This window comes from Sander vitreus, chromosome 15 (assembly GCF_031162955.1).
Source record: "Sander vitreus isolate 19-12246 chromosome 15, sanVit1, whole genome shotgun sequence".
NCBI classification, from domain to species: domain Eukaryota; kingdom Metazoa; phylum Chordata; class Actinopteri; order Perciformes; family Percidae; genus Sander; species Sander vitreus.
The window spans coordinates 1,706,306-1,778,394 of NC_135869.1; the positions used below are offsets into that span (position 1 = coordinate 1,706,306).

The 72,089-nt window shown below is 41.6% G+C and overlaps 2 protein-coding genes and 1 long non-coding RNA gene across 3 annotated transcripts in view; 2 read left to right on the plus strand and 1 right to left on the minus strand.

Moving 5' to 3' along the window:
- Positions 1-35,984: 35,984 nt before the first annotated feature.
- On the plus strand, positions 35,985-57,527 carry LOC144529936 (uncharacterized). Its single transcript, XM_078269305.1, has 3 exons — positions 35,985-36,133; positions 53,853-53,972; positions 55,469-57,527. The coding sequence occupies exons 1-3, from the start codon at positions 35,985-35,987 to the stop codon at positions 55,506-55,508; spliced, it is 309 nt and encodes a 102-aa protein (XP_078125431.1). The 3' UTR covers positions 55,509-57,527.
- LOC144529554 (uncharacterized) lies at positions 38,244-49,306 on the minus strand. The gene is made up of 3 exons (XR_013503020.1): positions 49,102-49,306; positions 44,842-44,974; positions 38,244-38,493 (listed from the first exon to the last, which is right to left on the minus strand). It is a non-coding gene; the product is annotated as an uncharacterized LOC144529554 (long non-coding RNA).
- A 7,486-nt stretch (positions 57,528-65,013) lies between the features above and the next one.
- The window catches only part of aoc2 (amine oxidase copper containing 2), a 13,364-nt gene continuing 6,288 nt past the window's right edge, over positions 65,014-72,089 (plus strand). Inside the window, exons 1-2 of the mRNA XM_078268674.1 lie at positions 65,014-66,662; positions 68,627-68,745. Of these exons, the coding sequence (XP_078124800.1) occupies positions 65,105-66,662; positions 68,627-68,745 (1,677 nt within the window). The 5' untranslated portion in view covers positions 65,014-65,104. The remainder of the gene's footprint in view (positions 66,663-68,626; positions 68,746-72,089) is intronic.

Here is a 72,089-nt window from a genome sequence, read left to right on the forward strand (position 1 = left end):
AAGAACTACCCCTGTTACAGGTCTGCTCACCTTAACTCCCTAACCAAATAAAGATCCTTTACTCATCGATAACTGGAGACCAATTACGTAAAAAAAGCGAAAAGCGTTTGATACGGTGTCCCATAATTTCATCTTTGATACATTACATTTTTTCCAGTTTGATAATTTTTTAATAAAGACAAAACTCTATACAGCAATAACAACAGCTCTGTCAAATTACCCTACGGTTCCACACCTAGATTCAATATAAAAAGAGGTATTTGCCAGGGCTGCCCCATATCTCCTTATTTGTTCCTATTAGCTAGCCAAATTCTTAACTTATTAATAACTCCGCACCTCTTTAAAGGTATTGATTTTCATGGCAGAAAAATGGGGTGGCTTGTGGGCCAGAGGTAAAATGGTTGTCAAGGTCATCCGGCCACATGTCAAAGTGTCCCTGAGCAATACACTGAAGCCCAAGTTGCTCCCCAGACGCTGTATGTATAGCTGTCCACTGCTCCTAATACCTAGGATGGGTTAAATGCAGTAATAGAATGTCATTACATTGTACTGTGTGTACTCTCACGCCAGTTCGTAAATAGTCACGTCATTTTTATTTATTGATTTGTGTACACGATTTTCTCGTTTATATCGTGTACAGGTCACGATTTTTGAATGTTAGCATTTCACGAACTGCCATGACACTGTGCTGCTCTGGGGAACACAACAACGGGGAAATTAAACGTTCGTGTCCTGTTCACGAATCAATAGATTTAATAATGTAACCATTTCACGAACTGCCATGAGACTGGGCTGGTGTGTATGTGACGAGTAAGTAGCCTGAAAAGCCAGACCCACATCAAGATGTTGGGTCTGGGAACTCACCATTGGCAGGGCTCAACCCGAGGGGTGGGATAAACGGTTGTCTTTCAAATTCTCTCTGCACTCATAGCCAACCACAGCAACGCTAGTTGATAGATTAAACATTTGCCGTATCCGGTCGGCAAAACTCCGAACACATCTTCCTTTTTTAAGAATGACTTCAGTGCTTAAGTCTTCCAGCCGATTCGAAAGACCGCTGTTCGCCAGCAGCAGCAGCCATCTTCTTTGTTTTCAAGAAGCAGGGAATTCACGCGGAACCGTCGCAACTCTGCCATCCTTATATGAAGTCCGCCCACCGACTCTATACACAATGTGATTGGCCTGACCAGAATTTGTTTTTTCCAGCTCACAAGCCAACGGAGAGTTGCTAGACTGACCCTGGCTGCAAATTACATTTGCTGCCGCTAGGGTGCGTCTAGATTTCTAGGCTAACAATTAAGAAGAATAAAGTTTGATCCTTTTTTTGATTAAAATCTCACAAGTGGCGGATGATACCACTTTATTTTTAAATAGCAAAACAGAAGTTTCTTACGCTTCATCTGATATTGATACATTTTCTGAAGTATCTGGCATAAATATTATTTGAATTAATGTGAAATTCTCGTCTTAAAAGATGTTTCAGATACACAAATTTGTAGCATCCCTGTAGAAAACACTATCAAATATTTAGGAATTGTGATTACCAAGGATGATAAAATGCTAATGAAAGACTATTTGGATCCAGTAATAACGTGGGAAAAAAAGAAATGTACCTCTTGGTTAGTTGTACTTTTTTTCTTTCTGTTCTTTGTTTGTGAAGACTGTTGTTTCTTGTGCCAACATTGTGACAATTTAAATTGAATTGTATTTGACAAGTGAATCATTTGAAAAACTGTTAATATATATATTGCTCCCTGTGGCGGCAAACAAGACATTTCTACTAACGTTACCAAGGCAACCACACACTCCTCTCAGCTGCAGTTTACTCGCCTGTTCATCATTAATTTCAATATCTGTAATTATTTCTGGAAGTTCTAGTCTGTATATATAATATTATTATTTAGTACACATTATCAACTCTTTTATTGTTCCTTCGGCTGCCAGTTTTAATTCAACCAGCCGCTAAGTACCGTTAACGGTAAGTAACGTTAGACCAAGTGTGGATAACATTAACATTCAACAGATCAAGCTCGCTCTGTTAACTGTTTTACAACATAATTCTGTTATACTGACCCAAAGTAATGTAAGTTACGTTACAGTTTTTGCCGATTGCTTACACACTGAAATCAAAAGTATTACACAATTGTCAAAACCTTACACTCAAGGAGCGAAAGATTGGCCCAGATGTGCACCACTTTAAGCACAATGCCAGCCTCACACTTTTACAATACACAGTGATTTGCATAAGTATATCATGATGTCACTTCCTTGCAATTCCAAAGCACTGACTGTCATATTACCTCACCTATGAGCCAATCTGTGAACACACAGCCACTAGGTGTGCAGAGGTAAGCAGGTAAATGCAGCAGGTAAGTCTAGTATTTTCTGTTCTGTATTTTCAGTTTTTTTTAGATCTTTTATTTTGTTTGTTGTTGTTTTTTTAACTGTAATTGTAACCTGTACTCCATATAGTATTTTATGTTTGTTGTTTACTGAGCTAACAGTGTTATGCACACTACTGTAGTAGCATGAAAACTGGGACATGTTTTGTTGTGATTCTCCATGTTGACTGATTTAGGTATATGGAGAGAAATAAATTATATTTTCCTCAGTCTGCAGCATTGGTCTGGTGTAGCGTTTAGTGAACTTACAGTTTTTTTTCCAAATGCCTACACACGTACATCATTTATTAGTGACTACTCATAATAGTAAATTTTTGGATATATCATGATCACTGTTCTAAATCTAAAGCTCTTTTATATCTTTACAGTGTTCTAGAGTGAAAGTAATCTGCTGAGAGTGGTTGAAAAGTGCAATGTTAACAACAATGCAATGTTACAGTAAAACAGAAAATATTTATTGGGCAAAACATTACGTTTGTAAGAGTAGCACAGTGATGAATACAGAAGCATGAAACAAGAAAACAAAACTACAAACATATGTAAACCAAAGGTATCATTTTTAGAATAAAGAATATGTATGTTTGTGTTTGTGTTTGCTTGTGTGTCGTTCTGGGGGTTGGGGGAGTATTGTATGCACTTTGTGCAAAACAAAGTCTGATTGATTAAGAATGCTGAAATAGTCATTAGATAGTTGCATGCCTGTTCTCATTTCTGAAGGTTTGAAGTATGGAAGCTATTTCTCAGCCTTTCACTCAGTTTTCAATTGCATAAAACACTTTTTTCAAAACACTACGCACAATTCTCTACCTAACCGTGCGTTCATGGACATTTTTCCGAGTGAAAACGTCACCATTCACATCACTTCCTCTGGGAATCAGAGGTGGGAAACTCGGGCTGAATTTTGCTAAACGAGTTTCCCAGTTGGTGACGCGTTGTTGACAACTGACGTTTGATGTATGCGACTTTGGTTCACTGAACATATTTCAATGACAATAAACTGTTCATTGTGGACAAATGCCTCTGCCAAGAAACATATATAGACATAACATGTTTCAAATTATTCATAAATAGGCCCATGTATAAAAAAAACAACACATTATCCGTGTCCGTTGGTTGTCCTGCAGATAACACAAACAAACACCTGTCCATGTGCTGTTTGTATGCTCGCATAAGAAAACAGCAGCAAATCTTTTGTTATTGTGGCCTCCATGTTTTCACACACCTGATGCTCTAGGCTACGGCCAACCGTTGGTGGCAGTCATGCAACAAGTTGTTATGCCAAACGCCAATATAACAGAAGAAGAAGAAGAAAACGCATGCCGACCATGTGAACGCTGGCAGTCGGAAAAACAACGTAATCACGGGGGGCGGTCCCTGTTATTCCGAGGTGGCAAGAACGCGCCATATGACAAAAAATCTAACGGGGTGACTTGCTTTCCTTTTCTAAACACAACCAATCAATATGCTACACTTATTTACACGCACTCCTCACATGTGCAAACACATTATGCTTAACTGATCACTAACCAATCACTGCTTTAGAATAGGCCTATACAGAGGTCAAAGGTCAGATTACCTGTTTTGAACAATGGATGCCAACAACAGACAGAGAGCAATGGGAGGAGTAGGGAGAGACGGGATGACAATGAGGAGGAAGGAAGGAAGAAGAGGAAGGAGAGCCATCTCTGATGAGATCAGGGCCACACTTATTCATCATGTGATCAACCACGGATTGACCATGAGAAAAGCCCATCTTGAGTAGCTTTACAATGGCGTCCATACTGCATGCAACTATCTAACGACTATTTCAGCATTTCAAATCAATCAGACTTTGTTTGTGCATACAATCCCCCCCCACAACACACAAGTACGCACAAACACACGCACACATATTCTTTATTCTAAAAATTATTCCTTTGTTGTTGTTGTTGTTGTTTGTAGTTTTGTTTTCTTGTTTCATTCTACTGTATACAACACTGTGCTACTCTTGCAAACGTGATGTTTTGTCCAATAAATATTTTCTGTTTTACTGTAACATTACATTGTTGTTTACAGTGCACTTTTCAACCACTCTCGGGCGGGTTACTTTCACTCTAGAACATTGTAAATGTAGAAATAGGTCTATAAAAGAGCTTCAGATTTAGAACAACAGTGTGTACAAGGTATATCCAAAAATGTACTATTATGAGTAGTCACTAATAAATGATGTTCACAATATTTTTCTTTATCCAGAGGAACACGCCAGGGTTGCCCTCTCAGTCCGTTGCTGTTCGTTCTAGCGATAGAACCCGTCAATAAAGCTTAGAACCACACAGTCCATACACGGTATTAGCAGGATGGGAATGGAATATAAAATTTCTTTGTATGCTGATGATCTCTTAATTTATATAACGGACCCGTTGTCGTCTACACCTGTAATTTTGAAGACTTTAGTAGCTTTTTAGGGTATACAATTAATTATTCTAAAAGCACGTGTTTCCCTATCAATGAGAATGCGCACCAAATACGAGATACAAACTTGCCCTTTCGTATATCAAAGTCAGGGTTTAAGTATTTGTGAATCCATGTCACCCCCTCTTTTTCTGGTTTGTTTGATGCGAACTTCACTCCAACACTTGAGAAACTAAAATCTGACCTCCAGCGATGGAGCACAATCTATTCATCTTTAGCCAGAAGAGTTAACTGCGTTAAAATGAATGTGTTGCCTTGATTTTTATACTTATTTCAAAGTCTTTCTTCTGAGCAACAGATAAGTTACTTTCCCTTTTTTATGGGGAGGTAAAACTTCAAGGCTACGTAAAAAAAATCCTTGAAAGACCAAGGCAGAGGGGTGGGCTTGCCCTCCCAAATTTAATGATCTATTATTGGGCTGCAAATTTACAAACATTTGTTTATTGGTTTCAATCACCTGAAGCAGACTGGTGTAGTGCAGAGGCCAAGTTTTGTAAACTGGCGTCACTTGCTGCACTGATTACATCCAAACTCCCCCTCTCCCCATCACGCTTCTCCTCCAGCCCAGTAGTAAGTTCGACACTTAGGATTTGGATACAATTTAGGCAAACGTCCATTTCTCTGATCTTTCCACACTCAGTCCAGTCTGTAATAATTATCTTTTTCTGGCTGATAAAATGGACGATACTTTCAAACAGTGGGACAGTATGGGCCTTACTACATGTAAAGATTTTTTCATAAATAACGTCTTTCTCAGTTTCACTGACTTGGTCAGTAAATTCAACATCACCAAGTCCAGCTTTTTCAGATATCTTCAGGTTCGTCATTTCATCCGAACACACGTCTCATCATTTCCTCAATTACCTGAGCACTCTGACCTAGAGGATATACTGTAGACCCCTCTAACCTCAAGAGGCCAAATCTCTAACATATACAATTCAATTATGTCACTCTACAATATATCCATGGATCCTATCAAAGCAAAATGGGTAGAAGAGTTAGGGACAAATATATCAGATGCTGTATGGGACAGGGATCTAAGCTGGGTGAATGGGACTTCGTCTTGTGCACGTTTGAATTTGATTCAGTTTAAAGTTCTTCACCATATGCACTATAGTAAGGTTAAGCTGGCCAAAATATACTCTGACATGGATGTCATCTGTGACAGATGTAGAATGGACAGAGCAGATTTACTTTACAGCTTTTGGTCATGTTCCAGGTTGAGAGAGTTCTGGGCATCAATATTTAAAGTCTTAAATGAAGCCTTTGATTTAGATCTACAACCTAGCCCTACAATGGCCGTGTTTTGGGTACAAGGGGGTGATTATGTCCAATAGTAAGGAAAGTGTTGTTGCTTTTGCAACCTTAATAGCACGACGGAGAATACTTATGGAATGGAAATCACCTACAGTCTCCACATGGCTTTCTGATATTATGAGGTTTCTAAAAATAGAAAAAATCAAATACTTCATTTTGAGATGTGTTTGCAGTATTTTGAATGCAGTGTTTAATTTTGAAGGAGATGTGAGGCATTTTGCATTTTGTGTGAGAAACATAGACTCTGAGACATAGTTTTGAAAACGTGTGTAAGCAGTTGGAAAAAACTGTAATCTACGCACACATGGGGACGTTTTTGTCGTTTTTTTCGTGGTGGCCAGCACGAAAATGTGAAGTAATGTATTTCAATGGGAAGCATATTTCGTGGTCATAGCACGAAAATGGCAGAGAGTAGTATGAAAAGCCGAAAATCCGCATAGGGAGGTTGGTCGGGGTGGTGAATGGGTCAAACAATACAGGACTTTCAACCGGGAGACCGGGGATCGCGTCCCGCGTGTGACGTTTTGTTTCCCCGTAGTCTTCCTAATCACAACCATCCCGTTATTATCCTTTCCCCATAGTGTTTTTCCGAAACCCAACCTCCGCCATCCCGTTATTGTCGCACGTCCCGTCTCCTGGTATGTGAGGCGTCCTTTCCCCGTAGTGTTTTTCCTAAACCCAACCTCCGCCATCCCTTTATTGTCGCGCGTCCCCAGCGGCCTCCTCGCGGCTGCCTCCTGGCATATGAGGCATCCTTTCCCGTTGTGTATTTTGTGCTGGCCACCACGAAAAAAACGTCCCTGTGAACATGTATCAACAGATTAAAAATAACGTGACATTTACACAAACTGCCGTGAGACCGAATTGGTGTAATGGCAGCACAAAGGGTGATGTTACCCTACGTTGCCCTGGGACATTGATTATAACCCTGTGGCCAATCAACCCTCCTTGCTTTTGTGAGGTTAAACCATGCCTCATCTATGTATATGTATTCATGCAGGATTTCTTCAGCATCCATCTGTAAAACTCTCTGAAATACAGTGAAAGAAATGATTGTGTAGTTCAGGATGGATCTAGTATACTGTCAATGTACATGTAAAAGGGTCATGTGTGCAGTATGCAACATCACAGTGTTAAAGTGAACAATACATACCTCCACATACTCATGCCGTAGCCGTTTGACCCTCTCTGAATTCTGCTCAAAAGGCACTCGATGCATTTGTTTCATTTGAACCTGATGTCTTTTTAGGATGCGTGCCAGTGTTGACTGAACTGGACATTATTGAAAATGGCATGGTCACAGATAATGTTGGCTTGGATTTCTCTGAGCCTGATAGCATTATTGGCCAAAACCATGTTTATGATCTCTCTCTCTTGTTCTTGCGTGAATATGGGCCCCCTTCCTCCTTGTCATTCTCGACCCTCAATCCTATGTAGAAAATAATACATGTAACCTACTGTAAAATGTCACAGGAAGGGGTATCAACATTGCTGATATGGTGCATACATTAAGGAGCTGATTGCTTTAACTGTAGACAGATTTTCTTTTACCCGTTTCCTTGTCGAAATGTCCTTATGACAGATGCCACTGTATATCTGTGAAGATTTGGCTAAAGTGTTAGTCCAGCCTCCCTCAGCGTCAATCTGTGGTTCACGACATGGTCCACTAGTGTTGCGCGAATTTCATTTGATAAATTTGGTCCTCTTATTCTTTGAGCACATTCTCCAGCTTCAGGTCTACCTCTCCCTCTTCCTCTACCTCCACCTCCACCTCGGCCTCTACCTCTGGCTGGGCCCCCGCCTCTTCATCTTCCTCTACCTCCTTCTCCTCTGTGGATTCCCACTCTCACTCTCATTCTTCTTCTTCCGACTCCTTCTATTTTAGTTGAAGGCAGGTGAACTTACCTGCTGCATTTCATATAGTGCTTAAACCTGATTGGTGTGTCTATAATTAAGCAATCATGTGTTTGTGCACCTAGTGGCTGTGTTTAACCAATTGGTTCATGGGTGTGTTCATTTGAAAGCCTTTGCTTTGAAATTGCAAGGAAATTACATCATGATAAATATCTGTGTCAAATGCATACAAGTGTGTTTAGTGTTTTGCAAAAAGTGTGAGGCTGACAATGTGCTTACAGTTGTGCAAATCTAGGCCGGTGTTTTACTCCTTGAGTGTAAGGTAATGCTAATTGTTGGAAAGTTTTAATTTTAGTGTGTAAGCAATTGAAAAAAAACTGTAATGTCTAGTATTTTCTGTACTTTCAGATCTTTTTTTTGTTTGTTGTTTTTTTACTGTAATTGTAACCTGTGCTGGATACAGTATTTTATGTTTGTTTGTTGTTTGCTGAGCTAACAGTGTTATGCACACTACTGTAGTAGCATGAAAACTGGGCCATGTTTTGTTGTGATTCTCCATGTTGACATGTTGACTGATTTGGGTATATGGAGAGAAATAAATTATATTTTCCTCAGTCTGCAGCATTGGTCTGGTGTGGTGTTTGGTGAACTATGTGTAGTTAATTTACAGTACTCTAATCACTGCGAAGTAGAATTGCTAAAAGTGTTTTAGGTTAACAACAGCAGTGTGTAACTTGTTCAAACAGAATTAAGTCATTTGAAACGTGTGTTTCATATGGTAACAAAGTATGGTTTTTATAAATTAGTGAATCATTTTTGCAAGAGTGTTTCATTTTGCAAAGGGTCTGAGATGTTCTGCTAATTGGGTGTGGTGTTTTAAAAAACTGGTCCCTGCTTTCAAAATAGTGCTTAAGCAATCGAAAAAAGCTGTAACTTAATAAACTGTATAACAGCAGGACAGTTGAATGTGTTAACTAGCTGTTAAAGACAGTTGAACAGGTGAAGTGAAGATAACGCTGTCGGTATCCGAGCCGGTTACCAACGGGCCCGGTAGTTAACGACACGCTAACGTTCTTCTGACAGATTCAGTGTTTTTAGCTGAGCTGGACCAGAGAATATTCGGTTAAAACATATCTGTGGTGCTGTTTCTCCCTCATTGTTCTATGTGAAGTTGGCTGAAAGTGATGTTATGTAGTGTTTTATGTGGAGTGGGCAGAACTGCGCTGGACTCTGCTAAAAAAAATAGCTTTTTAAACTCTACATTGCTTGTAAAGATATAACGGGAGTAACTGGAGAACCAGCTTTAAAAGTAACATATTTTCTGTGTGTGTGTGTTGTTTAATAGTGTCACACTATTTACACAAGGTGTGGGTGTGTGTGTGTCTGTTAGGGTTAGGGTTATTTATTGGATTATAATATAATATAATCCAATAAAATAAGATATATTACACTGCATAATGAGCAGTTTTACTTTTGGTACTTAAAGTATATTTTGATAATACTTTTGTACTTTAACTTAAGGGAGATGTTGAATGCAGGACTTGTAACTGACAAGTAATTTGTAACTCTACAACACAGTTTCTTTCTACTTTTACTGCAATACATGAGTCTTCCACCTCTGTAAATGACCAACAACAGTCGTGCATGAATACCTGCAGCAGCGTTTAACACTGAAAACACACAGCTCAATTCAGCGTTTACTTGCAGCTCTGCTACAGTAGCAGATAACCGTTAACGTTACCTGCCGGTCACATCGTCTCTAAACAGTCCGCTCACACTGAAATCATGCACGGATCAACAGATGTCAGAGTCCGACGGCTGCTCGCTCCGTTTGTTATAAGACGCACACCGAGCAGATTAATGTGCTCACAGATCCAATCTTTGCAGTTGTTACCGCTCGGTTTTTGGCTAGCTAATAAGCCGTTAGCCTGTTAGCTTGAGCTTAGTCTGAAGGCGCCGAGTGCCCAGCCAGGCTCCGAAAACACCGACGCATTCCGCACATCCTCTGCTAAGTTTAACCGCTATCCCCCCGGTACCGGTCAGAGACGTGTTTATTTTGTGTCTCGGCCCTCCAGTGCGTCCAGCGACGCACCAGCGACGGGCTCCGGTCAGTTTTTAATTAGCCATTAGTAACAGTTAATTTTGTTACTTAATCCTAGGAAAGGCAACAAATATAAGACCTTTGTAACGAAATCCAAGACTTTACAAATTCAAGGCTTTTAAGGCCTTAATTTGTGATTATCAAAATTAAGACTTTTTCAATGCTTTTAAGATCCCACGGGTACCCTGTCTTCCCTCTCTCCTCTCCTCATCTTCCCCTCCCTCTCTCCTCTCCTCTCCGCTCATCATCCGCTCCCTCCTCTCCTCCTCCCTTCCCCCCTCCCTTCTGTAAACTGCTTTTCCCTCGTTCCACCACTGACTGAAGTCAACACACCTTTAGACCTTAATTTGGACTTGAGTTGTTTTTCCAGCGAAGACTCGAAGCACACGAGGAAACATGTTTTAAAATGTCGTCGTCTGACATGTTATGGAAGATAAATAGTTCAAAATATAAAGTTCTAAAAAACTATTTTGCCCAAAGTGTCTGTCAATCACACAATCAACCATTTCTCCAACCACAACAATCAAAAACGTAATCTCAACCAATCACAGCTCCACTTACTGAACTTTCAGCCATGAACTTCATCAGTGTGCAGCTCTCTTCTGTCCTCAGCAGGTCTGTGTAAAAAAGGAACTTCAACTTCCAACAGACAAAGTGAAGTGACGCTGTTTCTTACCCTCAGGAACCTAACCAATCGTCCACGATTGAAAACGGCATCTCTGATTAATATTTAGATAATTTGATAACGGTTTAATGTAGCTACTTACCGATTTTTCCTTCTAAAAGCTAAGGAGTTAGCCATCACAGGAGTGTCTTTGGTGTCTTTGTAGCCTTTACAGAAGGTTTTCTATCCAGCCTGGAACTTGTGCCTCTTTTCGGAGTTGTTCAGCAATAAATCCAAACTGTTACATCCTAGATTTATCCACTTGATGTCCATAACGTTTTCGGTCATTTCTGCCGCTAGCTTTCAGTGCTACCGTCTACCATATATCTCCCATAATGCTTTGCGAGATTGTGTTGACGTCTTTCAACCAATGGGAAGGCAGGTCCGTAGAACAAAGGCTATAGAGTGGAAAGATAGATCACTCCAGTCTATTACCGTTCTACAGAGAAGAATGTTTTGAGATTTGCACACATTTGGGCCTTTTTTGAAGAAATGTAAATAGTTTGTCCTTTTATATCCATCCATCCATCTTCATCCGCTTATCCGGGGTCGGGTCGCGGGGGTAGCAGCTCCAGCAGGGGACCCCAAACTTCCCTTTCCCGGGCCACATTAACCAGCTCCGACTGGGGGATCCCGAGGCGTTCCCAGGCCAGGTTAGAGATATAATCCCTCCACCTAGTCCTGGGTCTCCCCCGAGGCCTCCTTCCAGCTGGACGTGCCTGGAACACCTCCCTAGGGAGGCGCCCAGGGGGCATCCTTACCAGATGCCCGAACCACCTCAACTGGCTCCTTTCGACGCAAAGGAGCAGCGGCTCTACTCCGAGCTCCTCACGGATAACTGAGCTTCTCACCCTATCTCTAAGGGAGACGCCAGCTACCCTCCTGAGGAAACCCATTTCGGCCGCTTGTACCCTGGATCTTGTTCTTTCGGTCATGACCCAGCCTTCATGACCATAGGTGAGGGTAGGAACAAAACTGACCGGTAGATTGAGAGCTTTGCCTTCTGGCTCAGCTCTCTTTTTCGTCACAACGGTGCGATAAATTGAATGTAATACCGCACCTGCTGTGCCGATTCTCCGACCAATCTCCCGCTCCATTGTCCCCTCACTCGCGAACAAGACCCCCAAGGTACTTGAACTCCTTCACTTGGGGGTAAGGACTCATTCCCTACCTGGAGAAGGCACTCCATCGGTTTCCTGCTGAGAACCATGGCCTCCGATTTAGAGGTGCTGATCCTCATCCCAGCCGCTTTCACACTCGGCTGCGAACCGATCCAGTGAGTGCTGAAGGTCACAGGCCGATGATGCCATCAGGACCACATCATCTGCAAAAAGCAGCGATGAGATCCCCAGCCCACCGAACTGCAACCCCTCTCCACCCCGACTACGCTCGATATCCTGTCCATAAATACTACAAACAGGATTGGTGACAAAGCGTAGCTCTGGCGGAGGCCAACTCTCACCTGAAACGAGTCCGACTTACTGCCGAGAACCCGACACAGCTCTCGCTTTGGTCGTACAGAGATTGGATGGCCCTGAGAAGGGACCCCTCACCCCGCACTCCCGCAGCACCTCCCACAGTATCTCCCGGGCACCCGGTCATACGCCTTCTCCAGATCCACAAAACACATGTAGACTGGTTGGGCATACTCCCAGGCTCCCTCCAGGATCCTTGCGAGAGTAAAGATCTGGTCCGTTGTTCCACCCGACCAGGACGGAATCCGCATTGTTCCTCTTCAACCTGAGATTCGACTATCGACCGAACCCTCCTTTCCAGCACCTTGGAGTAGACTTTACCGGGAGGCTGAGAAGTGTGATACCCCTGTAATTGGCACACACCCTCTGGTCCCCCCTTTTTAAAAAGGGGAACCACCACCCCGGTCTGCCACTCCTTAGGCACCGTCCCAGACTTCCACGCAATGTTGAAGAGGCATGTCAACCAAGACAACCCCTCCACACCCAGAGCTTTAAGCATTTCTGGACGGATCTCATCAATTCCTGGGGCTTTGCCACTGTGGAGTTGTTTAACTACCTCAGCAACCTCCACCAGGGAAATTGATGCCAATCCCCCCCTCATCCTCCAGCTCTGCCTCTACCATAGAGGGCGTATTAGTCGGATTTAGGAGTTCCTCAAAGTGCTCCTTCCACCGCCTCTATTACCTCCTCAGTTGAGGTCAACAGCGTCCCCATCCTTACTGTACACAGCTTGGATGGTTCCCCCGCTTCCCCCTCCTGAGGTGGCGAACGGTTTTCCAGAAGTACCTTGGTGCCGACCGAAAGTCCTTCTCCATGTCTTCTCCGAACTTCTCCCACACACGCTGCTTTGCCTCTTTCACGGCAGAGGCTGCAGCCCTTCGGGCCCTTCGGTACCTTGCAACTGCCTCCGGAGTCGTCTGGGATAACATATCCCGGAAAGACTCCTTCTTCAGTCGGACGGCTTCCTGACCACCGGTGTCCACCACGGTGTTCGTGGGTTACCGCCCCTTGAGGCACCTAAGACCCTAAGACCACAGCTCCTCACCGCAGCTTCAGCAATGGAAACTTTGAACATTGTCCACTCGGGTTCAATGCCCCCAGCCTCCACAGGGATGCACAAAAGCTCCGCCGAGGTGTGAGTTGAAAGTCTGTCGGACAGGGGCCTCCTCCAGACGTTCCCAATTTACCCGCACTACCCGTTTGGGCTTACCAGGTCTGTCCAGAGTCTTCCCCCACCCCCTGACCCAACTCACCACCAGATGGTGATCGGTTGACAGCTCCGCCCCTCTCTTCACCCGAGTGTCCAAAACATATGGCCTCAGATCAGATGAAACGATTATAAAATCGATCATTGACCTTTGGCCTAGGGTGCTCTGGTACCAAGTACACTTATGAGCATCCCTATGTTCGAACATGGTGTTCGTTATAGACAATCCATGACTAGCACAGAAGTCCAACAACAAACAACCACTCTGGTTTAGATCAGGAGGCCGTTCCTCCCAATCACGCCTCTCCATGTGTCTCCATCATTACCCACGTGCGCGTTGAAGTCCCCCCCAGCAGAACTATGGAGTCCCCGACTGGAGCCCCATGCAGGACTCCACTCAAGGTCTCCAAGAAGGCCGAATACTCTGAACTCTTGTTTGGTGCATATGCACAAACAACAGTCAGAGTTTTCCCCCCCACAACCCGCAGGCGTAGGGAGGCGACCCTCTCGTCCACCGGGTTAAACTCCAACGTAGCGGCGCTCAGCTGGGGGCTTGTGAGTATCCCCACACCCGCCCGGCGCCTCACACCCTGGGCAACTCCGGAGAAGAAAAGAGTCCAACCCCTATCCAGGAGTATGGTTCCAGAACCAAGACTGTGCGTAGAGGTAAGCCCCACCAGATCTAACCGGTAGCGCTCCACCTCCCGCACAAGTTCCGGCTCCTTCCCCCACAGAGAGGTGACATTCCACGTCCCCAGAGCCAGCCTCTGCTGCCCGGGTCTGGTCCGTCGAGGCCCCTGACTTTCACTGCCACCCAAGTCCTTTTATATGAGTTATAATATTCATTATGTTTATTTTTGCACTGCATGACTCCAAATATATAGGAGAACTGTTTTAGAACATTGCTGTGTGTGTGATTTCAATAAATATGACATATTATTTTGATTATTGGCATAAGTGAATGTCATGAGGGCAAAAGCGTCTGGACTTTATTTGAAAAAAATTTATATATTTTGTCAACTGTATAAGTTATAATGTTTATGTCTTCACAGTGTGACTCCTAATACATATGGGAACTGATTTAGACAGGAGATTGGCTTAGCTTTTATTGAGTGTGGTGTTGTGTGATATCAATCACTCTGTGAGATTCATGTTCCGTTTTATTTATTTATTTGTCTTTAAGGTCATACAACCTTTTTTTACATTCAAATGACCTCACTGCAGCACAAATATTCTAATAGCCCAGTTTTTCCTGAAAAAAATGATGTTAAAAAATTGACTGTAGACAACAGGGTTGATGTTTTACAAGCTTTTCTAGAAAATAAAACCAGACGGACAATGAACTGTAAAAATGACCTGTGTGTCCTCACTTCACTATGAAAGTATGCATTCTGACTGGTTGGACCACTAGCGGAGCCAGAAAAAACTAATGTGGGTGTGCATCAGAAAAACTGGGTGTGTCACATTTGACGTTCCAACCCCACATATACCGGTAGATGCTCTGTATGCTGGCAAGTGGTTTGATGCTTTTTGGTGTCTAAATATTTTTGACATAATAACTGTTAGCGCCACAGCTAAGCAAGTGGGTGTTTGTGCTGTGAAATGGTGAAATGCGGCGCTGCCTGTAGTACTGAAACAGAGAGAGAGAGAGAGAGAGAGAGAGACAGAGACAGACAGACAGACAGACAGACAGACAGACAGAGAGACACATGTCCTGATTTCTAGGTCCCGATCAGAGCAGTTTTTAGCTTGTAATTGTTTTCAATGAGAGTGAAATATATTCCATAATGCATCAGTTTCACAAATTATGACGTTCCAACCCCACATATAAAGTTAGTCATGAGACTTTTTATGTGTCTGTAACATCTTCTAAACTAAAATACTAAATATTTACAGCTTCCAGCTTTTTCAATATGAAGATTTGAGGATTTTCTTTGTCATAAACTTAACATCTTTTGGTTTTGGAAAATACATCAGGGAAAAAAAGAAATGCCAATAAACCCGAGCAGGTTTTTCTCCCATCCCAGAATGCTCTGTGGACTAGTCAGACCTTCCTCTGCAGCGCTGTGGAGGAAGGTCTGGACATGCGAGACTATACGGTCTGACATCACTTCTGTACTCAAGTCTTTCCACTGGCTACCCGTCAAAGATACGATAAAGTTTAAGAATGTTATTCTCACATACAGATCATTGCGTCAGTCACCTGCATATGTGGCCGACCTACTTCAACCGTATTCATCAGCATGCCCCCTAAGGTCCAATATGTCCAATCTGCTGACTGTTCCTCGCACCTGGCTTAGGACCCGCGGGTACTGTTCTTTTGAGTCTGTTGTACCGAGACATTTGGAACGCTCTGCCTCGTCCAATATGGTATCTCTGTAGAAAACTCAGTTGAAGACTAAAAGCCGTTTCATGCTTTTTGTGTTCAGCACGGTCGGCGTGGTGCGGACAGCGATATGACGTAACCGTGGCCTGGGCCTGTGAGCCGCGCATCTTCAACGTTTGGTAACACCGCGGACTATGCGATCGCGTTACAATGATTGGCTACAGGGGAGAAGAAGTCCGTCCTTTGAGCCGCCATGAGCACAGTCAGTATGAAAGACCAGACGGTTGCCAACCGTGTGCCGTTAGCAGGGCCCCAACCACGCTGAACTGTATACACATCATTTTAGCCTATAAACCTGATAGGCAAATTATCTTTCCCAGAACAACTTTGCATGAGAGTACAGTAAGGAGGTTAATGAATAACGTAAAAAGTAAGTTCAACAGCTGCACATCTGCAGTCAGACACAGACGGAGAGGAACAGAGAAGGGATGAGAATGGAGAGAGTTCTTCTGAGCATCATCATCACTGTGGCAGGTGTATATTTACAGTATATTTTAAAATTAGTTATTCCGATGTTTATGTATGGATAAGGGCGTAACTTTGGGTTCAACATTTTGGGGGTTTGAGATCTCCACTTTTGAGCAAAATTTTAATTTTGAAGGTCGCTCACATCATTTTCTGTATTCTGGCTATTTTTTCTGCAACAATTTATGGTGCAAATGTCTTCATCTACATTATGAAATATATATGAAAAAACAAAGAAAAGATAAGATATGTTTTGTGTCTCAGCTCCAACAGAAGCTGAGGGCCCAGGGGCTGGACGACAACACCAAACTGAGCTGGAGGAAGAAGGCCGATGGAATGGTCTTCCACAAGGAAGACAAGAAGACAAACAAGAGGAGGAGGAAGAGGGATGAACTGTAATGTTTAGTTGCTGCGTCTGTTTTCATCAGAGAAAAGTTAGTTTCTTTCCTCAAAGATGTGACGGAGCAGAATAGAGCTGCAACAATCTTCTGAGTAATTTCTTTATTTTCTTTTTCAACCTGGACGCTATTTTCCCATGCGTTGGTGTCTAAGTGATTAATGTGAATAAAAGTCTTTGAATTTGGTCCAGTTTAGAACGCTGTAACAGGGCTGTAATGTAACCCTACAGGACAAATGTTAACCGTCAGTTAGCCTTCACTAAAAGCTCTGTTTTTGCCGCTGACAGACTCAGATTATTATTCTAAGTGTCTGGCAACATTATGGAAAGGATCCCTACAGAGAGAGACCTTTTTTTTTTTTTTTTTATGAGTAAGATCCTTTTAGTTTAACATGAAACAGCCCTGAAATCACCATCACCAAACCCACCGGACTCCATGTAAATAATCAGTACTTTAAGCGTGTATAGAGCCAGCATATTTCCACATGTTAATGGGTGAATTAAGGGTTTATTTCAACCAAACCAGAGTGGTGATTGTTGGAACAGTGGAAAGATGAACCAAGACGGCATTTGATAGTTTTATTTAGTTTCTGTACACGTTAAATGAAGTGTGTTTTAAGATGATAAAAGGACTGATTATTTACATGGAGTCTGGTGGGTCTGGCGATGGTGAATTCAGGGCTGTTTCATGTTAAACAAAAAGGATCTTACTTTTTAACAAAATAGGTCCAGGTTGAAAAATACTGAAGTTACCCTTTTGATTAATTACATCACTAATCACTTCTCCGGGAACCATCACCTTATCGTGGTGGAGAGGTTTGTGTGTCCCTATGAACCTGAGGGCTGTGTTGTCTGGAGCTTGGTGCTCCTGGTAGGGTCTCCCAAGGCAAAGTGGTCTCAGGTGAGGGGCCAGACAAAGAATGGTTCAAAAATCCTATGAAAAATCGAGGAAGGGATGAAGTGACCCTGCCCGGAGGAAGCCCGGGGCCCCCGTCTGGAGCCAGGCCCAGATGGAGGGCTCGTCAGCGAGCGTCTGGTGGCCGGGTTTGCCACGGAGCCCGGTCGGGCACAGCCCGAAAAAGCTACGTGGCAGACATCCCTCCATCCCATGGGCCCACCACCTGTGGGAGGAACCGCGGGGGTCGGGTGCGCTGCCACATGGGTGGCAGTGAAGGTCAGGGGCCTCGACGGACCAGACCCGGGCAGCAGAGGCTGGCTCTGGGGGACGTGGAATGTCACCTCTCTGTGGGGGAAGGAGCCGGAACTTGTGCGGGAGGTGGAGCGCTACCGGTTAGATCTGGTGGGGGCTTACCTCTACGCACAGTCTTGGTTCTGGAACCATACTCCTGGATAGGGGTTGGACTCTTTTCTTCTCCGGAGTTGCCCAGGGTGTGAGCGCCCGGGCGGGTGTGGGGGATACTCACAAGCCCCCGGCTGAGCGCCGCTACGTTGGAGTTTAACCCGGTGGGACGAGAGGGTCGCCTCCCTACGCCTGCGGGTTGTGGGGGGGAAAACTCTGACTGTTGTTTGTGCATATGCACCAAACAAGAGTTCAGAGTATTCGGCCTTCTTGGAGACCTTGAGTGGAGTCCTGCATGGGGCTCCAGTCGGGGACTCCATAGTTCTGCTGGGGGGACTTCAACGCGCACGTGGGTAATGATGGAGACACATGGAGGCGTGATTGGGAGGAACGGCCTCCCTGATCTAAACCAGAGTGGGTTGTTTGTTGTTGGACTTCTGTGCTAGTCATGGATTGTCTATAACGAACACCATGTTCGAACATAGGGATGCTCATAAGTGTACTTGGTACCAGAGCACCCTAGGCCAAAGGTCAATGATCGATTTTATAATCGTTTCATCTGATCTGAGGCCATATTTTTTGGACACTCGGGTGAAGAGAGGGGCGGAGCTGTCAACCGATCACCATCTGGTGGTGAGTTGGGTCAGGGGGTGGGGGAAGACTCTGGACAGACCTGGTAAGCCCAAACGGGTAGTGCGGGTAAATTGGGAACGTCTGGAGGAGGCCCCTGTCCGACAGACTTTCAACTCACACCTCCGGCGGAGCTTTTCGTGCATCCCTGTGGAGGCTGGGGGCATTGAACCCGAGTGGACAATGTTCAAAGTTTCCATTGCTGAAGCTGCGGTGAGGAGCTGTGGTCTTAGGGTCTTAGGTGCCTCAAGGGGCGGTAACCCACGAACACCGTGGTGGACACCGGTGGTCAGGGAAGCCGTCCGACTGAAGAAGGAGTCTTTCCGGGATAGGGAAGTTTGGGGTCCCCTGCTGGAGCTGCTACCCCCGCGACCCGACCCCGGATAAGCGGATGAAGATGGATGGATGGACATCACTAATCACAACTAATTTGATAATCAATTAACTTTTTACAGCTTCTTTAACATGAAGATTTTATGCTTTTCTTTGTTATATTTGATCATAAACTTAATATTTTTGGGCTTTAGACTGTTAAATTAAAACAAGACTTTAGTATTTATCTGATTTATCATCTGTGGGGAAATATAACCAAAATGTTTTACTGATTTCTGATATTTAATAGATTAGATAAGATAAGATTTGACTGGAGGAAACTCAGTGTTGAAGCTTTAAAATCTTTTGTCATCAGACAAAATATCTTTCTTCATTTGAGAGTAATATTATAAAGTGATTATATGTATGATTGTTGTTCTATCACCTTATTAGAGATGCAAACTTTAATATATATATATATATATATATATATATATATTTTATTTTATTTTTTATTTTTTTATTTTCTTTGAAGAGAAACTGTTAACTGATGGTTCTTGTCCACAGTGGCGTTTTTTCACAGAAGGGATCAGAAACAGAGCCGTTCAAAAAGTGGGTGCTCCCTGTTGAGCTTGTAGCGTGAATCAATGAATAACTACACATGTATTAGGTTTAGATATTAATTTCAAAATTAGTCTTTTAATCAATTTATAAATCAATAAATTAATTTGTACTCGTTAATGGGGTACCACCTCGTTTAAGAGCAGAAGAAGCTCAGATTGAATGGATTAAATGATCAAATCTAAAGTATAACGTCATTTAATCACACATTATATTCAATAAATATGGTATATGGTATTTTTATCAATCTCAAATGAAAAGCCGTAGAGTTCGTAGCTGTATATTGACCCCAAAGTCTACTCATGAGTTAGACAGACAGACAACAACTTTATCAATAAATGGAAGGGATTCTTTAATCAGATAATCAGAAGAATAGAGTAGGACAACATAACTATAACTAAGACAGTAGAAATGAATGAGATATGAACACAGACTACCTGTTCAATTAAAACTATTAGTGATGGGAAAATTATTTGAAAAGCTATGAGAAAAACTGAAAAATTAGGAAGAAGACTAATGAATGAATTTTAACTGAATTTAAGCTGACTCAGCAGAAGACTCAGAATGAGACTTGAAATCAATCAGCATGTTTGATCTAGCCTACTTCTGTCAGGTTTTTCTCTCTCGTCTCTGATGGCGGCTCACAGAAAGAGCAAAGGTTTGGTCCTCTGACGATCTGTGTCCACCTGCAGGAGGAATCCACGTCCTCACTGGCCATCCAACATTTATTTTGATCCTGTTTGAATTGAGCCATGAATTACACATATGACGTTTGTCAGTTTAAAAGATAATTTAGCAAGTCAAGAAACCCTCAGTTTGTCATAAAACTGTTAAAGTATCAGACTGTGAAAATACATCATTAGAAAGACTCCACACTTCAAAGTGTTATGGCTGACTTCTCTCTAAAGCTACGACGCCTGTGTGGTTGGATGTAACGTTACTCACATCATATGCAATAATAAAATAAAAGGTAGAACTTTATAATAACTATCCATAATTCATCATTTATTAAGCATTAGTTAACTATTAGTTAATGGTTTGTTCATCATTACTTATTAATTGTTCATAAATAGTAATATAGTAATAGTAATAGTAATACATGAGTAAAGTATTTGTTAAAACAGTTATAAATGGTTTGTCCATATTACAAGCCTATCTTGAAAAATGTTTGTAAGTACTTGATTTATACTTAATAGATAATGAAACAACCATTTGTAAATGAAATAATTTCCCCATTATAAACCAGTTGCTAAATATTGCTAAATGCTTTGTTCATCATTTGTAAAGCATTGCTCCTATGTTACTTAAAAATTAATAAAGCATTTGTATACACACTTATAAATGGTTTGTTCATAGTAAATAAGGCTCTCGAAAATTATGTTTATAAATAGAAGTTTGACACTTTCTAAGTATTGCAAAAAACATTGGTAAATTAAAAATATCTACAAACTATTGGTAATTTCTTTGTTTATCATTTGTAAATCATAGTTCCTACATTCATTCTAATCAGTAAAGCATTAGTAAATACAGTTAGTAAATGGTTGGTCCATAGTAAGTAAGCCCATGTAAAATGTTTATAAGTTTATTTTTTTATAAATCCTAAATGATGCATTAACCATTTGTAAATGAAGTAATTTTACAATTATTAACTAGGTACTCAGAAAAGTAAAATGTCGGTTATAACTAGGAAGTTAATGATTAACAGACTATCTACACCTACATTTGTTCATGCCTTAAATAAAATGTTATGATTTAGAAATAGGCCTAAACTAATAGCTGGGGTGTTAACACATCTGTTACAAATACTTGCCAATAATGTAATCCATGACTAATTCAGGAGTTACTGCTGGTTAGTTAAGTATATTGTGTGAGCCCATCTAAAGTGAGCACTTTCTATGCTTTACAAAGCATTTATAAATGAGTTGCAAAGGCTAACAGAACCTGGACACACACATGTATTGTTCTATTCGGACATGCCTTCAGAAATATGCCTATGGATAGTTAGTGTGTTAATGCATCTTTAACAAGCACTTACCAACACATCAATTCATGATTAACCCATGAGTTACTACTGATTAGTTGACTACATGGCATGAGCCCATCTAAAGTGAGGACTTGCTATGCTTTAAAAAGCATTTAGAAATGAGTTGCAAAGGCTAGCAGATACAACAGAAACGCAAGTAAAAACAGTATTTGTAACCCTTTACGATGTAGTAAGAATGTACATTTATGAAATAGCTCGTAGTAGTGTTATTTAGTTGATATCAGTGTGAATTTGGACCAGAACCTGAAGAAAACTAGATTGTTATAAGCCAGAGAATTGAATGTTAATAAAGACACTTGGAAACCAGGATAAAGTTTGAGAAGTGTATTAATGTACACAGAAACATGGCATACACGTATACAGATAAACACAGGTATGAAAAATAACAACTAAAATAAATAAAGTGTGCATATAAAAGAAACCCTTTTCAGCTCCAATGAGCTCAATTGTTCTTTGATGACAAGAGTTCAGAGATGTTCAACGTTGGGGCCCATATGACTTTGGTTTCTGCTTGTCCTACCACCATGAAGAAGGAATCCAGGACAATCCGTATAAGTTCAGAGTCTCGATCAAATCTCCACCTCCTCCACCTGTAGATAAGGCCAAATCAGTTCTCTCAATTACTATTCAGTAATAAAATCAATTGCTTAGGCTACAAATAAAATAAAATAAGGTGATATTTCAGTTAACCCATATTGAAATATCTAAATCTCTATTCAGTTGTACAACCGTACAACAAAAATCTCTCAAATTGTATTAGTTTCCCATAACTTAAGCAACAGTGTTGTAATTTAGAGGCATTAAGACATGCATGCTTATTTATCCCTCCCTGCACCGTTAACAGTATAAAGAATGCACTAAAAATTAGCCTCTTTAAAGTTACTTCACCATAAACTCCAGTTAAACAATTAACCTCACAACTTCTACTAACATTCATTCAACAAAATACCCACAGCTAGCAATAGTGTTGAAAAGCAACATTACTTTCCATAACCAATAGATAGAATCATTAGCCTTTTCACAGGCAATACACAGTACTCCGCTAGCCTTTTGTGGCTAATTACCTTATAAGCATATGAATACAGCACCTTAGCTAACCCGTTAGCTTTGCGCTATTAGCATCGTTCTCTTAATACATCCATGATTAGCACTGATTAGCATGGATGCTAGCGAACTCAAGGCCTAGTGCTAAGGAATGACCAAAGCTCGTCTACGGAAAGCCGTTCCACTCCCTATTCAGCCCCATTGTACCGAATTTGGTGGCAGTTCCACCAGAGTTCCACTGGGGGTGATCGCGGTCCAGTGCTAAATGAATGGGACTCTATGGAGCTAGACAGCTAAATGTGTCTATTTCGCCTGATTGTTGTTGAGAAATCTCAGATTTGATTGTAGTTTTTGGAAGTTCAACATGGATTATAGGTCAAAAGTTGAATGAACGAGTACTTGTGTCCTTTCGATATCTTACAGGTTGAGTCGTTGTTGCCCATAACACGCTAGCATTCTACTAATGAATGCTGATTGGTCAGTGAAGGACTGATTACGATCGGAGATCCCGCTTGACGGCATCCAAAGCAGAACCAGAATGTCAGAGTGAATATTTCGGCGTGGTCTTTAAAACATTAGCAAACCTCTTTCTTGCACATGTATTAACAGGAGAGCCTAAACTGTTAGCTGTGTTGTCGATGTTTCGAGAGAACAAAGGAAGCGACTTAGAGCTTGCTGTAAAGCAGTATCTCTGGCCGTATATGTGTATGACATCATTGACATTTTAAAAGGCTTTTTAGAACAAAAAAGCCACTTTAAAAAAATCTAACACCCAGCAGTGTGTATTTTCTTAGCCTCCCCTTTCGAATGCAACATTCAAATTACTAGACAAAAAATTATATCCTGAGAAAAGTGGATTTTGAGGGGTATAGCTCCATAGAGTCCCATTCATTCTGCACTGGCCTGTGAGCGCCCCCTATATGGAACACTGGTGGAACTGCAAACAGTTCAGAAGCCAGAAGTAACGAGAGAGTGTAACTTCTTCCCTTATTTGAAATTCTTTGGAATGACTCACCATTTTAATGGAATTCACTGCCTTTAACTCCATGACGACATCGGATTCAGGCACAGCTCTCTTTTGTTCTATTCACGACAAGGCATAGCCAGTATTAGATAGGATTTAATTCACTAAATGTCGTTCTTTTTCTCTTACCGAGTGAATAACGACCGCCTACGTTCCGATGTAGCGCCAAAAGGGATGTGAGGAGACATAAATCTAGCGATCTGACGTAGCCTAGTTGATAGCTGATTGGTCAGCTCACGGACCCAAGTTCACCCATTGGCTTATTTACAAGCCCATCAAAGCTAAGTGAAAGCTGGCTTCTTTTTTTTTTCTTAATTTTTTGCTTTCAAAGAACTTTATTATTCCAGTACAGAAACATACAAACATTGAAAACATTAAATGCATACATACATACAAACATGGGAAAGGGGCGCATGAAATTTACATCAAGAGAGGTTGAAAGGCATTGTAAATGTTCAGAGTCTGGATGGCTTTCTTATATGTCAGTCCTTTTAAAGTTTCAAAATATAATTTCATGTCATTTTTAAATTGGTGAATATTCAGTTTCATTTCAGACCATTTGCATTTATGGATATAAAATTTCCCAAATAAAATTAAAAGATTCAAAATGAAAATATGGCATTTTTCCAAATAATTTCCTTCATAGTAAAAAATAATGTCTCTACATTGTAATTTTATCTTAGAGCCACACAATACATAAAATACATCCTCCACATCAATCCAGAACAATCTGATCATAAAAACATTCACAAAACATATGTGCAATCCTCTCTGTGAAAACCCCACAAAATGTGCAGGATTCAGAAAGTTCAGATTTATATTTCTTTAAAATTTGATTTGTTGGGTAGATGCAATGGACAATTTTGAAAAATACTTCCTTAACTTTATTACAAACAACATATTTATTATAATAGGTCCAAATCAAATTCCAATTGATTTTCCCAAATTGGTTATTCCAATAATTTTTGCGTCGAGCAACTGTGGGGCAATGTGTCAAATGTCTAAAATATCTATTATTGCACTTTTTATCCTTTATGTCAATGCCATTTAATAAAACATCTGTTCTAAATGTTGACTGATCATTTGACACATTACTACTCTACTACGAATATTAAACTTCATTAAGAATTCTGAATATGTAAGTAATTGACCATTGTCATTAATCAGCTGGGAAATCAATAAAATGTTGTTTTGGACCCAATTGGGATAATATATTGACTTGTTCTTATACTTTAAATCTTTATTATTCCATATCACATGTTTGTGGGGTGAAACATTGTGAGTTCACCTTGAAAATTGTATTAGATGTATGGAAATCAAGAACATTCAAACCTCCTTGATTGTATGGATTACATAAAGTATTTTTATTTAAATAGTGAGGCTTATTTTTCCATATGAAATTGAATAATGTAGAATCTACTTTCTTAATAAAAGGTTTTGGAACATCTAAGACTTTGGCCGGATAAACTAATCTGGATAATCCTTCAGTTTTGGATAAAAGTACCCGACCTTTGAGTGATAAATCTCTCATGAGCCATCTATCAAATTTATTTTTGACTTTTGGAATGAGAGGTTGAAAATTGGAATTCATTCTGTCGGTCTGATTTTTACATATATTAATTCCTAAGTATGGTACTCTTTAACAGGAATACCCTCAAATTCAGTTGTATGTATATTGCTTTCTTTGAGCGGAAAAAGGGTAAATTTTTAAATATTTAACGCTAATCCTGAAATTTTAGAGAACACATTAAGACAATCAATAACTTTTTTAACCTGAAATTCATCTTTTAAGAAAATGGCTGTATCATCAGCTAGCTGGCAACATTTTATTTCTTTCCCTACAACGTTAATGCCTTGAAAATTGTCATTGTAAGGATGTAGGGCCATCACTTGCATTACTAAGAGAAACAAAAATGGGGCCACAGGATCTCCTTGTTTTATACCACGGGATATGTTGAATCTATGAGTTGTTCCCCACGGGAAGTTTAACTGAACTATTGCAGTTACTATACAAAGTTTGTATTGCTCTTTTGAAGTATTGACCAAAACCCAAAAAATCTAACACAGCAAATAGAATACTGTGCTTTACAGTATCAAAGGCTTTATATAGGTCTATGAATAAAATGTAGCTGTTGTCTGTTATGTAATCCTTATAGTCAATCAGATCTAAAATCAGACAAATATTGTTACTGATGTGCCTACCTTGCATAAATCCAGACTGGCAGTCATCTATAATTGTGTCTAGACATGCCTTGAGTCTTAAATAAAATAATAATTTTGTATCATTATTAATTAGGGTTATGGGTCTCCAGTTATCAAGCACAAGTTTGTCTTTATTAGGTTTAGGTATCAAGGTAATTATACTCTGACACATAGTTGGTGGAAGTTTGCCAATGTCTATAGCTTCTCTGAAGACGTGAAGTAAAAATTCAGAAATATGATCTTGAAATACCTTATAGAATTCACCAGTAAAGCCATCATTACCAGGGGCTTTATTATCTTTCAGTTTACTAATAGTTTTTTTTAATTCATAGAGTGACAACGCTTGATCACAGATATCTTTTTGAGTTTGGTCAATACCTCGTGCCTTGTTTGTTATAGAGATGAAAATAGATGTGTTAAAACTGCCATTTTGCTCAGAATATAATTTTTTATAAAAGTCTTCCACAAAGTTTGAAATTTCAGGGGGATGTTCAGATATCTGCTCTTCTGATCTATGAGTTCATTTGATATAAGCCAAAAGTCAATCCTGGATCTAATTGATAAATCTTTGTTATTCCAAGTGAACTGGATTTGATCTGGATTATTTACTCTCCAGATGTCACAGCAATTAAGATGTAAACACAGATTATTAAATTCTCCATATGTGCCTTTTAAAGATCTTTGAGGGTAACAATCTTTTGTGGGATTGCTAATACTATTCTAATCCCCTCCTAACAGTAATTTAGCATTTATGAAGGTATTCAGTAAATTACAGATTTCATTTTCAAATTCCTCAAATAAAATTGTGTTTCTTAGGCTGTTATTATATACATATATGTTACCCAGAATGAAAATATCATACATGAATTCAGAAACTAAAATAATCCACCATCCAGAATCATGAGCAACTTTTTTAAGTACTTTTCCCTGAAAGGATCCTTTTAGAATAGCTACACCAGCGGAGTTATTATTACCATAAGCCATCCATATGTTATCTCCCCATTGACTTTTCCAAAAATTAAAATATGAAGCTAAGGCATGTGTTTCTTGAAGAAAATAAAAATCTGCCTTGAAACTCTTACAAAATAAAAAAAATAGCCTTCCTCTTTACCTGTCCTCGTATACCCCTTACATTAAATGAACAAATTGACAAAGACAGGTTGAACAATAGAGCAGAAAAGTATCTAGAAAAACTAGTGTTAAATTAACCTTGTGCTAAATGCTTTTCTTCACCTTTTGAATATTAATAAATTGCTACAAACATGCATAGGAGTATATACCTCTGACCCCTGAGACTGTGCTTCATTGAGAAAAATAATTTTTGGGATCAAAGTGCCTTAAAAGTGGAATCTCAATATTTCAATTACTTTTTTTAGTTTTAATTTTAGATTAGATTATGCTTTAGAACTATGCTTTCAACAAAAATTTGTTTCCAACCCAGTTGTGTGGAGTTTATTTTCCATCAACTATTATACTCTGATTTCTTTACCATCAACGAAGGCTCTGGCTCCGACAAAGAAGGCTCTTTTCCCCTGCTTGTGTGCATCTTCAATCCGTGGCCAAAGTTTGTTGCGCTATTCCTTGTCTTTTGAGGTCAAATCTTCTCCAAATTTCAGCTTCTTTATCTTGAGGAACTCCGACTCCTTTGCACATTTCCACAGCATTTCTTTCGTTGACCGGGATGTAAATCTTGTTATCACTGGCCTAGTTTTACCAGTCTCTCCTTCCAATTCTGTGGCTCACGTCAACGTGGAAGCGTAGATCTTCTCTGGAGTTTGGTATGATTGTGCTACAGATGTCCACGACACGCTGCTTCACATCCTCCCCCTCTTGCTTTGGTATGCCGTATAGGCGCAGATTCCATCTGCGGTGGTAACGTTCCATCTCGTTCATCTTATCTTCCATTACTGTTATTCTCTTTTGATGGTCATCACTGACTTGTTTGACCGTTGTAATGTCTTTTTTCATGTCACATACTTCTTGGAAAAGAAATTCTGAAGATTTCTTCAAATCCTCAATTGTATCAGTATTCTTCTTAATCAGTATTGCGAGACAGTCGGCATTTTCTTTAATTTTTTCGGCCACAAGCCAAACAATATTATCTTGCATCTCAGAGAGAGTGGGCTCCGTTTTCCCTTTTTTTGTAGCGGAGTCTGGGAGTGGAGTTACTTCTGGGTCAGTGTTAGTATATGAGTGCATATCTCCCGCTTTCACAACTTCCATGACGTCCTCTGTTAAGTTTTTGTTTGAGGAGAATGTGAACATGTTTGTTTTTTTTACCTTGGTCTCTTGTTCTTTTATCCCCCATCGTTGAGGTCTTTGTAGTGTTCGTCTTTGTTGTTGTCAGTTAGCTTATTCATCTTTGTTGTTGTGAGTTGTCTGAGTTAGCTAGCTAGTGTGACTCCCGTTAGCTTGTTCGTCTTCATTGTCGGAGTTAACTAGCTAGACTCCCGTTAGCTAGTCCCAGTTGTTGGTTTTACAGCAAATGTAAAATATAGACGTTCAGAAAATGGTCAATGAGAGTCACAAGCTGTTTGCTTCAAATAAATTCCACTTTGAAGGTGAGAAAAACATTTTAAAGTTTAGTCGGCGTCACGTCTTTTGGGGCGTTTTGAGCGACCAGAGCGTCAATCAGAAAGTTGAAAGTAGGTCAACTTTATGATAATGAGCTATGTTCATCCACAAACATCAGCAACCAATATAGACGTCTTTCGCGCTGGCTGATTCCAGAGAAACATATGATGTAAACTTTCGTTCCTACAAAAACATTAGTTCCGAGAAAAAGGAGGAAAAGCTCATCATTGCCATTGCTGGGTTCCCCTATCATTTATGATATTTGCGTATAGGGACCAGTTAACGTTACCTGCCGGTCACATCGTCTCTAAACAGGCCGCTCACGGTGAAGTCCTGCACGGATCAACAGCTGGCGGTTGCTCGCTCTGCCTGCATTCTGCTGCGGTTCAGCGGCTAACGAGCAAGTTAACTGCTAACAGATACCGCTGGGACCAACAACCAATACAAATTCTGTAATTATATATGTAATATGAACTTTTTTCATGATCGAACATAGAATGCTACTATGTCAGAGTGGCCAAAGCGTCAAACAGCTTCCCCGTACTTTTTGACAAGCGTCCTTGACAGGGCGGCCAAAGCTTCTTTGCAGCTCAAGTCGGCTGCAGTGTGTACGTACAGTTAGGCGCTGCATTGGAACGTTGTATAAGGCTGCTGTTATTCACTCGGGAAGAGAAAAAGAACGACATTCAGTGAATTAAATCCTATCTAATACTGGCTATGCCTTGTTGTGAATAGAACAAAAGAGAGCTGTGCCTGAATCCACTGTCGTCACGGAGTTAAAGGCAGTGAATTCCATTAAAATGGTGAGTTACTCCTTAGCACTAGGCCTTGAGTTCGCTAGCATCCATGCTAATCATGGATGTATTGCAATCGGTGATAATCATGGATGTATTAAGAGAACGGTGCTAATAGTGCAAAGCTAACGGGTTAGCTAAGGTGCTGTATTCATCTGCTAATAGGGTAATTAGACACAAAAGGCTAGCGGAGTACTGTGTATTGTCTGTGAAAAGGCTAATTATTCTATCTATTGGTTATGGAAAGTAATGTTGCTTTTCAACACTATTGCTAGCTGTGGGTATTTTGTTGAATGAATGTTAGTAGAAGTTGTGAGTTTAATTGTTTAACTGGAGTTTATGGTGAAGTAACTTAAAGAGGCTAATTTTTAGTGCATCCTTTCTACTGTTACCGGTGCAGGGAGGGATAAATAAGCATGCATGTCTTAATGCCTCTAAATTACAACACTGTTGCTTAAGTTATGGGAAACTAATACAATTTGAGAGATTTTTGTTGTACGGTTGTACAACTGAATAGAGATTTAGATATTTCAATATGGGTTAACTGAAATATCACCTAATTTTATTTTCATTGTAGCCTAAGCAATTGATTTTATTACTGAATAGTAATTGAGAGAACTGATTTGGCCTTATCTACAGGTGGAGGAGGTGGAGATTTGATCGAGACTCTGAACTTATACGGATTGCCCTGGATTCCTTCTTCATGGTGGTAGGACAAGCAGAAACCAAAGTCATATGGGCCCCAACGGCTCTGCATCATGGGGTAGAGTGCGACACTCCGCGATGAGCAGTGCACGCGCCGCTTCTTTCCGCTCCGCTCCCCCTATCCATCAAACTTTAAATTTTGGCAACGTCAAGGCAGCCAATAAAGCTTCCCTGCTCGCCAACACCGGTGGGAATCGCGTCTTGATAGCCCAGGACAAAATGATACAGAAGACATAGGCTTAGTTTTCTGACACACAACTCTATCAAGGGAGGCATAATGCATTCTTTACAATTTGGAAAATGGATAGGCATATGCCTAACTTTCAAATATGCTATTAAGAATTGGCTTACCTGTGCAATTACACCCGGTAGGTCTGCTGTCATCCTCATCAGTCCATTTTGGAGTGCCAGCGTCCTAGACATTAGGGTCTCCAGGGTTGGTAGAGTACCATAGTAACAGTTATCTTCGCCTTGCAAGATATCCAGTGCTACTGTCAGTGGTTTCAAAACACTGCAGTATTCCTTTAAGAATAGATGTTCAAGCTCTGTTGGGGCTCGGATGTCCAGTCAAGTACAAAGCGTATTCAAATCTTGGGCCGGGATGTCACTGATACGGGACAAGGCATCGTGGTAGGAATTCCACCTTGTTGATGTAGGCATGATCATTTTTTTTCCACACAGATTTCATCGACAATCTCAGAGGCCACGGTAGAATGGCTTGCCTTTGTCCAAAGAGCAGCGCACTTTGCCGTTGTACTCCTGTACACACATTTTGAGTCACTGTTGGATGACAGCCATTTGTCGTGTCATTGCACGAGATCAACTTGAGCGTATGCGAAACACACCTAAAATGCGGGGGAAGAGAAAACTGTCTTTCTGTGGTCCCAAGCAACTCTTCCACATCTGTGAAAACTACACCTTGCTTCAGCCTCCTCCTCGTCAGGCTCAGGGGCTGCATACATCTTAAAAGCTTTAACAAAATTCGACCCGTTGTCTGTAACGGTGGCGGTGATCCTATGTGAAACGCCAAACGCTGAGTGAATCTGTTCCATTTCAAAGCCTATAACATTATATGTATGCCTGCCCTTTATTCTTTTGCATGCGATGGCAGCTTTCTCATGATTAAAGTTGCGTGGATTGATCTAGTGCACAGTGATTCCCAAAAAGCTTCTGATATGGTTGACACATACTGTAAACTCTCTAAAGTTTTCTTTAACCCTTGTGTTGTCCTTCGTGTCACGGGGACTTGTTTAGTTTATGTACTGTCCTACTACCCTGGCGTTGTGCTTCGGGTCCCTGGGGCCCTTTCATGTATTATGTCACGTCAACCGCCGTCGCCTCGTCCTTCGGGTCAATGGGACCCCGGGTTATGTTTTCACTCGTACATTGTCTACTACCCTGGTGGTGGTGGTGGTGTGTGTGTGTGTGTGTGTGCGTGTGTGCGTGTGCGTGTGTGCGTGTGCGCGTGTGTGTGTGCGCGTAACATCATCTCACATCTCACACAGCAGACACCTATTCAAAAGATTTTCAACAGTATTGTTCATGTCACTTTGTTGCACCTTTTTACATCTCAATAGCGCACACGCTGTGTTCAGCGGTGCCGTCCGAGCCAAGAGGCTACAGTCTCACACATTCCGCACAGTAGGTCCGCGTGCAGCTCCTGCAGAGGTGTGCGTCTTGCGGTCCTTTGTCTTTGGACAGAGCTGACACCTCTTCCTCTTGCTGGACACTCGGGGCGCGGTCGGTTCTGCATCGTCTTCGTCGTCGTGGTCGCCGTCGACCTCTCCGCGCTCTCCAGCGGCCACTTCCCTGCTCGTCACGGCTTTGACGAGTGAGGCGGACACCGCCATCTCTCTCCAGAGCACAAAGGCGTTGTAGGCGGACACGTCGAGGATGTTGTGGAACGCGGCGAGGGGCCAGCGCGCCGTCTTCCTGCGGCAGCTGTACATGCCGATGAGCTTGTCCAGGTTGTCCACGCCGCCCTTGGTGCTGTTATAGTGGAGGATGATGTCAGGCTTGGCGTCCCTGGTGGTGCTGACCTGCACGTCCCCCATGTGCAGCGTGCTCAGCAGCACCACGTTCTTGTTCCTCTTGGGCACGTAGGACACCAGAGCAACGGTGGGCGTGAAGGTGAACCTGGACGAGAAGGCAGCTCAGGCTTGTTTTTGCGCATGGTGCCCACCACGGTGAGGCGCCTCTCGATGAGCAGCAGCCGGGCCAGCTCGTAGGAGGTGAAAAAGTTGTCGCACGTCACGTTGCGCGGACCCAGCAGGCCCTCGGTGATGTCCAGCACCACCCGCGCGCCCAGATTCCTCTCAGGCACGCCGCTCGCAGACTTGCCCGTGTATATCTACATATTCCATGCATTGCCACCCAAGACTTGAGTCCGTACCAGGCTTGCTGGGCATGTACTGGCGGAAGGAGCATCGACCTTGGCGTCATCGTCGTCGTCGTCATCGTCGTCGTCGTCGTTGGACATGTAGTCAAAGAAGAAGAAGGATAAGGACACGGAAAAGGAACTCGGAGGAAGAAGAATAAAAGAGAGGAGACAAAATGAGAACAAGAAGATAGAAAAGACGCTAAAAACGCTAACGATAAAAAAAGGATAAAACCCTTAAAAACATCCACGTGCGCATATGCACACAAACACAAATGCATTATAAACTACAAGGCGGTTGAATACGAGAATAAACCGTCGTCGTTGGTGGACGTGTCTTCAAAGAAGGAGAATGAGAAGAACACGGAAAAAGAACTCGGAGTACGACGAGGAAGAGGGAAAGGAGGGAACGTGAAGAAGAAGAATGAGATAGAAATTATAGATGAGAATACAAGCACAAGAGAGAAGAACAAAATGTTTACAAACATCCGCATGCGCACACACACACACAAACGCACTGTAAACTATGAGGTGGAAAAAAGACAAAGAAAAAGACAAGACAATTGTGCCACAGCGGTGAGAAGAACAAGCGAATTAGCCTAGACACGAGCTACGCGCGCTCCACAGGCAGCAGACTACACGCGCCCCACAGGGTCAGTCTGGCTGGCAACTCTCCTCCGTTTGGAGGGCTTGTGAGCAGCTGCCGGAGAAACCAAACTCTAGTCAGGCCGCGCACATTGTGTAGTAGCACATACAGCGTCTGTGAGCAGGCGCTGGTTCCGTGCGAATGCACCACTTGAAACCACATGCATTGCGCATTGCTCTGGCTGCTTGCAGCGCTGCTATTCTATCCATCTATCACAGGGACTCTGAAAGACGGCCGCTGTTTATCCAGCCACCCACTCGGATTGAGCCCTGCCGATGGCGAGTGAGTTCCCAGACCCGTGCTTGAACACAACGTTGACGACTAAAGCCACATGGCGCGATAGTAATAATAACGGCGGTGATGGCGACGGCGATGATAATGATAATAGCTGCGGCGACAAATACCCACCTCGAAAGGGAACCAGCTGCTCGTCCACGGTCACGTTGGGGCCCGGGTTGTAGAGGCGAGGCAGCCGCCGCACCCAGGCATCCCACACGTCTTGTACGGCCGCCAGTTTGTCCGAGGCTCGTCTGGCGGCTCTCTTCGCGTGGTTGTCGAATCACAGCAGTCTCGAGAACGCGTGGAACCGTTTGAGCGAACCAGTTTGTTCCATATCGCCTGCGGCCCTACAGGTTCGTGGCGGTCACCACGGTCTCTTCTATTCCCCACGTGACAAACAGGTCAAACGTGGAGACTGTTGTGGACGTGCGTGGCAGTGTACTCTGTGGAGGAGTAGCGCGTCTGTAGTCTTGTTCGTCGTCGTCGTCGTCGTCTCGGTCGTGTTGTTCTCGTTCGTCATGTTGTTGTTCCTCTTTCCTCTTCGAGGGCGACGGGGATAATACGTCATTGAGGACCATTAGATTTTGCCGTTTCTCGACACAAACCTTTCGCTCTCCTCCTTGTCCTGCTCCTCGTCATCTTCGCCCTCTCTGTCTTCTTCTCCCCTTTGCCGTCCACCCTCTTGTGCTGCGTTTGCTCCTCGTTTTTCTCCTCGTTCTTCTCCTTGTTCCTCGTCCTCCCCCTTGTCGTCTTCGCCCTCTCTGAAATTCTTCTTCTCCCCTTTGCCGTCCACCCTCTTGTGCTGCGTTTGCTCCTCGTTCTTCTTCTCGTTCTTCTCCTCGTTCTTGTCCTCGTTCTTCTCCTCGTTCTTCTCCTCGTTCATCTCGGTTGTCGGCATCATCATAGTCGTCTTCTCCTGCGTCGTGGTCATGGTCGTTGGCGTCGCGGCGGTCCCTTTCTCCATCGTCGTGTTTGTCTCGGTCCTCTTCTGACACACACCCACCGGATGACCATTCGTCGTCAGAGTCGCTGTGGTCGTCTTCTTCGTCTTCTTCTTCTTCTGTGTCTTCTTCTTCTTCTTCTACTACATCTTCCACTTGGGGGACATTGCGTGCCGCGAGGGCGAGAACCATTTGAGAATGCATCTCCAAATTTAGAGCCACACAACGGGCCATGCCGGCATCGCAACCAGCTGCTGAACCGTGTCCAAAGAGTACAAAGGTCCAAAAGAAGAAGAAGAAGAAGCAAAGATGACAGAGACAAGAAGACAAATGTGTACAGTGTATATGTATATGTGTGTGTGTGTGTGTGTGTGTGTGTGTGTGTGTGTGTGTGTGTGTGTATATAATAAAAGTGTTGAGTAGGACGTGAACAAGGTTTGTTTCTTTTCCCCTTTCCCTTACCCTTTCTGTTTTACTACTACAAGCCAGGCCAGGGTCACCCGAATACCATGGAATGGATCACAGAGACCCGAAGGCCAGAGCTGCGGTAGTGGAGAAATACCATGGAATAATGTACAGGTCACAGAGACCCGAAGGCCAGAGCTGTGGTAGTGGAGAAATACCATGGAATAACGTACAGGTCACAGAGACCCGAAGGCCAGAGCTGTGGTAGTGGAGAAATACCATGGAATAACTTACGGGTCACAGAGACCCGAAGGCCAGAGCTGCGGTAGTGGAGAAATACCATTGAATAACGTATGGGTCACAGAGACCCGAAGGCCAGAGCCGCGGTAGTGGAGAAATACCATTAAATAACGTACGGGTCACAGAGACCCGAAGGCCAGGGCCGTGGTAGTGGAGAAATACCATGGAATGGGTCACAGAGACCCAAAGGCCAGGGCCGCGGTAGTGGAGAAATACCATGGAATAACGTACGGGTCACAGATACCCGAAGGCCAGAGCTGCGGTAGTGGAGAAATACCATGGAATAACGTATGGGTCACAGAGACCCGAAGGCCAGGGCAGCGGTAGTAGAGAAATACCATGGCATGGGTCACAGAGACCCGAAGGCCAGGGCCGCGGTAGTGGCGAAATACCATGGAATAACGTGCGGGTCATAGAGAGCCGAAGTCCAGGGACGCGGTAGTGGAGAAATACCATGGAATAACGTGCGGGTCACAGAGACCCGAAGGCCAGGGCCGCAGTAGTGGAGAAATACCCTTGAATACTGGCCAGGGTCCCCAGGACCCGAAGCGCAACGCCAGGCCAATACAAAAAGTCTAATAAACTGAACGGGTCCCTGTGACCCGATAGACAACACAAGGGTTAAATCATTCAAATGTCAGGATCAAAGATGGCCGCCACACAAAGTGACATCCAATTCTGATTTCCATGATGCAGTAAAATCCTCCAAACAGCTTCAGGAGGCCATCTAGTAGACTGATAGGAGTAGAGCAGCTGATGGCAGCTTCCTCTGCTCTGATTCGTCCACACCACTGACCAAAGAGAACCAGCAGCATCTTGTCCAATAACAAACCACTATTGATCCATGTGTTGATCAGTTCTCCGTTTTGAGTGAATTAAATGTGATGAAGTGATGAGAAAAGGCCCTCAGTAGTTCTCAGAGTTCAGTCATGTTTTCTAACTGCTTCTTTAGTCTGAGCAACAGTCTAACAAGCCGAAAGGATTCAACTGACACTGATATGAAACCGAGAGAAGCAGCCAATCAGAGGACCAGCTGCTGATATTTGGCTTTTTTTGGTGATGTGCTGATGAATGATTGGACTGCTGCTCTCAGTGTTTCCTCTCCAGATGAAGGTGTGGACTCTGCTATGAGTCAGTGTGAGGACAGAGAGGAGGGAGTCCCTCCCTCTAAAACCACTCTGTGTGGGGAACATGACAGCCAGACCAAAGCTCAGAGGTGAGAGGACCATCTCTAACTGTCCACCACTCAGATCACTCCACCATCATTATTCACACTCAAAGCTCTTTGTGTGTTGTGTTTCAGCCCAGAGAAGCAGCACAGACCTGGACCTGGACCTGGACCTGGACCCAGCTGTGTTTCCTTCAAGAGTGACCGGTCAAAGGGGTTTGGTATTGAGTTTAAACAACATGACCAAAAGTACGTAGTTGTAAATTGTGTTCAGTAACACGTCCGTAATGTCAGTAATTAAATAGCTATTTTTTTGTGTCTAAACATTTAAAATTAGACATTGTTTAACAAGTCTTTTGATATGTGAGCTTTAATGAATTTCTTTCTATCAGGATCCATCAGAGACCAGACACACCTGAACCTGAACCCAGCTGTGTGTCCATGAAGAGTGACGAGTCTATGGGTGAACCTCTATTCTTCAAAGATGAATGCCACTATGTTGATAAAAGGTGAGGATTTCAAATTGATAATAACTTGAAACCTTAATATAGGATAAGGATTGTCAGATGAAACTCACTGCTTTGAGACAACATATATTCCACTTTTTATTAGATTAGATTCAACTGTATTGTCATAGCACAGAGTACCGGTACTGAGACAACAAGCCGTCATTAAGCTTCTAACAAGGGGCGGCCTCTCACCCAGTAAGAGCGTGCGCCCCATGTAGGCTGAGGCCTTTGCAGCGGCCCGGGTTCGAATCCGACCTGCAGCCTTTTGCTGCGTGTCATCCCCCCATCTCTCTCCCACCTTTCCTGTCTATCTACACTGTCACTCTGAAATAAAGGGGGAAAAGCCTCAAAAAAAATACTTTTATAAAAAAAAGCTTCTAACCAGAAGTGCAAAAATCAGTAAAGTGCAGAGTGATGTACAGAATATATACCAGGGAAAGATGCAGGGACGTCGTTAGGCCTATTTTAGGGGTGCTGAAGCTTCCCTAAAATGTTCCTAAGCCCCCCTAAATAATAATAAGAACAACAATAATAATTACATTACAGTGCACTCTGTATCACTAACTACGGTCAATAAATATTCCTTCACCATTCATCTGTGTGTCAATGTGTAGTGTGTCTGTTTGAATTCTATTTTACAACTGTCAGCTGGTCGAAATGACAGTGTTAGAGGCTCAACAATCGCCCGCGTGCACGGTAACGGTATGTGGACGAGCGAGGTAGAGTTAGCTACTGAAGAGAGCCAAGCGGCATTAAAGCAAAGCAGAGAATCAAAGATTCTGCAATTCTATCAAGCATCTCAGTATCACTAACCGTATCCCCATTCATATTTAGACGCAACAAATGATATATATCCAGCTACAAAATAGCCAAAAAGTCGGAAGTTAGACAGAAGTACAAAGAGTCATTGTGCTATCAAGATGATGCACTTCTCGTTGCAATGGTGTGAAGTGGCAACTTTCAGAGCTTTCAGAGCGCATACCTGAGCGTTGCAAGTAACTGGAGGATTCATCTTGTCTCTACTTTTTGATTGATTGATTACATGTAGTGAGTGATACAGAGTTAAATTGTAAGTTGTTTTTAATTACCTGCTTACCTTTAGCTACGTTTTCTAGAGGTAAAGGAAAGGTGATATTTTGGTTTTCTATAGAAAACTATAGTCTAGCTAGAGTGAACGAGCGAAATACAAGAAACAGTTAACCTAGCAAGCTACCCACAGCTTTTTATTAATTGCTAATAATATAGCCTATAGCAATCTCTATAGTATTCTAAAACAATATCAGTCCCCATAGAGTGTTGTTGTCACTGAAAACTAATTGTCATAGGGTCCCTGTTATTGCTATTGTACCGGTGTGGATATTCAAAGATATTATAGCAGAGAGAAAAGAAGCAGGAGATTGGCAGGGCAGTTGATTTTGAGGGAGCCGGGGTGACTGAGGTCAGTAGTGGTCTATAGGTCTAAGGAAATGTGGGGTGTTTTGTTTTCTTCTAACAATAAGCATTTGTTGGCAGATCTAGGCACTAAGACATAGCCTAAACTAAATTATTTCATTATATTTATTATATATGCTAGCTATATTCTGACCAACTTAACTGTTAGGAGCTAGTTCTGACCCCAGAACGCAGAGATCTCACACAGACAATGTAGAGCAGTTTTAAAAGGTTTAATTAAACAACGTGTACTCAGAGTTACACAGTTGATTGTGTCAGGGCTGGAAAACTCCTGGCTGGTCCGAGATAGAGGCGAGCCGACGGGGAAGAGTCCAGGTAGTTTCGGGACACGAGGGAGACAGGCAGAGACGAGTACACTTGTGGCTTTCCCAAAGTGGAGACTGAAGCTGGACGGTGAGGCTGGGAGCATGCAGGCACAGCGGAGAAAGCAGCAGGTCTGAGCGGGAACTAGAGAGAGACACAGGGTAAGTTTAAGCACAGAGAACAAAGGCAAAACTAAAATTCTTCTGGGACTTGGCACCAAGTTACCACATGGGTTGTAGTTAACAAACTGGCGCTAAGGGCATGATCAGCCCGGGTTTAAATACTGCTGGGTTGAATCTGGATGATTAGCTGCAGCTGTGAAGATCGGCAGTGCATGGTAGAAGCGCCACGCCCCTTGACCTACTTTCCTCCAGACCACGCCTCCAGCACTCAAAACAACACAGACAAAACACAAACACAGACACACAGGAAAAAGACATCCAAAGCAGGATGAATCCATGTAGGCTAGGCTAAACATGAGCATATGCCCACATACACGTGAAAATAAAACGAAAGCAATCCTACATACAGTACAGTAATTGTTACTCCAACTCTTGTATTCCTTCCACCATCAGGTTATCACATTTAGACAGTAGCCATAGGATCCTTATCAATAGCTTTATCAATATCAATTAGGGACCATTCGCTATTTATGGAATGGACCACCGGAGGAAAATAGGGGAGGGTCATGTCTTTTTATTCTTTGTTGAGGGGAGGGTCACCCAACATTTTTTAGTCTGGGGGGGGGGGTCACCCAACTTTTGTATTCATGATGTGTAAGATGAGAATGCAGAGGTTAACTCATGTATGTCATGGCTGTAAAAAATCAACTGGCATCTGTACATCTCTGCTAAGTGCAAAGTATCACATAAGAGGAGGGAAGTCTTTTTAGCCTAAAGGTCTCAAAACTCTTAAAACCCCTTAAATAAATAACAGTCCCTTATTGTTGATTTATATCATACATTGTATATATCATTTGGCAGAATAAATTATCTTTATTTGAAAAACCCTCAAACTTGTGTTGTCAAATTTCACTGTGACCTTAAAATTCTGGTTCTTGGGTTATACTGTATGCAAGCCAAACTACACAGCGAAATGACACTGATTGAACCAATCCACAGTGCAGTTACAGTAATTAGTGTAATTAAATAGCATTCTTTGGACAACTTATTTGATAGAGGAATTAGATAAGTTAGTATGCTATTACTTTATCACACATTTACATGAGCAGACACACATTTAAGTGATTGCCTACAGAAGAACTCATCAGGAGCAAAGTCCGGCTTAAGTACAATCCCCCCATGCAGCTTTGATGTGTCTAAAAGCTAACATTACAGTAACTTTTGTTGAATAGAGTAGAAATGGAAGAAGAGGATATGTCTGTCAGTTTTTACTTGTTAACATCTTGGTTTCTTGACTGGTTGTTGACATAAGTGTAGCTCTAATACAGTAACAAAAGATGTGAGTGCAAAGATTTTGCAAACGCAGGTTACAAATACCCTGGGGGCTAAGCACCCCGTGTAATTCCTTTATGATACCCCCCCCCCCCACCCCGAGAAAAGAAGTTTGTTTTTGTCAGTTTAACTTTTTATTACCAAACATATAACTCAATACCAATAACATAATTGCAGCATCACAATGTAACACCTAAGAACAAGAAAACAAAAAAGGAAAATCTAATTTGTAAACACAGTACACAGAACAGCCAAAACATACAGTTGTGTTCAGAATAATAGTGTGTTTAAAAAAAGTGAATAATGCTCAAAATCCTTAGGATATCTTTTAATTCCATAATATCAAACATGCAATTCCAAATCAAAACATGACCAAAATTGATCAAGTTTGTGTTATACCTTTATAGAAAGTGAAGAAAAAGGAATTTTAGGCTGTTCAAAAAAATAGCAGTATTTGCATTTTTCTTTACAAACTCAAACATTTACTGTATAAACTGAAAAATGTCTCAAGGGTTTACTTTACTTTGAATCACTGCACTAATATTTAGTTGCATAACCTTTATTTCTGAGAACTGCTTCACATCTGTGTTGCATGGAGTTGACCAACTTCTGGCACCTGTGAACAGGTATTCCAGCCCAGGACGATTGAACTACATTCCACAATTCCTCTGCATTACTGGGTTTTGCCTCAGAAACAGCATATTTTATGTCACCCCACAAGTTTTCTATGGGATTGAGGTCTGATGATTGGGCTGGCCACTCCATAACATCAATCTTTGCTCGCTTACTGGTGTGTTTTGTGCACAAGCAGCTTGCTTGTCACCGCAGCTGCTTGTCACCTGATCAGTAATTGTCACTGATTTGGAGCACCTGTGAAGGCATGGAGGTGCTCAGTCCTTCAGACAAACATACTTCAGAGAGGAGACACTCCAAGTTCACTCATAGGTTCAGTCCAAAGACGACAATGGTCAGTGAAATGTTTTATTTACTTTCGTGGTGTTTGAAATGCTGCTTAATATGTTCGTGTTATGTTTAACTGCGTGTAGATTGGTTAAGGAACACATTGCAGCAGTGACTTCATTGTTATTGTGGAAAATAGGTTTGTGCTAAAATAATATTTCAGTTTGAGTTTGAGAAAGTAAATGTATAAGATACAAAAGGATAGTAAAAAGATACAAATGTTAATATTCTGTTAAATGTTAAAGCTTTGCTAACAAATTTGGAAATTCATGAAATTATCTTTTTCTTTATTCCATGTAAAAGGCTTAAATGAATCTAAGTGGTTAATTCATTTAAGTTATTTAGAATGTTTAATTAAATGTTTAAACTCATTTAAGTTCATTAAAAATGTTTAATTAAAATGGTAACTTTTTTTGTTCTGTCTTTAAAGGTTTACAACCTAATTTACTGAACTGACAAAGCAAACTAAAAATAAAAGCGATTGAGCCGGAAATTTTAGTTGTCCCTGTGTCCTTTTGGAGGGTGAACGAGTAGGACTTGACAGTTGTAAACCACGCGGAGCGGCCTGGCCCTGAGGATAAACGGCTTCAGATCCAGAAATAAGCTGTTGACGCAGAGGAAGTCAAGATGGCGGAAGATGTCCTGGGGAAGTTGGTCCAGCAGCTCAAAAAGGAGAGGACCACTGCAAAAAGCAGCTTCACCAGACAAGCCAACTTCATTTCAAGAGGAGCAAGCAGCATGCTTCAAGTGGCGTTAAAGGAGGAATTCACTAAGCTTTCAGACTGTTTCACAAAGATGCTCGATGCCAGTGATGACTACAGGATTGGACTGGAGGCTGACATTAAGACTGAGGATAAGGAAGCAGGTCTTAATGAACAGCAAGAGGCCGACATTGATGGATCTGTAAATTAAGGTGAAACAAAGTTGGCGGAAATAAGAGACATTGTTCAAACAAACCTGTGGTCGAGGTGAACTTCTTGTGGCAATCCTGGAAGCAGAAAAAGCCAATGATAAAGCGGCTGATGTACCTGTGGAAAGTGCCAATTTAGAGGGCTATGAAGTGCATCTCGCTCTCTTGGACAAGAGAATAAAAGAGGCCATATCAGCAATGTCAACATGGGAGAGATGGATCCCTGTAGAATTAAAGGACGAATTAGATGGAAGAGTCAAGGACGTAAGAGCATCCTCCTACAGGCTTGAGTTAAGGAAAGCTGAATTTGCCACTGCACAGACGATCAATGAGCAAGGCACAGGAGTGAAACTACTACCCCAACCGGCAACATCCACACCAATAGTGAGAATCAAGCCAACCTCTCTACCTATCTTCAATGGAAGCAAAAGAGAATATCACAGATGGAGGAAAGCCTGCAAAAGCAGGGCGAGCCATCTGGATCAACTGAAGTTAAGAAAATTCAACTCCTGGAGAGTGTGGATGACAAAATCTCAAAAGACCTCAGACTTTCAACCTACACCACTGCCAATGACATGGTCAGAGTCCTGGAGAACAGGTATGGCAACAAGTCAACCATCACAGTGGAAATCCTGGAAGAGCTGGAGAAGATGCCACATATGAAAGGGAACCAACCAAGAAAGGTCATTGATCTCATACAGTCAGTGGAGAAGGCTCTAGCAGAGCTCACAGTTAGGAAACTCTGGAGCCATAAATAACCCACTGGTAATTAAAACCATTGAAAGCAAGTTGCCTGACTTTATTAAAAGAGACTAGGTGATGTTCATGGTTGAACCCAGACACAATGTCACATCAGACAACCACTTTGTCATGCTCCTGAAGTTCCTGAAAAGTCAAGAAGAAATACTAGAGACTCGAACAGCTCAGAACTGTGGAGAAGGTGGAGAAATCGGATCGTTCAGACAAAAAGTATGACAGATTGCCTCAACAAAAACTGCAAAGAAAGAAGAGCTTGATGAGGTATGTGGTGTCTGTGGTGATAGTGGGCACAACAACAAAATCTTCTTCTGTAGAAAGTTCAAAAGACTTAAGCTACCTCAAAAGAAAGCTGTATTGAGAAAGCTGGGAGCATGCAGAAAATGTCTTTGATGCCATGATGGAGATGGATACTGCAGAGACACTTTCCTATGCAGAAACAAAGACTGTAAAAGGGAAGGTGGTGCCCCAGACCACCATTTTTTCAAAAGAGGGGAAGAGAGAGAGTGGAGAAGACAGCAAAGATGAAAGCAAACTAACCGAGGAACAAGAGATCTTGTCTGAACTTTTCCCCAGAAATGGCAGATCGATGCAGAAAGGCTTTCACCAACACCAACAAAACCGCAGTGACACTCGATTGTTCAGGCCAGTCCAAGCTACTGCAGAGAAATGGGCTCTCTGAACTTCCTGTAATCATGATGTTGATGCAAGTCACTGCAAACGCAGGGCAGAAGATTGGGACTTTAATTGACCTTGCTTCAGATGCAAACTACATTACCTATAAGGCTGCTGAAAGACTGAGGTTAAGACATGAGAAGATAACTTTAGTTGTGCATGGGGTTGGTGGTATGACCATGGAGGTGAACACACAAAGGTATCTCCTCAAAGTCAGAGTAAAGACACCTAAAGGAACAGAGAGAGCTCATGAAATGGTCTGCTACGGCTTGGATGAAATCGCCAGAGTGCATCAAGTAATTGAACCTGAGAAGTTGAATAAAGTCTTCCCAGAAGTCAAACTTAAAGAAATGGAAAGTCCAGAAGAGGTTGAACTTCTCATTGGCCACCGAGAGAGAAGACTCGCTCCCCAGAGGGTAAAAATCATCGAAGACCTCGTCTTGTGGGAGGGTCCATTGGGGAAGACAGTGGGTCGAGCACATCCTAACTTATTTGAAGAAGTGGAGGTTGCAGCTCCATGAGGACGGCAGCTGTCAAATATGAAGAAATCACAAGTCCAACAACTGACACAGCCCAGCAGCAGGAGGATGTGGCTCAGACCAAATTTACAGCTGCCAGTAACCGTGAGTTCCTTGAGTGGTGGCATTGGGACAGCATCGGAGCTGCATGTGAGCCAAGATGTGGAGGATGCCGATGTGGAAACTGTCCACCAGGAGGAAAAGAAATGACCCTGGCAGAGGAGAGGAAGCTGGAGATCATTAAAGAAGGCCTCGCCTACAAGAAGGGGGATGCTCACACACCGGCTCCACATTGGGATGCAAAGTATCCTTGGACGGTAGATCCAGCCTCTCTCCCGAACAACAAAGGTGCAGTCTAGGCTTGTTTCTTAAGAATGGAAAAGCAACTAAGCAGAGAGCCAGACTGGAAAGTCGCATATGCTACCCAGATCCATGAAAAGGTCAAACGAGGCGCAGCCATAAAACTCTCCAACAAAATCATGGACGAGTGGAACAGACCAGTGTGGTACGTAAGCCACCTGGTGGCGCCAAACCCTCATTCGGTGACAACACCGGTTCGTAGTGTATGGAATAGTAGCCAGAAATACAAAGGCGTGGGTATGAATGATCTTCTTCTGAAGGGACCAGACGTTCTCAACCCTATAAGAGCTGTCTTGCTGAGGTTCAGAGAAGGGACGTATGCATCTCTAGGAGACATCAAAAAGATGTACAACTCTGTATGGCTGAAGGAGCGTGAGATGCATCTTCACAGGTTCCTCTGGAGGGACAGCCCAGATGAAGAGAGAAGTGAATATGCACTAACCAGAGTCAACATTGGGGACAGACCTGCTGGTTGCATTGCTCAGTTGGCTATGAGGGAAACGGTACGCCTGCCCAACTTTCTTCACTTGGAGGATGAGCGCAGAGTCATTGAAGAGGACAGTTATGTGGATGACCTCTTAACCTCCCAAAATGACCTGAATAAACTTGACAAAATCACAGCAAATGTTGAAAATATCTTGAAAGCTGGAGGGTTCTTCCTCAAACCATGGGTCCGGTCAGGGCAAAGTGGGAGGCAAGGAATGTAGACTGAGGTTCTAACAAAGACACAAAGTAAAACCTTAATTCTTCCAAATCAAATGAGGGACAAGACTCCTTCAAAGAGGTCATGACCTAAACAAGGTGGGAGACCAGGCTGGGATACATGACAAGACTCAAGGGTATTAAAGATGGAGTTTACCTTCATTCCTCTGACGCCTTGGATGTTTTCAGCCTGGGGATCAGCAACAGCCGCATCATACGTCTCTGGGGTGCGTGGAGGACTACAGGCATTCGGATCGGCCTCAAACTCACTTCTTGGGATTTCACAGTACCTGCAAAAATATTGAGAGTGGCTGAAGTTCTCCGTAAACCCACCTATGCAATGAGAACCCAAGTTATCCCTAGCAATGCAGTAAAGACCCTCTTTTACTGTTTCTCGATCTACATTTATTCCATCTGTCTCCAAGGATTTCAGATCTGCCAACAACTCTTGAGAAAACTTTGGCTATTCCAAAACGCTTAAGGTCAGTCTTTGTTATGGGGGCAGCTGTTCTCTCCTGTCCTGTGTAAAAACCGCTACATCAGGATCTCCAAACGGTTGTGACTGTATTCCTCCCTAAATGTGACTGTAAAAAGCTCTTCAGAGTTTCTGCCACTGGTATGTAGTAAGCACATTTTTGTGTCATGTTTTCATCCATTCCCAATGCCACTTTTTGGGGTTCTGTGTATTTAAACATGTTCGTGAATGTCTGATTTCTGGAGTATGTTGTTCTCAATTGTCCCTGATGACAGGCAGAGAACAAAACTGACTTTAATGCAGTCACAGATTTTAGTGACTGCTTCATCTGATAGGCTCATATCATTTTTTAATAAAGAACTTACTTTAGTTATTGTGGAGGCTTGACCTAACTTGTGCACATTTTGCATTTCCTCAACAATAGTCTGTATAGTAGAGGCAGGAATAAGCAGCTGTCCTTAAGCAGTTAAAGGTATAAGAGACACATGTTTCTGAGATAAGACTATCATTCTCTGGCATATCACTGGCTGCACTAGCTGTTGGCTGGCTGTTCATGTGTTTTTTTTTCTGAATCATCTGTACTGGCAATGACATCTGAGGGCGAGTCTCCTTGTATAGGTCATCAATACCATCAGGGGAGCATGCTTTATGCTTCCTACACGTGAGAAGTAAATTATGACTTTTTTGTAAACGCATGCTTACAACCACTTACTGGACGTTTTTTGGATTGTGTCTGCCTGTGCTTTTCAGCTGAACAAAGTTATCACGCATTGACCTAGCTAGCTAGCTACTCGTCTTAAATATCAGCTGGTGCTAGCTTACACCATGTGCTTTCAGCACACATTTCTGTTTGGTCTCGGAAAAAAGTAGGCTAAATGTGAAGCTTACCGTGCAAACTTTAAATTTTCCAATTGAACAGCAGCTGACCTTCCAAAAAACTTGTGTTAAAATCATAGATTTGTCCTAAAAACTTTGTGGTCTGAAGATTTTTGCTCTGCTCCTGTGTTATCTCCATCAAGCCCCGCTCTGGCTCACTTGCTAACGTCAGCCATAGCCGTGAATGAGGAGCTCGTGCTTCTCCCACTCCTCCCGCCCTCACGTCATTATCCAATCAGAGACAAGCTTCAGCTGCGCACTATGAAATTCAAAATTAGGCGGACTCGGTGTACAATGAGCGTACAAGTCTGTGGTTAGGAGGCACTGTTAGGTTGTTTAGCCTGTGATACAATGCTCACATTATTATATATATTTTAAGAAATATAAATAGAAAACCAGTAGGCTAAGTATTACATTAAAATGTAAAGACTAAAAGAAACATAAGGCATACAAGGTTAGGACTGAACAGAAGTATTACTTTGCATATATCAATAATTTTAATTTCTTATACACAGACTCTACAATATGCTGCAAATAGCCTAAATATAAAAACAATGATATAATTGTAGCCTATATGTTTATATATAGATAGGCAACCTCTCAGGTAATGACATTTTTTGTGAAAACATTTTTATTACCTCAATTTGCATCATTTCATCAATCATGTTACAAGTACAGCATAATCTTGTCAAGTGACTTACATATATTATATATGTATATATATATATATATATATATATATTTTTAAAAACAACTGACTAAAACTATAGTTTTTACAATATTTGCCTGTCAAATTAACAAATTTGTTTTTTCATTAGTATTACAGTATTTCTTTTTGATAGCGATATTTGCAGTTTTAACAGATAAATCTGATTATAATCGCATATAGTAAATATAACAAACATTCTGTTTAATAGTTTACAAAAGTTCACTGTATTTTAAATAATACTTTTCTGTAGGGATTTTACATAGTTTTTTAATGTAAATTTCAATTTCTTTTTTTTTACAGTGTAGGCCAAACAACTTCCATTCTATAATACATAACACCCGCATTAGTTTTTTTTCTGGCTCTGATAGTGGTCCAACCAGTCAGAATGTGCGCGGGCACACACACACTCACACTCTGGTTAATGATAAGAAACAGCGTCACTGGTCTGTTTGAAGTTGAAGCTCCTTTTCTACACAGACCTGCTGAGGACAGAAGAGAGCTGCACACTGATGAAGTTCATGGCTAGAAGTTCAGTAAGTGGAGCTGTGATTGGTTGAGATGACGTCTTTGATTATTGTGGTTGGAGAAACGGTTGAATTGATGGTGAACTTGTGATTGTTGAAAGACAACACTTTGGGCAAAACTGTTTTTTAGAACTATAGATTCGGTACTATTTATCTTCCATAACATGTCAGACAACGACATTTTAAAACGTGTCCTCGTGTGCTTCAAGTCTTCGCTGTAAAAACAATTCAAGTCTAAATGAAAGTCTAAAGGTGAGTTGACTTCAGTCAGTGGTGGAACGAAGGAAAATTAGTTTACAGAAGGGAGGGGGGGGATTAGAGGAGAGGCAGAGGGAGGGGAAGATGAGGGGGAACTCCAAGAACTCCACCTGGAAAACTATTCCAGAGATATAATTTTGAATATCTAAAATATGGAACTTTTTTTGGTGTCTTTATTCAAATGGCAAATGTATTTTGCAATGAATTCATTTTGCAATTGTCATTCAATTTGAATATGAATTTTGCAATTGAGAATTCAATATGCAAATTGTCAATGCAATGTTAAATTTAGTTTGAATTATTTTGACTTTAAATTTTAATGAAAGCGCAATCAATTGCATTACATATTGACATGGTGTTGTGGTCTCTTTATTCAAATGGTAGTTTATATCCACAGCGTCCCACTTCCGGGATTGCTCCGGTGCTGCCGGAAGTTCAACAGGACATCACCTTCCTCTTTCTTTGTGTTGGCGTTCTAACCTCTGGTGGATTTATGAGGACTATGGTTAACTGCTCCTCAGGTCTCTGCAGGGTAAATCCAGACAGCTAGCTAGACTATCTGTCCAATCTGAGTTTTCTGTTGCGCAACTAAAACTACTTTTCAACGTACACGTTCCACAAAAACAAGTTCCTTCCCGAGGCTATTTTGCAGAGGCACCGTGGCTGCATCAGGCGCTTAGCTTTGTCAAAGACGATTGTGATTAGTTTAAAGAAATGTCAATAAACCAGAGCCTGTTCTTCTCCCATCCCAGAATGCTGTGTGGACTAGCCAGACCTTCCTACGCAGCACTGTGGAGGAAGGTCTGGCAATGCAAGACTATACAGTATGTGCCAGCAAAACAGCACCCAGCCTATAGCATAACATTTACTACGTCACCGCTCTATTTTTGTTTCTCCATTTCAAAATGACAGTTCAATCTCATCAAGGTGGGTCTTTAGTTAGGACATCACTTGCCTTTTTCATGTTTACTATTGCCATGGTACCGTATAAACCAACTTCTAGAAAGTCCCGGAGGTGAAGTTTTGCAGTAACGGACAGACGAGCAGCGGGGAATTAACGTTACGAGGCAGAGAGCCAGCCGATAAATAAGTCAGATGTTTCCCTGGCACATTGAATTACCATTTAAATAAAGAGACCAAAACACCCCGGCAATATTTTAAGACAAAATAATTTAAACTAAATTGAGGAATGCATTGCCAGTTTGCGTATTGAATTGACAATTGCAAAATGTGTTGCCATTTGAATAAAGAGGCGAAAAAACGTCCATACTACGATACATTTGGACTATAAATGTAATTAATGATATCCACAATTGGCATTATGACTTATAAAAATGCAATGTTTGATATGTAAAATTAATATTCTGATTTAATTATTATGGATATTGTATTGTAGATATCTAAGATTGAGTTCTTCCTAGTAATAATTCTGTAGATATTTAGTATGTTGATTCTGGTGGGAAGAATGACTTTATGGATATAAAAAATGTTCTTTTTGACTAGGAATAATTAAATAACGGATATCTGCAATACATTTCCAGTCTAGCTAATAAATGTTAAAACAGCTTTCCATACCCTCGGCCTCTGGCATCGTGTAAGGAGAACAACGATTACATAGACAAGTTCTGCAGCGATCACCGTGTTCATGTTTGTAGTTGTTCCTTCACTTTCCTTCTGTCTGTGGATGGAATAGAATATATTTCACTATCATTGAAAAAAATTACAAGCTAAAAACTGCTCTGATCAGGACCTAAAAATCAGGACATGTTCTGTCTGTCTCTGTCTGTCTCTCTGTTTCAGTACTACAGGCAGTGCCGCTCCTCCACATTTAAAAATATTTAGACACCAAACCGCATCAAACCACTTGCCAGCATACAGAGCATCTACCGGTATATGTGGGGTTGGAATGTCATCAAATGTGGTACACGCAGTTTATCTGATGATGCTCAGATGTGCTCGAATTACGTGGGAGCCAGAGGGAGCCGAGCTCCCATAGAGTGAGGCCTGGCCCATGAAAGCAACAAAGTCTGTCATATGTGGCATTGTAATTTAATCTTAAACAACGCTCATTATCCATCCCTGTGCGGTATCTTACCATTAAAGACGTTAAATTAAAATATAAAATATAGGCTACTACGGGACGTAGACCTGAGCCTCCCCTACGCTCATGAACGCAGCATGACTGCACTTCACCACCACACCACTAGGCTATGTGAGCAAACCGCATAGGCTAAGATCGATTTGACAGCACTCGCAAGTCCAAAGAAGTCACCATGCTTGATGCATGATGCTTGATGCTTGCACCATGAGCTTAATGTGCTTTTGAGGTATATACCACCAATACATCTTAAACTAGAACTGCAAGCAGTTATGACGGGGCCCAAGCCACCCACGGCAGTCGCCCCCGACACTCCGGGGAGCGTGCGAAAGCGGAACCCGAAGCCGGGCGGCTGGGAGGCAAACGTCGGTATATATCAAGAGCGCCTATGAATGGTGTTGATTTTGCATTGAAAAAGTGAGAGAAAAGAGTTGCATTCGTCCACTGTGAAGGTTGTAGAAACTTTGTTAGGTGGCTTAAGAAGTTTGTTTATTGTAAAAAACCAAAGGAGCACGCAAAAGTGAAAACCAAAACCTAACGGTAGGAGGCAAACGTCAGTAAATGTTGAGACGTGTGAGCTGCAAGGTCTGTGGTAAATTTCCATTGCAAATATGGCATTAACATAGAGTAAAAGGGCCAAAACTTGTCTACGTTGATTATAGCGCCCCCTAATGGCCGATCTTCGCCAAATTTGGTACACAGCCTCAGAGCGGCATGCCGAACGAGCAGGTTTCGTGTTGATTGCATGTACTGTGGCAGAGATATTGCAATTGCAAACTTCCCATTTAAATGCATTGAGTTATTGGCCAAAACAAATAATGTTGCTTATGGTGCCCCCTAAAGGCCGATCTTTGCCAAATTTGGTACAGAGCATCGTAGTGGGATATTGAACAATGATCTCAAGTTCCTTGCTGATAACATTTAATTTGGTTGAGATATGATATGATACGTGTGTGGTAGCTAGCTAGGAAAATTAGTTTGGTCGTCAAATGCAAACGTAGCAAAATCCCTTGAATAACTTTTGGTCATGTCCATCTGGAGATGCTACGATGCTACAAGGAACACGTGGATGTAAGGATTTTTAATGTGCGATGTGTAATGTGGGAGTTAAAGGCAAAAAAACATTATAGCGCCACCTAGTGGTCCACGTGTAATTTGTGGTAGGTGTGGTCCATGACCCATTGTCTATCTACCCTGTAAATTTAAAGTTTTTCACGTTAGTGTAAGTAGCAAATTTAGACGTGGGTCCCATAGACCATGTCCACTTTGACCCCTCAGTACCCCATTCTAGGGTTGAGGGTCTAGGAGTGGCCCTAGATGGTACCCAACAAATTTTGTAAAAATCGAATGAGCGGTTCATGAGCTATAAACTTTTTGTACTTGTAGTGCCCCCTAGTGGCCGATTTTTGTAAAACGCGTGGGTGACCTTCAGAGGGTCATGGTAAACAAGAATCTAAAGTTTGGCCGAGATATGGCAAAGTTGGTGTTTTCATAGTTAGCTACACAAATTTGTTTGTGCGTAATATTTGCATTTTTATCCTATCAAAATTATTTTTCTTAACTTTTTGGCCGGCCCATCTGGAGATGCTACCTGCCAAATTTCGTGCCGATCAGTCGCACGGTCTAGGAGGAGTTCGAAAAAGTAGGTTTTTGATAAATCACAATTTTTCACGCATAAAAGTTTAGGCGGAAATGGGCGTGGCCTATATCATGTGATTCAGTTGGATCCAGGGAACGCGTGGATGTATGGTTTTTGAATGTATGGTGTGCGAGTTATAGGGCCAAACAAGTTTTTTCTGCTATAGCGCCACCTAGTGGTGGAAGAGGGTGAATTGTTGCGCCTGAGGTCCTTGCGGAGTTCTGGACCATTCCTGAAAATGCCAACCCCACACCATGTACGGTTTAGGCTGTAGTCGGAGTTTTAGGCGGAGAAGAATAATAAAAATCAGTAGAAAAACAAGAGGGTTCTACAGCCCTGCTGTGCGAACAGCATAGCTTTGCTATTGCCCGTTCTTACAGACTCGGGCTTGGACCCCTAATAAATAAATCTGTAGCTATCCTCTGCCATTCAGAACTCCGGAAAAGTTCCCAGATATTTTGAAACACCTGTCAGTAATACAATGCAATCTCTGATGGCGGAATATTCAGTGAATAGCCTACCCGATAACATCTCAGTGCAAATTCCAAAATTGTTCGTCTATTTTTTTCCAGGGTTCAACACATGAGACGACTGAACACCCAGGTGTTGTTATCACTACGTGTACATAGTTTGGCTGTGCAATGGCTTTATTCATTTCTGCCAGTTAGTGCATTTTCCCTGTGTATAAGTTAGACTACATGCATTATTGTGTTTGACACTATCTAAGACGGTGGTCTGGTTCAAATGAGTTACGTTTTATTTCATTGTGAAATTGAGAATGACACAGACTAAATCGTTTAGTCTATTTCTTTGTATTGCGAAATTGAAAAAACTCTCTGTTGTGTGCGTGTGTCAAGTTATAGCGTAGGCCTACCGTGCGCATATACTGCGCAAAAGCGCCACTCGCGCCTAGGCTATTTAATTGTATAGCCTTGTTAGGCTATGTGCAGGGTGTACCAACTTTTTTTTTTTTATGAGATACAGAGACCCCCTTAAAGACAAAAAGATAATTCGAGCACTGACACCCACATTAGTTTTTTTTCTGGCTCTGCTAGTGGTCCAATCACTCAGAATGCATACTTTCATAGTGAAGTGAGGACACACACACACTCTGGTTAATGATAAGAAACTGTGTCACTTCACTTTCACTTACACGTTATTTAATCTATTGATACGTCTACAGGGACACGTTTTTGTGGTTTTAATCGTGTTGGTGAGCACGAATTTTAAACTAATGATTTAAATAGGAAGCATATTACGTGATAACAGCACGATTATGGTAGCGAATAGTATTGAAAAGCCGAAAATCCACGTAGGGAGATTGGTTGGGGTGGTGGATGGGTCAAACAACACAGGACTTTCACCCCGGAGACCAGGGATCGAGTCCCGCATGTGGTAGTTCCTTTCCGTATTCTTGTTCTCCTAACCACAACCTTTCCCCGTCTCTCTTTTCCTAATCACAACCGTCCCGTTGTTGTACCGCATCCCCCGTTGTTGTTGCCAGCGTGCAGTGTTTAATTTCTCCGTTTTTGCGTCCCCCAGAGACTGCGGATTGTGTCCCGGCGGGTGTTGTTTTCACCGTCTACCGTGTGTGGCGTTGCCATTTTTGCATCCCCCAGGGCAGGCCAGTGTCATGGCAGTTGTCGCCGCCAAGCGGCGTTTAATTTCCCCGTTGTTGTGTCCCCCAGAGACGGCGGATCATGTTGTCACCATCTCCCCCAGAGAAGCAGGTCGTGAAATAGTAACGTTCCAATAAAAGTAATAAAGTAGAAAAACGTGTCCCTGTACACGTATCAGTAGATCAAAATAACATGACCATTTCACGAACTGCTGTGAGACCGGGTTGTTCCTTGACCTCATGATTGGGGTTAAGGAGAAGTGGTTAGGAAAGGACATAGGAGGTAATTTTTTTTTACTTTCGCCACACAGAATTACATTCCGCTCTGATTTCTATGAAGCACTTTAATCCTCCAAACAGCTCCATGAGGCTATCTAGTGGACTGATGGAACTAGAGCAGCTGATGGCAGCATCCTCTGCTCTGATTCATTCTCACCACTGACCAGTGAGAACCAGCAGCATCTTCTATGTCCAATAACAAACCACTATTGATCCATGTGTTGATTAGTTCTCCGTGTTGAGTGAATGAAATGTGATGAAGTGATGAGAAAAGGCCCTCAGTAGTTCCCAGAGTTCAGTCATGTTTTCTAACGGCTCCTTTAGTCTGAGCAACAGTCCAACAAGTCAAAAGGATTCAACTGACACTGATATGAAACAGAGCGAAGCAGCCAATCAGAGGACCAGCTGCTGATATTGGGCTTTTTTTCCAGGAGAAGTGATGTGAGGGATGAATGAGTGATGATGTGCTGATGAATGATTGGACTGCTGCTCTCAGTGTTTCCTCTCCAGATGAAGGTGTGGACTCAGTGTCCACACCTGAGTGAGTGTGAGGACAGAGAAGAGGGAGTCCCTCCCTCTAAAACCACTCTGTCTGGGGAACAGAGGTGAGAGGACCATCTCTAACTGCCCACCACTCAGATCACTCCATCATCATTATTCACACTCAAAGCTCTTTGTGTGTTGTGTTTCAGCCCAGAGAAGCAGCACAGACCTGGACCTGGACCTGGACCCAGCTGTGTGTCCATGAAGAGTGACCGGTCTATGGGTCAACCTTTATACTTCAAAGATGGACGCCACTCTGTTGATCAAAGGTGAGGATTCCAAAACTGATGATGAAAACAAAATGATGTGTTTTTGTTAGGGCTGTCAAATGATTAATTTTTTTAATCGCGATTAATCGCATATTTTATCACATGATTAAAATTCTATTATTTTGCATTTCAGAACAGTTTTTAAGTACATATAAACAATGGAAAGCAATTATTTCCAGTGTATCTTGATTGGGAATCAAATGAATGCAAAGAAAGTTACTTTATGAACTTTACTTTAAGATTTGTAGTTATTATTTTATGTAAACAAAAGAAAAATGTGTGTCATTATTTCACAATTCCTCCAAGTACCTAACTAAAAAACTAAAAGTCCCTATCCTTACCAGAGTCAATATAGTGTTTAGTAACTCCTAAATAATTTTGATTACTCACTGACGTCCAGTGATCAGCGGTTAATGAGACAGAGTTTGCAGCACTTTGCAGCAGTTCCAGTGTGGCTGCTTTCTCCGTGTCATACAGGCTGCTGGTATTTGAAACCTGATAGCTCAGCGCTAACAGGTGTCATACAGACTGCTGGTATTTGAAACCTGATAGCTCAGCGCTAACTAGCTTTGAGGAAGAGGTGAGTAACTTCACCAAATGGTGTAAAGACAACTTCCTGGCTGTTAATGGAAATAAAACAAAAGAAATGGTCATTGATTTTAGCCAAATTGGGAGGGTTAGTAGCTACAAATATTTAGGCATTGAAATTGATGCCCAACTCAAATTTGATATATGTACTACGTCTAAGGTAAAAAACATTACAACAGCGGATGTTCTTTTTACGTAAGCTTAACTACTTTCAAGTGGACAGTATTATTTCAGAATTGTTTTATAAAACGTCCTTCAGAGCGTATTGTCCTATGGCTTAGTCTGTGTATTTGGGAACATGCGCAAACAACAACAAGATAAATTGCAGCGTTTGGTAAAGACAGCGAGTAAAATTATTGGATGTAGTCAGACGTCAGTCACTCAGCTATGGTCAGATCTTATTGTGAGTAAGGCTGAGCAGATTCTTAAGGATCCTACCCACCCCTTATATGGGCGGTTCCACCTCAGCAATCATGGCAACAGTAGGCTGCTGCAAAGGTCAGTTAGAACCAAAAGGTTTAGCGTGTCATTTGTCCCCTCTGCTATTGGACTTTTTAATGAAAGATAGAAGACAAGATAATGAATTGTATTGTCCACTCTGGTAACACTGTGTTTCTATTTTATTGTTTTTAAATTGTAAACTTAACTTCACTACTTAACTATGTATTCTTAAATGTTATTTTGTGTAAGTGTGCAGGGGGGGTACCTACTTATATGCCTGTGTGTCTTAAATGTGCTGCACTTTGACCAAACAAGAAGAAAGAAGAAAGAAAGAAATGTATTGCTCCGGCTCTGTGTACCTGCTGGCTGTGTATGTTAGGTTGTAGTAATAAAACATGTTGCAACCTGTGTTGGTGAATAGGAGTTTTATTTAGAATTTTCTGACAGGAAGTGTGTTTTATTCCCAGCGGCTTGACAGTGATGGTGAGAGGAGAGCGGCTTAACTAAAAGAGGATGCATGGAGATCTCAGACAGCTGGAAGGATTATTCATCCCCTTCTTCCACACAGTGTCCTGTCTGCAGTCAGCAGAGTCCAACTGTCCCCTGTCCTGCTGCTGTTTGTTTAAATGTCCTCATGCCACTCTGCAGTTTCTCATTCAGCCAGCAGCTGTACTGCAGATGTCTAATTAAATAAAGTCTAATTTCACTATCAGCAGGAAGCATCTGCATTGAGGTACAGAGAGAGGAATTCCCTCTGGCTGCATGTATTCTTCAAACCACACACAGTGGTATTCATTCACCTTTAATCCCTGGAATTGGTTTAATGTGTTGTCATTCAAAGACAGATAAAAGACAAACCAGACACACATGCTTTGAGATTTGATTTTATATTAATACAAGAAGTGATCTTTGATAGAGATAGAGAACGTGTGTGTGTGTGTGTGTGTGTGTGTGTGTGTGTGTGTGTGTGTGTGTGTGTGTGTGTGTGTGTGTGTGTGTGTGTGTGTGTGTCACACACACATCTGAAGCTGGAGCTCCTGAGGAGGTCACACAGATTTAAAGTCCTTGTTCAAGGACCAAACTGTGGAGGAGCTGAAGCAGAACATGACATCTGTATGTTACAGTGCTACAGTCTGAGCAATGTCACTACTCTGGTAGCACTAGGCTACTTCACAACTAAAGAAAGCTAAAAAATGATGTACTTTCAAATAACTAACTCAAAACCCATCCCTGATTTGGCTTATAGTCCAACCTAGTCTCACGGCAGTTTGTGAAAAAGTGACACATTGATTCGTGTACACATTTTTTTCGTGATGGTTAGCACGTTTTTTAAACTAATGCATTTCAATTGGAAGCTACTACTACTGTGTTATCCCAGTTTCTGTCACTTAAACAAGCTTTACAGTAGTTTCTTAGAAGTTCCTATACACAGATCACTATCCAGGAATAATGCATTTTGGCATCCATAGGGCTTTTTAATTATGTGTTAACCTTGTTTATGTTACTTAAACAGCCTGTTTATGTCACTTAAATAGTAGTAGTTTCTCTAAGAAACTCCTACAAACATTTCTATGCAGATGCGTTTTAGCCTTCACCCAGCCTCTTTGATGTGTTAATCCTGTTTCTGTTACTTAAACAGCTTTACAGTAGTTTCTTTTAGCAGAAGTTCCTATACACAGATCACTATGCAAGAAATCATTCCTGCATAGTGCAAATGCATCACATTTTGGCCTCCATTGGGCTTTTTAATGATGTGTTAACCCTGTTTATGTTACTTAAACAGCCTGTTTATGTCACTTAAATAGTAGTAGTTTCTCTAAGCTCCTACAAACATTTCTATGCAGATGCGTTTTAGCCTTCACCCAGCTTCTTTGATGTTTTAACCCTGTTTATGTCACAAACAGCTTTACAGTAGTTTCTTTAATATTATATATGACAAAGAAAAATCCTCACAATCCTGAGAACCTGGAATCAGAGAATATTTGGGTTTTTTTTAAACGATAAAAATAACTATTTGTATAGCACCTTTAAAAACAATAGTTTACAAAGCGCTTTGACAGAAGAAACAAAAGCAAATCAACACACATTATGTACACACCATTGTAATAGGAAAACAGAAGATGGGGCAGTTTTGAAGGACAGAAAAAGTTACAGTTCAATAAACAAAATGATAGACGGAAGACGGCATAACATAAAAGCAAGTCAATAAAAATGTGTCTCTGATATTTCCTTTCCTCCATCTCTTATTAATCAATGTATGTGATGTCTGTCCCACACTACCATCTATGTTCTGGAAGTTGTTCTAAGCAAAAGAGCAAATTAACATTCAGAAACTTCACGGGAGAAAGGAGGAGACCACACATCTTTTTTAACCTCCATAGAAAATGAAAGACTTAAATTTTGGTTTCTATCTCTGGGGAAAATCTGAAACATTTAGTGTGTTTGGCCGAAGCAAAACTAAAATTACTGTCTCCAAACTTAGAGAGTAAAACTTAATTTTATATTCCACTGACATGACAAATAAATGTGATACCATAACCACATTGGAATAACGTAATGTTGCATTATTTTCAACACATTCACCCAGGTACATCCACTATGCAGTTAAATAAGTGATTTAAACAAGTGAATCACTTTTTAGAATAGTTGATTCCAGGAACGTCGTTAGGCCTATTTTAGGGGTGCTGAAGCAACCCTAAAATGTTCCTAAGCCCCCCTAAATAATAAGAACAACAATAATAATTAGATTTTTTTCTTACAGTGCACTCTGTATCACTTAGTACGGCAAAACGAGCACCCACGTGTACGGTAATGGTATGTGGACGAGCGAGGTAGAGAGTTAGCTACTGAAGAGAGCCAAAGGGCATTAAAACAAAGCAGAGAATCAAAGATTCTGCAACTGTATTAAGCATCTCGTTATCACTAACCGTATCCCCATTCATATTTAGACGCAACAAATGATATATATCCAGCTACAAAATAGCCGCAAAGTCGGAAGTTAGACAGAAGTACGAAGAGTTGTTGTGCTATCAAGAATCATCTTGCATCAGCACCGTGTCGTTGCATTGGTGTGAACTGGCAGCTTTCAGAGCATTGCAGACTGGAGCGTTGCAAGTAACTGGAGGATTCAGCTCGTCTCGTCGCTACTCTTTGGTCTGAACTCCCAGGGACCTATAGTAGACCTATAGTAGAGTAAAAGCAGTGGTGTAGTCTACATGATACGCAGGTATACGCAGTATACCCACTAAGAAATCTCCAAGATATACCCACTTAAAAATGTGCAATGGGTCGAGTAATGTGACAGCAAACTAAACTAACACTGCAACATGCAGAAAGACCTCTTCTCATCTGTCATTGACCCGCTCTTCGCTGAGCGCAGTGCGTAGTGTGTGCGTAGCGACCTGGCCCAAATGCTCCGCGTACACTAACACCAGTATCCTCCCTTCACCGCACATTTAAGACAAATATAAGTAGTCTATTTTATATTGTCCTCGTTGCTTTGGGGTCAACTTTTATGATCCAGGTTTAGGTCCCTGAAGTGAAAGCCCCCTTACTGCTGGTGGTCATATTAGGAATGACACTATGGCAGAATAAACCTGGGTTTTATGTATATTTCAGTGGCTTTTATGCACATCATAGCCTAAAGTACAAAAAACATAATTCAACTTCTTTAATCACTATATGCAAAGATAGTTGAACTACCAGCAAGCTACTGTAAAATCGAGTGTAATTACACTTTTACATGTAACTACATGTAAAAGTGTAATTACACGATGCAAGTACTCCCCAAGCACAAACTGCATGTTCAAAATAAAAATAAAAATATTTTAACATTCAATTGATTGGTTTTACACAATGTGTTTAATTTAACTTCTATTAATAAATTAAGTTTCACTGCAGATTATTTCTGCAATGATTAAACAATTTAACATTTTGTGTGGCTGGGTTGGCTCAGTTGGTAGAGCAGGGGCACATATGTAGAGGTTTACTCCTTGACACAGTGGCCGTTCGCCTCCAACCTGTGGTCTTTTTGCTGCATGTCATTCCCCTCTCTCTCTCTCCTTACATGTCTTCATCTGTCCTGTGGAATTAAAGGCCTAAAATTTTGATTAGCAATTGAAGTCATTTTAGCAGCAAAAACATATTCTCTGGTCCAGCTTCTCTACATGTGAAGATTTGATGCTTTTCTTGGATTTACATGATTATAAACTAATTATCTTTTAACAATTTGAATACATCTCAATGCAATGCAATGGGCAATGGGAAATCGATGTATCGATTAAGAAAATAATCTGCAGGTTGATTGGTAATTTTAAATAATAGTCAGTTGCAGCCCCAAGTATAAACATACCAAGACATCTTCCCTTAATACAGAGATTATAACATTGTATATGTTCTTCTTTTGAATCCTGTGTCTTTGTGCCAAAACTTCAAGCTGTAGCAGAAGAAAGAAAAGAGATGCTTAGTTTATGATTAATTAATAGAGAAAATCATCAGCAGACACATCAGGTTGTTTTGCTTGTTTTAAGGACAAATTAATCTTAATGGCTAATAAGACTGACTCTGTACTGGTGCGTTTCTCTAACAAGCCCCTACAAACATATCTCTATGCAGATGCGTTTTAGCCTCCACCCAGCTTCTTTGATGTGTTAACCCTGTTTCTGTTACTGAAACAGCTTTACAGTAGTTTTTTAGCAGAAGTTCCTATACACAGATCTCTATGCAGGAAAGATGCATTTGGGTTTCCTTAGGGCTTTTTATGATATGTTTATGTCACTTAAACATCTTTACAGTAGTTTCTCTAACAAGCCCCTACAAACATATCTCTATACAGATGCGTTTTAACTTCCACCCAGCTTCTCTGATGTGTTAACCCTGTTTCTGTCACTTAAACAGCTTTACAGTAGTTTCTTAGCAGAAGTTCCTTTACACAGATCACTATGCAGGAAATCATTCCTGCTTAGTGCAAATGCATCACATTTTGGCCTCCATAGGGCTTTTTAATGAGTTAACCCTGTTTATGTTATTAAACAGCCTGTTTATTTCACTTAAATAGTAGTAGTTTCTCTAAGATGCTCCTACAAACATTTCTATGCAGATGCGTTTTAGCCTTCACATAGCCTCTTTGATGTGTTAATCCTGTTTCTGTTACTTAAACAGCTTTACAGTAGTTTCTTAGCAAAAGAATCGTTTGGGTCTCCACATAGCTTTACATGATGTGTTATCCCTGTTGCTGTCACTTAAACAACCTTTACAGTAGTTTCTTAGCAGAAGTTCCTATACACAGATCACTATGCAGGAAAGATGCATTTATTTGGGCCTCCATAGGGTTTTTATGATGTGTTAACCCTGTTTATGTCGCTTACACAAGCTTTACAGTAGTTTCTTAGCAGAAGTTCCTATACACATATCTCTATGCAGGAAAGATACTTTTGGGCCTCCTTAGGGCATTTATGATGTCTTAACCCTGTTTATGGCGCTTAAACAGCTTTACAGTAGTTTCTTAGCAAAAGAATCATTTGGGTCTCCACATAGCTTTATGTAATGTGTTATGTCTGTTTCGTCACTTAAACAAGCTTTACAGTAGTTTCTTAGAAGTTCCTATACACAGATCTCTATGCAGGAAAGATGCATTTGGGTTTCCTTAGGGCTTTTTATGATATGTTAAACAGCTCTACAGTAGTTTCTCTAACAAGCCCCTACAAACATATCTCTATGCAGATGCGTTTTAGCCTCCACCCAGCCTCTTTGATGTGTTAATCCTGTTTCTGTTACTTAAACAGCTTTACAGTAGTTTCTTAGCAGAAGTTCCTATACACAGATCTCTATGCAGGAAAGATGCTTTTGGGCCTCCTTAGGGCTTTTATGACGTCTTAACCCTGTTTATGTTACTTAAACAGCCTGTTTATGTCACTTAAATAGTAGTAGTTTCTCTAAGAAACTCCTACGAACATTTCTATGCAGATGCGTTTTAGCCTTCACCCAGCCTCTTTGATGTGTTAATCCTGTTTCTGTTACTTAAACAGCTTTACAGTAGTTTCTTAGAAGTTCCTATACACAGATCACTATGCAGGAAATGATGCATTTTGGGCCTCCATAGGGCTTTTTATGATGTCTTAACCCTGTTTATGGCACTTAAACAGCCTGTTTATGACAAATATAGTAGTTTCTCTAACAAGCCCCTACAAACATATCTCTATGCAGATGCGTTTTAGCCTTCACCCAGCCTCTTTGATGTGTTAATCCTGTTTCTGTTACTTAAACAGCTTTACAGTAGTTTCTTAGCAGAAGAATCGTTTGGGTCTCCACATAGCTTTACATGATGTGTTAACCCTGTTTATGTCACTTACACAACCTTTACAGTAGTTTCTTAGCAGAAGTTCCTATACACATATCTATGCAGGAAAGATACTTTTGGGCATCCTTAGGGCATTTATGATGTCTTAACCCTGTTTATGGCGCTTAAACAGCTTTACAGTAGTTTCTTAGCAAAAGAATCATTTGGGTCTCCACATAGCTTTATGTAATGTGTTATGTCTGTTTCTGTCACTTAAACAACCTGTACAGTAGTTTCTTAGCAGAAGTTCCTATACACAGATCTCTATGCAGGAAAGATGCATTTGGGTTTCCTTAGGGCTTTTATGATATGTTAAACAGCTCTACAGTAGTTTCTCTAACAAGCCCCTACAAACATATCTCTATGCAGATGCGTTTTAGCCTCCACCCAGCCTCTTTGATGTGTTAATCCTGTTTCTGTTACTTAAACAAGCTTTACAGTAGTTTCTTAGAAGAAGTTCCTATACACAGATCACTATCCAGAAATGATGCATTTTGGCCTCCATAGGGCTTTTTAATGATGTCTTAACCCTGTTTATGGCACTTAAACAGCTTTACAGTAGTTTCTCTAAGAAGCTCCTACAGACATATCTCTATGCAGATGCGTTTTAGCCTTCACCCAGCCTCTTTGATGTGTTAATCCTGTTTCTGTTACTTAAACAGCTTTACAGTAGTTTCTTAGCAAAAGAATCGTTTGGGTCTCCACATAGCTTTACATGATGTGTTATGCCTGTTGCTGTCACTTAAACAACCTGTACAGTAGTTTCTTAGCAGAAGTTCCTATACACAGATCACTATCCAGGAATGATGCATTTGGGTTTCCTTAGGGCTTTTTAATGATGCGTTAACCCTGTTTATGTTACTTAAACAGCCTGTTTATGTCACTTAAATAGTAGTAGTTTCTCTAACAAGCCCCTACAAACATATCTCTATGCAGATGCGTTTTAGCCTCCACCCAGCTTCTTTGATGTGTTAATCCTGTTTCTGTTACTGAAACAGCTTTACAGTAGTTTCTTAGCAGAAGTTCCTATACACAGATCTCTATGCAGGAAAGATGCATTTGGGTTTCCTTAGGGCTTTTTATGATATGTTAAACAGCTCTACAGTAGTTTCTCTAACAAACCCCTACAAACATATCTCTATGCAGATGCGTTTTAGCCTCCACCCAGCTTCTTTGATGTGTTAACCCTGTTTCTGTTACTGAAACAGCTTTACAGTAGTTTTTTAGCAGAAGTTCCTATACACAGATCTCTATGCAGGAAAGATGCTTTTGGGCCTCCTTAGGGCTATTATGATATCTTAACCCTGTTTATGGCACTTAAACAGCTTTACAGTAGTTTCTCTAACAAGCCCCTACAAACATATCTCTATGCAGATGCGTTTTAGCCTCCACCCAGCCTCTTTGATGTGTTAATCCTGTTTATGTCTTAAACAAGCTTTACAGTAGTTTCTTAGAAGTTCCTATACACAGATCACTATCCAGGAATAATGCATTTTGGCATCCATAGGGCTTTTTAATTATGTGTTAACCTTGTTTATGTTACTTAAACAGCCTGTTTATGTCACTTAAATAGTAGTAGTTTCTCTAAGAAACTCCTACGAACATTTCTATGCAGATGCGTTTTAGCCTTCACCCAGCCTCTTTGATGTGTTAATCCTGTTTCTGTTACGTAAACAGCTTTACAGTAGTTTCTTAGCAGAAGAATCGTTTGGGTCTCCACATAGCTTTACATGATGTGTTAACCCTGTTTATGTCACTTACACAACCTTTACAGTAGTTTCTTAGCAGAAGTTCCTATACACATATCTCTATGCAGGAAAGATACTTTTGGGCCTCCTTAGGGCATTTATGATGTCTTAACCCTGTTTATGGCGCTTAAACAGCTTTACAGTAGTTTCTTAGCAAAAGAATCATTTGGGTCTCCACATAGCTTTATGTAATGTGTTATGTCTGTTTCGTCACTTAAACAAGCTTTACAGTAGTTTCTTAGCAGAAGTTCCTATACACAGATCTCTATGTAGGAAAGATGCTTTTGGGTTTCCTTAGGGCTATTATATCTTAACCCTGTTTATGTTACTTAAACAGCCTGTTTATGTCACTTAAATAGTAGTAGTTTCTCTAAGAAACTCCTACGAACATTTCTATGCAGATGCGTTTTAGCCTTCACCCAGCCGCTTTGATGTGTTAATCCTGTTTCTGTTACTTAAACAGCTTTACAGTAGTTTCTTAGCAGAAGAATCGTTTGGGTCTCCACATAGCTTTACATGATGTGTTATGCCTGTTGCTGTCACTTAAACAACCTGTACAGTAGTTTCTTAGCAGAAGTTCCTATACACAGATCACTATCCAGGAATGATGCGTTTTGGCTCCATAGGGCTTTTTAATGATGCGTTAACCCTGTTTATGTTACTTAAATGGTAGTAGTTTCTCTAACAAGCCCCTACAAACATATCTCTATGCAGATGCGTTTTAGCCTCCACCCAGCTTCTTTGATGTGTTAACCCTGTTTCTGTTACTTAAACAGCGTTACAGTAGTTTCTTAGAAGTTCCTATACACAGATCTCTATGTAGGAAAGATGCTTTTGGGCCTCCTTAGGGCTATTATGATATCTTAACCCTGTTTATGGCACTTAAACAGCTTTACAGTAGTTTCTCTAACAAGCCCCTACAAACATATCTCTATGCAGATGCGTTTTAGCCTCCACCCAGCTTCTTTGATGTGTTAATCCTGTTTATGTCACTTCAACAAGATTTACAGTAGTTTCTTAGAAGTTCCTATACACAGATCTCTATGCAGGAAAGATGCATTTGGGTTTCCTTAGGGCTTTTTATGATATGTTAAACAGCTTTACAGTAGTTTCTCTAACAAACCCCTACAAACATATCTCTATGCAGATGCATTTTAGCCTCCACCCAGCTTCTTTGATGTGTTAACCCTGTTTATGTCACTTCAACAAGCTTTACAGTAGTTTCTTAGAAGTTCCTATACACAGATCTCTATGCAGGAAAGATGCTTTTGGGCCTCCTTAGGGCTTTTATGACGTCTTAACCCTGTTTATGTTACTTAAACAGCCTGTTTATGTCACTTAAATAGTAGTAGTTTCTCTAAGAAACTCCTACGAACATTTCTATGCAGATGCGTTTTAGCCTCCACCCAGCCTCTTTGATGTGTTAATCCTGTTTCTGTTACTTAAACAGCTTTACAGTAGTTTCTTAGAAGTTCCTATATACAGATCTCTATGCAGGAAAGATGCTTTTGGGCCTCCGTAGGGCTTTTACGATGTCTTAACCCTATTTATGGCACTTAAACAGCTTTACAGTAGTTTCTCTAAGAAGCTCCTACAGACATATATCTATGCAGATGCGTTTTAGCCTCCACCCAGCTTCTTTGATGTATGTGTTAACCCTGTTTCTGTTACTGAAACAGCTTTACAGTAGTTTTTTAGCAGAAGTTCCTATACACAGATCTGTTTCTACCTTGTCACAGAAAGGTTACTTATGCCTCACAATTAGACGATTTAATTCATGAGGGTGTGTAGCTGCTGAACAGAGTCTGCATTAAACTGCATTTCAAAAGATGTTCATTCAAATGGCGAGGAAGGGGCAGGGGGTTATGGGATCCATATAGAAACTCTTCCGGTGGAGACGGAAGAGTTGATGAGCGCGCCTCTCTTTTTCAAACGCTTCTGACCGCTTACACGTCCTGCCCAGGGCTCATTCCTCTTCTCCCTTTCTCCAAGCACGGGTGTGCGTAAGAATAGAACGGATGATGAACTCTTTTGTAAAATGGGCGCTTATCCTGTTCGTCCTCGTCTCCATCATTCTCAACATCGTCCTGATCGGCATCCACACCAGCAGGGCACCTAAATGTTCCACTCAGCGTGTCCACCCGCTGAAGCGCAAACACGACGAGCGCAGCCTCGTGTTCGCTGACCTCAGCCGGCAGGAGTACTTGCAGGTCCAGCAGTTCATGCTCACGCAGAAAGACCTGGATATATCCACCAACCAGATCACCAAGCCATGGGGGAATTTCTTGTTTTTAATAGATCTATCTCTGCCCAAAAAAGCGGACGCGCTGGCTTACTTGGACGGGAAAAGCGCCAAGCCGGATAGAGAGGCTACCGTGGTGGTCTTTCACGGCGCAAAAGGCTATGTTAAGGAGTACGTAGTGGGGCCTCTTCCTAACCCGACATACCACAGAGATGTCACCATTGAGAGGTACAACATGGAACTGCCTATCACTGCGCGTACGGTCACCATCGGGGAATACGACTTGCTTTTCAAATATGTGGGTGAGGTCTTCTCCAAGCTTGGGAAGCTCATGAAGGAGAGCTTCGACGTAGATCAGAACAAGAAGGTGAACACGTTCGAGCAGATGCCCCGTGGAATTCGATCCGGGGACAGAAATACCTGGATATCTTACTTTAGGGATATGAGCGGCACGTACATCCACCCGGTGGGCTTCGAGCTGCTGATCAACCACGAGAGCGTCAACGCGTCCGAATGGAAAGTGGAGCGTCTGCTTTATAACGGCCAATACTTCGACACTGTAGAAGAGCTTAAAGAGAAATATGAAACGGGGTCTATTAAGAAAATAGTTTACAAGGAGACGCCCGACTACGGTTCACTGAAACCCAGGCACAAGCCTCTGCAGATTGGCCCGCAGCTGTTTAACGCAGAGGGGAAACGCTATAGCATCAGCAACAACCATGTCCTGTACCTGGACTGGAGCTTCGCCTTCGGGCTCAGCTCTGTCACAGGCTTGAGGGTGTTTGATGTGCGTTTCAAAAGTGACAGGATAATCTACGAGTTGAGCGTGCAGGAGGCCATGTCAGTCTACGGTTCAGTGACTCCGGGGATGATTCTAACAAAGTTTCTGGACGCGAGCATCGGGATAGGGCGCTTCGCACACGAACTGGTCCGTGGCGTAGATTGCCCCCATGAAGCCACCTACGTGGACACATACCGCTACATAGATGTTTCAGTCCCGGTCAGATATATTAATTCAATATGTGTGTTTGAGCACAACATGGGTCAGCCCCTGCGGAGGCACTTCGCTGACTTTTTCTCCAATAGTTACGGGGGGATGGTGAACAGCGCCCTGGTGTTTAGGACCATCACAGCAATTGGAAACTATGACTACATGTGGGATTTCATCTTCTACCAGAGTGGCTCAGTGGAGGCCAAAGTGCACGCAACCGGCTACATCTCCTCTTCTTACCTGGTGGATGGTAGTCTGAAATATGGACACCAGGTCGCCGAGAACGTGCTGGGGAACATCCACACCCACTTTATCAACTTCAAAGTGGACCTAGATGTGTTGGGTGAGTGGCAATACATTTCAAACTTTGGAAAAGCATCAGGGCCAATGTAAAACATGTATTGAAGTTCTGAGTTTAAAGTCAGAATTATGAGTTTAAAGTCAGAATTCTGACAATAAATCAGATTTCTGAGAAAAAATACAGAATTCTCAATCCTGAGTTTAAAGAATTCTGAATTCCTTCTCTGAATTCTGACTTAGAACACTGATCAACCCAACAACTAATCGATTAATGGAAAAAATTATCAACAGATTAATCAAGGAAAATAATTGTTAGTTGAAGCCCTAAAAAGAACAAAAAGTACAACACAACCATTACAACAGAACAATTAGAGGCACCACTACTAGAAATAGGCTTAACCACACAAACATTTAAAGAAGAGACCTACAACACCCATCGGGTCATGTTGACGGCTATTAATATGGTAATTTTACAACATTGTACACATGTTGTGGAATATATAGTGTGGCTTATGGTTAGTGTAAATTTAATTAGCCAAGGGAGAATCTTTACAGAACTCATTTGGGCATTGGTGTTGTGGAAGAAAAGATTCTTTCATTTCCAATTCTGTGGCTGGTTCAGATGAGTTTTATTCACGCAGTGGGGACAGAAGTTCATTAAAAAAAAGCTGTAGTCTGTCAGTTTCTGGCCAGGATGATTACATGGTTACGGGAAACTACAGGAAGATGTAGTGTGGGCTAGGCTAAGCTCAGTCCCTGGGGAGACTCAACTCACAAGTCTGAGAGGATTTACATAGGCTCAATACGAGTCTGTTTCTCATCAAAGTCCTCTCAATACAAAGCTACAAAACGCAGACAGACTTATTTAAATCAGGATACGCTAATAATCTACTGATCAAAGTTAAATAGTTTTAGCACAAAGCTAAAGGTCATACAGAACACCAGGAATTTGATCAGTGACCATGAAAGACAATAAGGATAAGATTCAACTATTAGATAACACACATTTCAGTGTCCAACTAGTGATGAGAAACGGGTCAATTGTTCCTCCCCAGAGATCCTTGCTTGCTTAAAACTGGCACCCAAAGAGCTGCTGATTTTCTACCGGACAGCCAGGGCCTGAAATTACCATGCGCCAAATGCAGGTGAATTTTGCCATTGGCTGGTGAAACTGTCAATCTATCAATTGAAATATGCACTTTGCAATTGACAATTTAATATAAAAAATTGGAAATGCAATCCTAAATTTAGTTTAAATTATTTTTAGGAAAAAATTAAATAAAGCTCAATCAATTGCATTTCATATTGCCATGGTTTTTTGGCGATGTCAGTGGGCGAAGGCCCTATTGAAATTAATAGAATTCTTAATATTCCACCAAAATGAAAAGCATGTTTGAAGTGCTAAACATGCTCGGAAAGTTATGAAAGCACACATATAACTGGTGCAAATTTACATCTAATGGAGCTAATTTTCCACACCCAAGCCCTGGGGCTCAATAGCGCCCCCTACAAAATTTTAAAGAAGTAGCCCCTGTAGTGGGTTTCATCTAGATGTATGATTTTTTTCTCTGCAGCTTTAAATTGATTTAAAAATTACATTCATAAACCAGCTGACAACCTGACATGGATCTACAGAGCATCAACATGCCCAATGCTACGGAGCCCCTAAGGGGACATGAGCAAAAAAAACGTTTTGTGTGAGCACATGAAAGCCGTATATCGATGTAGCCTGGGCCATGACAGTGACAGTTAGAGCAATGACTACAGTACAGAAGTTAGTTGCACTATGTTTTAATCTAGGTCTTCATTATAAGGACATTGCTGCTTTGCTTGCAAATCGTCACCATTATATTGTTTTGATATGATATTTAAAACGGATTTGAAAGTCTTATAATCTGTTCCGGAGCAAGGGATACAGCGATTTTGATTTTTTTTTTTGCTCATGTCCCCTTAGAAAAATGCATTGTCTGTGTTATTACAAACATTTTTGTTTCATTTTCTCTGCAGGAGTGAATAACTTTTTCCAGACGAAAGACATGGAATATGTCAATGTGTCACTGCCATGGATGCCTGATCACTATGCTATGGTTCCTCAGCTGGTGGAGAAGCAACTTAAAACAGAACAGGTCAGCCTTCTTTCACTTCCTTTAAACAGTCACTTGCATTTAAGTTTCATTTAACAGGCTTTAGAGGATAGTGTGCAACAAAGGTCATGAACTATATTCTCGGCTTTTGATAGTGTCGAGAGATAACATGAAACGTCATCTGCAGCAGAATGTCTCAGTTATTTTTGTTCTGATCTATCACTGCCATTAACATAAATTATTTATACAATTAAGGGGTTTATTCCAAAATACCTTTGTATTATGCCAAATACTTGTTAACTGACTATTAAAAGTTTTTATTATCTGGGGATTGTAAAAGTAACAAGCCATGGTTCTATATTGCAACCTGGAGCGCAAGCCCGAGCCCGGCCCGAGCCCGTGTTAAATTATAGAAATTAAGACCGAACTTCGGGTTCGGGCAGAGATCTTCAGCTCTACCTCACCTACCAAAAATTACACGTGGACCACTACGTGGCGCTATAATGTTTTTTTTGCCTTTAACTACTGTACTGTGGTACACATTACACATTAGAAAACCATACATCCACGTTTTCCTTGAATTAAGCTGAATCACATGATGTAGGCCACGGCCATTTCTGCTAAGAAGTTTTTTCGCAATATGCGCAAAACCAACTTTTTCGAACTCGTCCTAGGCCGTGCGACCGATCTGCACGAAACCTGGTAGACCAGATGGACCTGACCAAAAGTTATGGAAACAATTTTGCTACGTTAAAGTTTGCGCATTTGACGACCAAACTAAATTTCCTAGCTAGCTACCAAACACAAACTTTATCATATGTCAGTCAAATGAAATGCTATCAGCAAAAAACTTGAGATTATTGTTCAACATCCCACTACGATGCTCTGTACCAAATTTGGCAAAGATCGGCCATTAGGGGGCGCTATAGGCTATGTTCAGACTGCAGGCAAAAGTGGCCCAAATCTGATTTTTTTTTTTGGGGGTCAAGTGACCAGGGGTCTCATTTATAAACGTGGCGTACGCACAAAACGGGGCTGAAAATGTGCGTACGATGTGTGTGTGATTAAACAAACATTTTGAAATAAAAGCGAAAATGCTTACTTCCTCCATCTCCCTAATTTTTGTGCAACAGCGTGCTGCGTCTGATGTCATTGTTATTGTTCTTTTGCGCATGCGGGTCCGTTCAAAACCGCAAACAGTTCACACTGGAATCGGATATACGCCACATTTTGAAAGGTAATGTGAACAGCCAAACAAAAAATCAGATTTGAGCAAAAAATTAAGCATTAAGACTTGTGTGTGGGTGTGAACGTAGCCATAGTCAACTAAACCAGTTTGGGCCCTTTTCCTCAATGTTAATATAATATTTGCAATGGCAATGTACCGCAAACCTTGCGGCTCACACCTCTCGATATTTAGTGACGTTTGCTTCCCCACCTTCACGCTTTGGGTCCCACTTTCGCATGCTCCCTGGGTCGTCGGGGGCGACTGGCATCGGGAGGCTTGGACCCCATCATAACTGCTTGCAGTTCTAGTATATATTTGCATCTTCATGAGAAAATGTTTCTAATAATAATAATATTTCATGCTGTGAAATATACTGCTGAGTTCATATTATAGGGCAATAACATTTTCAGGGTTTTACTTTTACATGTTTACATGCTTTAATGTTAAAAACACATTTTTCTCATACTGCTCATGGCTGCTGCACTTGTATTCACCCTCTGTATGAGATGCTCTGTTGGAGCGCCTGTCTCTTTAAGCCCCACTCCCGACAAAGCCCAGTCTGCTCTGATTGGCCAGAGTGTTCCTGGCGTCTGAGCTCCGACGCAGCCTTGCTGTTATATGGCTAGTTAAGGCCCGAGCGCCGACAACGGCTAAGGCCCTATTGAAACTGAAGGAATTATTCTTTTCTGGAAATTAATCGCCTTTTTGAGGGGCTTAACTCAAAAACTCACCAAAATTGGCAGTTGCATCAAGCCTGGTGAACATTTATGTATTTTTAGGGTTCCGGGAATAGGCGCACAAAAATGGCTCGCTAGCGCCCAAAATTAAAAAAATGTAGCCCCTGCAGTACGTTTAACGTAGACTAACGAAACGTGGTACACATATGTAGCGTGTCAAGACCATGGATGTATTAAGAGAACTGGATACAGTGTTCGGCGGGAAGCCCCGTACATTCCAATGAGAGTGCTGAAAAGCGCATAAAGCAAACATGGAGCCTGGATCTTCCGCATTGTTGGCCCATGACGTCACGATGGACTAGCAACAATTTGTGTTGTCTTAGCAACCGGTAGCAACATGCTCGTTCATGAGCTTATCTCTCGTGTCTCTTACAAGTGGCGAACTCATGAACTCGCCGTTTTCATTGTCTAAAATACGTTAAACATTGTGTTTTCGTTGGTCCCGATCATTTAAATGCTTAGCTAAATAAACGATAGATGTATTTAGCTAGACAACCAAGGAGATTTAATAATTATGTCGTGCTACTAGCTAGCTAGCTAATAACTAGCGCTAGCAGTTAGCCTGCAGTTTCGTGAACAAAGCTCATCCATGGCTTCAGCTCTCATCCACGTTACAAGCTTTACAGCATACGGCCCTCGGATGTATCATAAGAGAGAACCAAGGCGATGTAATCACTATGTCTGTAGTAACGTTATGTATAGGGTGACCAGACGTCCCGGTGGGATAGTCCCGATTTTGAATTGCGTGTCCCGAGTCCCGACAAAAGCCTGTCGGGACGCTAAAATGTCCCGGTTTACACCAGGAGCGGCGTGAGCCGATTTTGCTGGGGCTTCAGCCCCAAATGTTTTGAGTGTAGCCCCGAATGTAACTTTGTCCAGTTTATTTTCCGGGGCAAATAGAACGGGCAGCTACGTGGTCGGAACCATGCTGTATTTGTTGCTATCACCTAGCAACCGTCTTTAAGTGAGGAAAGCTGTGAAAGGTGAAGTTTTCGGAGGAATCATAGCCAAATCAGTCTAATATATTGATGCCATCAACACAAAGTTTAGGAGGGCAATACTAATGATTTAGTTTGACACACGGAGCTCTGAAGCAGACCTGTGCGTCGTTTAGTGTCCACTCTCGCTGTAAAATGCAGGACAGCTTCAGGTTTATGGACGCGCTCTGCTGTCGACATGCTGCGGCAGATATGTTACGTTTGTGCTCTGTGTATTTCTGCAGTAGTTTCAGTTTTCCACTTCCGTGGCTAAACTATGTGTCTCATTCAGAGACCCAAACGGGGCTCTGTGTCTGTCAGAAGGTCTGAGATCTACCGTATCAGCAGAGCAATCACGTAATGCACCATAGTGCAGGTGGATTATTTTCTGAAATATAGTGACTTTATTCTTGTAATAGCCTATTATCACTTTATTTTTCTCAA

What these genes read in the sequence shown, in the direction of transcription:
- LOC144529936 (XM_078269305.1), top strand. Translation starts at nt 35,985, where the DNA reads ATGAATGATTGGACTGCTGCTCTCAGTGTTTCCTCTCCAGATGAAGGT. An exon ending in AGCCAGACCAAAGCTCAGAG is followed by an intron (nt 36,134 to 53,852) that starts GTGAGAGGACCA and finishes GTTGTGTTTCAG; the next exon opens with CCCAGAGAAGCAGCACAGAC. An exon ending in CGCCACTCTGTTGATCAAAG is followed by an intron (nt 53,973 to 55,468) that starts GTGAGGATTCCA and finishes TTTTATTCCCAG; the next exon opens with CGGCTTGACAGTGATGGTGA.